General features: G+C 38.4%; 2 protein-coding genes, 1 long non-coding RNA gene and 1 pseudogene across 3 annotated transcripts; 1 reads left to right on the top strand and 3 right to left on the bottom strand.

Moving 5' to 3' along the window:
- The first annotated feature begins 5,264 nt into the window (after positions 1 to 5,264).
- On the top strand, positions 5,265 to 22,607 carry LOC129769702 (ATP-dependent DNA helicase Q1-like). Its single transcript, XM_055772120.1, has 3 exons — positions 5,265 to 6,090; positions 6,152 to 6,851; positions 21,262 to 22,607. The coding sequence occupies exons 1-3, from the start codon at positions 5,436 to 5,438 to the stop codon at positions 22,091 to 22,093; spliced, it is 2,187 nt and encodes a 728-aa protein (XP_055628095.1). The 5' UTR covers positions 5,265 to 5,435; the 3' UTR covers positions 22,094 to 22,607.
- On the bottom strand, positions 19,097 to 19,778 carry LOC129769705 (uncharacterized). Its single transcript, XR_008741945.1, has 3 exons — positions 19,635 to 19,778; positions 19,208 to 19,524; positions 19,097 to 19,144 (listed from the first exon to the last, which is right to left on the bottom strand). It is a non-coding gene; the product is annotated as an uncharacterized LOC129769705 (long non-coding RNA).
- LOC129769704 (uncharacterized) lies at positions 22,080 to 23,382 on the bottom strand. The gene is made up of 2 exons (XM_055772121.1): positions 22,438 to 23,382; positions 22,080 to 22,373 (listed from the first exon to the last, which is right to left on the bottom strand). Exons 1-2 carry the CDS (start codon positions 23,261 to 23,263, stop codon positions 22,186 to 22,188), a joined length of 1,014 nt encoding a protein of 337 aa, XP_055628096.1. The 5' UTR covers positions 23,264 to 23,382; the 3' UTR covers positions 22,080 to 22,185.
- Positions 23,383 to 60,431: 37,049 nt separating this feature from the next.
- LOC129772163 (U4 spliceosomal RNA) lies at positions 60,432 to 60,564 on the bottom strand (annotated as a pseudogene).
- Between the last annotated feature and the right edge of the window lie 11,525 nt (positions 60,565 to 72,089).

The following is a 72,089-nucleotide window of genomic DNA, read 5'->3' on the forward strand; positions in this document are numbered from 1 at the left end:
TTATGATAACTGTAGCTGACTGACGTCTGATCCTGAATAAGACATAAAAAGTAAACAGAAGCATTATTGTTGATGAGGAGGTTAATCCTCCAATGAGTGTCCAATGATGTGTCTCCGATGTCAATTGCAGCTTTTCCAAACGTTCCAAATTCTTGTGGTGCAACTTGTTCAATGTATGAATATCCATGGGATAATCGATGTGGTGCTGAGAGATTTCTAAACCTATAGAGGGTAGGTAGATCGGTTGGTTTATTGTTTCGATCACTTGGTTTGTGAACGAATAGTTTCTTATTGATACCGAACAATTCTGATAAGTGATCAAAAATGATCCTGTTAGGTTTCTGTTCGATATTCCACAAGTGTTTCGTAATGTGTCATTCACCTCATTCAATAACAGAGTTGTTTGACTCATTTCGGTTACTATTGGATGATGTAAAATTTGTTCGTAATTGCATCTGCTGTTTTTGCCAGATATTATGTTAAAAATGCAACTGTTTTCTGGGACGTCTTCAAGATCAGACAGATTACATAGGCTCCAATTGCCTAATTTACGACAAATATCAGTTTTAATGTAGAGTTTATCGTCACCGTAGAGGTATTCGTTGCCATCCAGTTTTATGCGTTTCGAGTTGGATATTACGGGTTCAATTTTAAGATGTTGGTACGTTAGGTTTCCAAAGTGGGGGATGTTGATGATGTACAAGATGATCTCTCCGTTGGTTCCAATGGTGGTGGTCGCAAAGCCGAGTGCCTCATCCAAAAGTACTGGGGAGATTCCCTGCTTGCTAAGAATCTGACCTATCAAATCGATCTCTTTAGAGTTGAGCAGTTTTCTGTTTATTATTTCTAGTCTTGCTAGTAGTATTGCATCGTGAATGTTACTGATTTCTTCATTTAGAATGTCTAAATTCATTATAATGTTCAAAAGATCTATTGCTGTATTCGTTTTTTCGTTAGAAATAATCAATTTGTTGATGCTATCCGTTATATTATCTACCCCTTGGTACAGTTCGTCATTTATATTGATTTGTTTGTTGTTGTTGTCCGAGATATCACTTAAATCTTTATTTATAATTTTGAGGTCGTCAGCGTCTGGGGAGCCGGACATCCATTTCCAGGCTCTGCCAAGTGCATCCCAGCGTTTCATTCGTCCGGGTTTGATTTGTTTCAGGTTATTCTCGAGTTCGAGGATTTTTCGTCTTAGTATGGTTGTTATCTCGTTATCATTGTCTTGTCGAATAAGTACTTGGTCTTTTATGTCCAGTAGTGTTTGTTGTATGAAAGTGGTATTTATCTCATGAACTATCTTCTTATAGCCCTCTATAATCTTGCAATTTGCTAGATGGACAACAGCTACATGGTCTTGATTTACATTCCTGATAATAATATTTCCAAGCGCAGCTTGAACCCTGAAAGATTAAGATTTCAAACTAATATTTTTTACATTCGTTTTGTGTAATTTGGAGTTTCTCTCATTTTTGAAGGTGACTTCGTTATTTTCTTGCACATGGGTTTTTTAAACAATTTTTTATGTTTCGGCTTTATAATTTTATCCTTAGTGTAAACCATTTGACCTACTTCTAACTGTGGGGCGGATTTTCTATTTTTATTGAACTTTTCTAATTGTTTTGTTTGGGCTTCTTTGATTTTTACTATATTTTCGTCGTACATTTTCTGTCTAATTTGTTCTAGTCGACCTGGGTCGATTGGTACGTCTGAGTCTTGTCTTTTTCCAAATAGAATTTCTTTAGGTTTCTTTAAAGTAACTGAGTGGATCGTGTTATTATACTTTTCCACAACTATGTGAATTATGTTACGGGGAGGTAGACGGGGGGTTAGTTGTTTTTGGATTCTGTAAAGTTCGATGATGGTAGAATGAAATCTTTCTACCGGTCCGTTTACTTCGGATTTACTATTGGGAGTTAGGTATACCCTTACATTTAAATCTATCAATTTTCCACGAATATCGGGTGATTGAAAAGCACGTTCGTTGTCAACAACGATTGCATTTGGGACTATGAAGGTTGTTACTGTTTCCCATATTGCTTGACCAATATGGACAGCGTGTCGGGATTTGATGGGGATCTATCAAGGCTTGATAAAAAGTAGTTGGATTCGATTTGGAAAACGTCTATGTGAAGAATTTCATATGGAAGATTAGGTGTTGGTGTTTCTTGAAGTGGAATCACAAGAGGCTGTCTGTCATATTTGGTTTCATTGCAGAGATCGCAAACACGCACATACTGACGAATTTTATCAGTTAATTTCGGAAAATAATATTTCCTCAAAATTTGTTGTTTATTTTCGTCGATACCACGGTGTGCTCTCTCATGTGTCTCCTGTATTATTCTCTGTTGTACGTCCGGGTCGGTTATGTCTTGAAGAATGTTTTGAGTGAATCGAATTTTCAAAAGGCCGGATCTTTTTGTAAATTTCTTGTAGTTGGCCTAAGATTGCTTCGGTTGTGTGTAAACCAATCAGTTTTGAAGGTGCAAAAAATTCTTTCATTAAAGCTGTTAAAATTGGTTCGTCGTATCTAGTCCTTTTTATCGTTATTCTTGTGAAACCGGGAAAGGGGTTAGTGGTTATTACGTCGGGTGCTGTGTCTGTTGTTTCTAAAATTATTTGTAGGCGAAAGGCATTCAAAGGGGCTTCTGTTGAGATGATATAATTATTATCATCATCATCGGCAGAGTGTTGCGTCGGTGTTAGATGTGATGTTCTAACAACTGTACTCAAATTGTTGACATTGTTTAATCTTCTTTGTGAAGGAGTTGGGGAATAAAAGTATAGAGGAATTTTCAAATTTTGTTTTTCTCCTGAAACAGATAATTTTTTTTTATTTGTCATGAGGTTAAAACTCTCATTGAAGATTATTTCGGTTCCGATTAAACCATCGAAGAAGGGATGAAAATCGAAGACTAGAAATTCAAATTCGTTGTCTACGATAGGTTGAAAAATGTCTAATTTAACTACTTCGGAAACGTAATCTTTACCTGTTACACCCTTTACTGGTTCATTTGGAATTTTATGTACGATTTTTCCAAAATTGTAAGCCCATTTTCTAGAGATTAAATTTATGTTAGCGCCACTATCGACGAGAAGTTTAATTTCACCTCTTGTCGTGGGCACTTTTATGTAAGGTAGCGGAGAAACTTGTGTTCTTAATCGCACCATTTGCTCATCCATTTCATGTCTCTTTCTAAAAAATTGACAGTGTTTTCATCTTCTGATTCGTTGGAAACTTCTTCTTGATCATAATCAGTTTTCACATCTTCAGTTTGAAGAAGATATTCTTCTTCTGTTGGTAATTCTTCTAATTGATGCGCTACTCGTTTTGGTTCCGGTAACTGATATTGCATCGAGGCCGATGAGGGCCTAGAAAATTTTTGCCGATTACCGTAATCAACCATTCTAGAGCGTATGGACTGATCAACGTCCATCGGTTCTACTTTCTGCTGTTGGGTGTTGTATTTGTTGGGAATGTTTAACTTGGGAGGAAGATTTGGCTTTTGTTGAAAGTTTCCTTGATTAGTGGGATGTTGGAAATTCCTTTGGTTCATAGGTTGTTGAAAGTTTCTTTGGTTTATTATTTGGAATGGCTTTGAAGGCCGTGGTGGTGGAAGCGGTTGCGGAATATTAGATCTGGGAGCAGGAGCCGGTGCGTAATTATGTCCTTTGAAAGGAACATTTCTTGCGTCTAAATTTTGATAGTCTATACAATAGTGATATGCTCTTGCGAGGCTTTCTGGTTTAAAATTTTTGCAGAACATCGAAAGAGGTTCCCCTAGATCTCTTATGAAAGTGTCTAGCGCGATCATATTGTATAATTTTATTAAAGTTGATTCGTGGCCTTTCCACGCTTCGTCCATAACAATTGCTGAACTGACCCTCATGAAATGATAAAGAGGTGTCAACCACGAAACGTGGAGAAAAATTTGAAGTTGAGGGAATTGGTTCGGGATCGGGGAGTGGATTTGCTATTGTGTTTGTTAGGTGGAGGCAATTGAGTGAATTTATTAAGTCCTCTATTTTTTAAGTTTGTTATTTTAGTGTTAGCAGAGCACTGTTGTGATATTCAGCGTTTCGATTACGGGTGCACCCTGGTGCTCCGGTCTAGACGCTCTCAATTAGTATGCGATTCGCGTTTATGTTGTTGGTTTAATTATTTGGTTTTATTGTTTAGAATTTATCGTTCACACTGCACTTCTTAAAACTATTTTCTTTCTGGTTGTTCCAATACTCACAGAAAAGTTAGCAGGAAACGTTTCATGAAGATAACGTCGCGGGACAACGCCTTGGTCCTTGGTCCTATTTCAGTTGCTCCGGGTAGGTTCCTTTAATCTGGTGCACTGCTTCGCGCCTTCACCCTCGAATCCTCTGGTTGACAGTGGATGGCTCTTGGTCCGGGATGAGAGGTTCCTTCCTTCGTGTCAGGATGCTCAGCGTGGCTTTGCTCGAACTTGAGCTTATACTCTTACCAAATGTAAAGGTCCCGTGTGAGGGCGCCAGTTACAATTCCAGCTGGTGGAGTTTCTTTTTAAAAAAGGGAATCACACCTGCTGTCAAGGGAGTCTAAATCAGAACTGACTTTATTTGTTGCTCGAAATGAATTTACAATAAAATGCTTATTCTACAAAAACCTACACCTGGCGACAAGTCGATCGGACGATCGATTGCGCTTGCCTAACTCAGCACTAAATGTGTACTTTGGTGCACTCGTGCGATGAGTTAATCGGGTCAGCAATATTATTTTTGGTGCCATGTGTATCTGCGTGTAACTTGCATTATACATAAACCGATAAAAATGCATTATAATATCTATCCACAGCGTTTTAGCGTCTATATGTATATTTTATTCAATTTCGGTTCGTAATTTCTATCCCATTCGCCGTGTTTATCATCATGATGCTAACATTAATAACATTATATACGAACCTCCCACCTTATATATGATGTCTCCCACCCTTTTAGAGACATCTTAACATTATGTTCAATTTTTAGAGCGTAAACTATCTGTCAATTTTTTCACTGTTTACATTTTCTTGCCACAAATCGTTGCCACTTTTTTCTCTCAAGTTCCACTTCTCTTCTCTGTCCAAACATTAAACAATACGTGAGCCCCCTAAGCGCGAGCCCTGTTTTATGCTGCCTACGCTCAATTTGCATTGGATGGGATAGGGTTGCCAGAGCCCCGATTACATGTTGCTTGCTTCAATAGGGTTCCCGTTATCAAACATAGAAAGCGCCACCGTCGTATGAAGTTTTGCCTCAAACTTCGAACAAATACAAGGGAACTGCCAAACAGAACATTGTTTTGGATCTTTTTGAATCGATACATGTGTCGCTGCATATAAAATGAGCTACGCTGATTTAAGTGCCGCCTAATTCTACAATATCAAGTGAATTAGTGCATTATCGAGAAACACTCAGGAATGGCTGCAAACGGCGAAGATGATACTTTCGAAGAAATCGATTTGGACACTCGATTACGAGCTGTCAAGCGAGAGATAGACGAAGTGGATCTGGAACTGGCCCGGCTGACCAAACGTCGCAAGACGTTGGAGCAGTTGAGGGAGAAGTATCGCCTTCAGAAGCAACAGCAAAGCTCGAACCAACTCGCCCAGAAAGATTGGGACACTGATGATTTCAGCTGGTCCCCCAAAGTCGATCGGGTGCTGAAGGAGGTTTTTCATATGAAATCATTCCGCGCTCAGCAGCTCGGTGCTATCAATGCTGTTCTTTCGAAGCACGATGTCCTTCTGTTGGCTCCCACCGGTGGTGGGAAGAGCCTCTGCTATCAGCTTCCGGCGTTGGTGGCGGAAGGTATAACGTTGATCGTGTCTCCCCTGATCGCCCTCATGGAGGACCAGATTTGGGCTTTGAAGAAAATCGGCGTTAAGGCTGAGTATTTGAGTGCGACGATGGACAAGGATGTGGTAAATTCGGTGCACAAACATCTGAGAGATGGTGACTACGAGAGTTTGAGACTCGTTTATATCACCCCTGAGAGAGTGGCCAAAAGTAATAGGTTCATGTCAGCATTGCAAAAATGCTATAACAGTAAGAAGCTGGCTCTGATTGCAATTGGTGTGTGATTTATTTTTCAATACTTGGAGTTTCGGTTTAAATTTTTCATTTTTTTTTGCAGATGAAGTACATTGTTGCTCACAGTGGGGTCACGACTATCGCCCCGACTACAAACTGTTGGGCGTTTTCAAAAAAATGTTTCCAGATGTTCCGATCATTGGGGTGACCGCCACAGCCACGGCAAAGGTCATCTCCGACGTTCAGAAGATGTTGAATCTCCGTGAATGTCTCATTCTGAACGCCCCGTTCAACAGACCCAATCTATACTATCATATACTCGAGAAACCGGCCGATAAAGAGGAACTTTACGATATGCTGGAAGATCTGCTCCATCGCAAATATCGCCACATGAGTGGGATCATATACACATTTTCGGTGAAGGAGACCGAAGAAATCTCAACGCAACTATTGCAGCGAAACATTAAAGTGCTCCCCTATCATGCCTATCTGGAATCGAAACAGCGGAGTAAAACGTATCAGAAGTGGATGGGAAATGAAATTCAAGCGGTGGTGGCGACCATTGCCTTTGGGATGGGTATCGATAAAGCGGATGTTCGATTCGTGATTCATCACACGATGAGTAAAAGCATGGAAAACTTTTACCAGGAAAGTGGCCGGGCTGGCCGAGATGGGAAGCGAGCGGACTGCATTCTGCTGTACCGGTTTATGGACATTTTCAGGCTGTCGACGATGTCGTTCCAGGAATACGAAGGGCTGAGCAATCTGTATTCGATGGTGAAATACTGTATTAACGGGAATGAGTAAGTATAAAAAATGCGAGGCTTCTTTTGACACTATTTAATTGCATTATACTGTCGTATAATATTGTGGGCATCATTTTGTATAGGCCATTCCTAGTTACAGTGACTCAAACTTCGTACCCCATCACACAGATCACTTTTCCCTTCTTTTGAAAGTCAAAAACAAGTTTTTGGAACATTTTATTTAGGTAATGTCATAGTGTCATATAAGAGTGAAAAGATGTGCTATCTGTTTTCAGTATAATGGTTTCTATTTCTCTAAGAATAGCGAATGTATGCGATTGTATGAAAAATGACTCAAACTCATATTCGTACAATGGTTAAAATTTCAACTTGATTTCGATGACGTTGGTCAATTTAAGAATTCTATCTTTAGTATGATAACCCTTGCTCGCTCTTCAGCTGCTTTTAGCCGTCTCTACCAGTTTTTTGGTGTATTAGGGAGAAATATTCTTCCATTTTTCTTATCTGTATTATAGTGATTTTCAACTCATTTGGCTGGTTCGTCACTTTTTACTTACATTTTTGGAAGAATGTCGGGAGTGAGAATTGAACTCGTGACCTTTAGCCTGAGAGGCATGGATGTTACCACTACGCCAGATCGCCTCCTCATATTTTTCCATTTTTTCATCAAGTGGTTTTAAAAATCTTTATTTTCAGTTTCATGGTTTCTAGAAAATTTCCCACACAGATAACTTCCATTGTTTTTTACTGGGATTGATGTCGGGAGATTGTGGAAGAATATCAATAACTTTTGAGTAATTGTAATGTAACAATGTGCGAACTTTATGTGCTTTGTGCTTTGTCATTGTCTTGGTTAAACTTGAATCCTCGATTCAATCTCATTTTGTGATACTTTGCTTCAATTTTTTTCAATTTCAAATTTTCATATTTCTAATATACTTTGTCTCTGTGTTCTTGGTTAACAAAAACTTAATGCCTGTTTTTTTTGATGGGGCATAAGAAGATGATATAAAAAGATTTCTAGGAACTTCTTGCGACTTGTTTTATCGTCGATATTATTCAGCTCATATATTATAGAAAAAACCCCGAAACTGTAACTGTAAAAATAACTATAAGCCACCGATTAGTTTATAGTTTACAGTTCAAAACTCTTCCGCAAGTGCAATACTTTCACAAGTGTGTATATGTGTGACGATTGTATTGAGTGAACAACTATACGACAGTCAAACAATTGTATTTTCCTTTTTGCACGACGAAAATCACTGAAATGACTAGAACTTGGTAAACGATGGAATTTACGAAAAGTCCTTTCTGGGATATATTCTTAAATGTTAAAACTTCAGGAATGTGAAGGAAAAAGATCGTGTTATTTTCAAATTTCTATACTACTACAGTTTTTCAGCGCATTGTTTTGACAAGTCACAAGTAATTCGCGCCATGTGTCAAAACAAATGTTACAAGTGTTCATTGACATTTCATTATTAAACTTACAAATGCAGGTCGGACTCGATTATCCAGAGTATTGAATTTTTTTTTCACTCCGGATAATCGAATCATAAAAAAACGATTTTTCTCGGTAAACGTAATTATGATTTGCACTTATTCATGAGGAAATTTTATCTAGCTTCACCCGTTTGTATGTTTGTGACTTTGTAACTTTGTCTGTAGCGCTGTATCACATTAATATAAATTTAACCCCCTTCCTGTTGACCGTTTGATCTGAAATTTTGAGCACATCTTTATCTCTGGTGTCATTATAAAACTGCGTATCCCATGATCTTGAAAATCCAAGATGGCGACCGGTACCAAATGGCGGATTATGTACATATTTTCTCAAAATATGTTTTTTCTCTCTTTTCTCCTTTCGCGGGCCGCTTGTGTCTAAGACACGACCGCATTGTTAACGTAGGAATTATGAATGCCGAAAAACAAACATTATAGTAATTCAAGAATGAAACTTTTTAGCACAAATATTTGGTAGCACTGAGGGCCGTTGAATGAATGCTCTCAGTGAGGGAGAGGTTCCATTGTTTGCGAATGTTTCGCAAACTTCCAGTTTCCACAGAAGAACACAGCACTCACTGCTGAAAATAGCTTTTTCACACCCGGCTTCAAATGCGTTGCACTTTGATGACATTTTAAACCCTGAAACAATGCTCGAATTCATGAAAAATTAATTGATCGATCGGAATGTCACCATTAAATCATTCACGATTTATTAGTCATCTTGCTAGTGATCATTTGGCAGCGACAGCGGCAGCATTCCAAATTTTTTTTAGTTTTCCAAATTGGCCTTTTTTAAGGCTAGAGGCGTATTAACTGAGGAAGTCTGAGAATCTGAGAGAACCTCTATAATTCAAAACATCATCATCATTACCCCAATAAATCCGAACACGCTTCCAAATTTACAGAATCTCTCTTCCACCATAAATTCAACAATTTGTACGTGTGATTCAATTATACGCAACAATCTCCACATATCTGTATGAAAACTCGCACCATGTTGGTTTTCATACCGTTATGTGAAGATTGGTTATATTTTTAATATTTTTTATGCTTAACTTGTGCAAGCTCTGCACGTTTGTTCAACATGGTAGCAATACAGAAACTGGAACCAGCCAGGGTAAGCACGATATTTATACTACTTTCACGGCCATCCGACGACATGCATCATCTACTGAGTTCTTATGATTTCATCAAACATTATAGATTTTTGTGATTTCATTTGTTGGCTTTTGAAGCTGTGAAAAATTAGGTCAATAATTAACAAACATCAGTTATACACTTTTTATCTTTTTAAAGTAATTGTAATACCACTTCTCTCAACCGGCAAAGAGATGTAAACGCTCGAATCTTTGCTCCCCATATGTTACATATCGTTTTCGAAATTTTCAATTTGCACTCCAGTACAGATGCAAGAGTGATGTGGTGCAAAAATAAAAAAAAACACTCCACCAGACGGCGTGAAAATCAACACAGTGTCTCCACCGAACATACATCACTATGTGGATACCAGTCTTTCATTTGTCCTTTCTATCGAACAAATCAGCTTTGTCTGAAATCAGTATTGAGAAAGACTGCGGTCTGCAAGTTCGAATTATAGAGGCTTTAAAACTTCAATTTATTCGGCTTTAACTTTGAAAAAAAAGCCTATTTGGAAAACTAAACTAAACTCTGAATCATGAATGTTGTGAAATCGCGAATAGCTTGTTTATACTCAATAAATTAAAAAACGCTGCATTTTCTATTTCTATTTAATAAAACCGTGTTCTGTTTTCTGATTTTGCACCATTGCTGAAAGATATAGCCCTACGTAAAAAAAGTCGGATGGGTAATGTCGGGGACATAACCGGAGTGACGTAGGACTATACAAAGGGGACAGCTTTTGTTAAATATATATTTTAAATATATTGTTTTATTTTCTTCTCCTACGTGAATACCTACCTATCTACCTGAAAAATGGATTAGTTTACTGTTTACTCTTTATGAATATGATGATGGTTCTGAAAAGAACCTTTGGTGTTGTGTTTTTGTTATCACTCGATATTCCTGTTTAGCCACTCGCCACAGCTTTCACAGTTGGAAAATTTCTTCCCATCCAGCTTGTGACATGTTGTTCAGTAAATTACATTTAATGTGACGTGCCGGAGAAACACTTTGCCACTCACTGAAACTATTTGTTGCCTTGATGAGCGCCGAACCGAAGCTGCTCTGTTCTTGATGCGGGTTTTCTGATTGTCGTGAGCAGCTTTGCAAGCCAACTCGAGCACTCCGACGGCCGAAACTCTATAATCGCTGTTAGGTATACTGGTGCTCCGGCACCAATCCGTTCGGCCTAGTTACCCTTGCGGAGCAATCAGTGAATGCGACCAACAGGGAACTGGAGACCTGCACGGTTCGAGTGAGACTTTGCCTTTCCCTTAACTTGTCCTCCTTTGTTACGTCCACGATGCCGATGCCGTACAACCACACGGGTTTACGGTTTGAAAGAAAATAAGATCTTTTTTTGGGGTCCGCGTGTTTTATACTCTAGCGGTACACACTCACAGGATAGAGACAAATCGGCAGACTCAGCCAGAGGGGCGAGTCCAACGAGACGAACGAATGAGCGTTAAAAGGGAGCGATGGCAAAAAAATACATTCATTACGATTTGTTCGCTCGTTGGATTCACATGCAGGCTAAAAAGGGTCCTTTTCAGGATCACAAAATTATCTTCAATCTAAAGAGTTTATTGTTTTGTTATCACTTGATATTCCCATTTTGTTCGGCTAAACCTTCCTGTTTAGCGATTTGTTGCCACTCGCCACAGCTTTCACAGTTGGAAAATTTCTTCCCATCCAGCTTTGTGACATGTTGTACAGTAAATTACATTCAATGCGACGTGCCGAAGCGCCACTCAGTGTCGCATTGGAGGCGATTTTAACCTGTAATTGAACATTTGCGATGACAGTGGTACAGTGTCGACTTTCAATGTGGGGTCATAATTTGGATCTCTATGTTTACAAAAATGTCCAACTAAATAAGTCGCATTACATGTCCGTCCAATTAGCTAAATGTCGAACTAATTGTAAATTACTGTACTTTCAATCTGGAAACAATTTAAGAATTGGTGAAAATTGAATAATCAGGAAAGTCCCCAACTATCAATAAGCTCAGAACAACTGCCAAATTCACATACTCATCAGATCCTGGCAAACAAATGATGAAAAAATCAATTTATGTTTTATTATTATTTTGGATAATGTTTTAGAAAGCATTGAACTGTATTTCCTAAACTCTTTTTGGAAGGTTTAATGGCCCTGAAAAGCGCCTTGTTTTATGGAATGGTTCCAATTTAGAAAACTTAGTACTCGTGGTTTTGAAAAAAAGCATTTCGAACGCCCTCGATGCCGCCTTGTTCTGGATTTGCCACCAAAGCAGTTTGTATAAAGAACAAACTTTTTTCTTCTGCTACCTGATGCCGTTTTGCGATTGCGTTTGCCACTCGCCACTCGCCACTCGCTGCAACTGCCTGTTGTCTTGATGTCCACCGAACCGAATGTGTTCTGTTCCGAATGCGGGTTTTCTTATCGTCGCGAGCAGCTTTGCCAGCTAACTTGATCACTTCGGCGGCCGAAACTATATAACGCCGGCTAGGTGGACTGGTGCACTGGTACTAACGCGCTCGGCCTAGCTACCCTTGCGGGGAACTCCAGATCAACACGGTTCGAGCGGGATTTTGCCTTTCCCTTCACTTTTCCTCCTTTACCATGTCCAGACATGGCTGCTTGGGTTGGTTTGTTGATGTGTTGTGATGCGAACCGATGTGGTGTACGGTTTGAATGAGAATGATTGTTACGGCAGCGGAGCGGGGATTTTCAAGCTGACTGGCTGGCTCGAGAATTACGCATGTGTGAGACTGCGACCAATGTTTCGTTCATTTTTTTCTTTTTCCTTTCCAATCGTGCTTCATTCTATTTCGCTGCTGCTCTGGTTGCCCGTTTTGGTCGGTACGATTTGAGGAGCACAAAATGGACCAATCAAAAATGGGCACATAGTGCATTTTGACAATGCTTGATATTTCACAATTATTCAATTATTTATCTCAAGAAAAATGAAATGTTATTCGTTATGATAGATGCGTAGATATATTTCCTATCAATTGATGCAAAAACCTTTGCGATCTATTGAGAAATGCTCGAGTTATAAGCGTTCCAAATCTTGCATTTTTTCCTACTTGTTCAGTGCCTAGATTTCCATTTCACCACCTATATCTTCCGGTTAGACGTAGTCCTACGTCAAAAAGGTGATGATTTCATAGGTTTTCGTTATTGTTACACATTAAAAATAGTTCAAAATAAAGTAACACCAGATGGGCCAACCGGAAAAGCCTGCCGGGCCACAGGTTGAGTATAGCTGATCTAGGAGGTTGTATACACCAGTAGTCACATAATGTGAAAGCCATGATCAAAACAAAAGTGCATGAGCCTATCACTCACTGACAAATTTCGGGAAGACCTATGGATTCACTATGGAACTCGCTGTCACGCAGAATCCGCACCGCGGATCATCTACTCCCGGTAGTCAGGGTTCCACTGTATTTTGATCATTCGAGAACGCGAGAGATGAGATCGTATTGAAAAACTTTGACGTTTTCTTGTTGTTTGTGCATGAGTGAAGCAACACCAAGTTCAATACGTGTGCGCGACAGTGAATATATCCAACTTTTGGAACCCGCTGTTTCACCAATGTTTGCACACCAAATTTATCTCTGGGCATTAAAGTAGCGCCATCATTGCTCTGGGCCACAATTTTGTCAGCAATAAGACCAAAGTACGCAGCTATTTCATCCACATGTTCGGCCAATGCAGCGGCGGTTTTAAAACGTAAACAGACAAACGTGTACTATATGTACCAGGTTCAAGTTGTCGAATGAACAAAATCGATAAAAGCGCTTGAATTAAATCCACACATAAAAGAACCAACACCACCACATCCACGGAAATAATGAATGAATTTGTTGGTTTTGACGTAGGACTACGTCTTTCATTTCTATACCGGGGTGTAAAATCAAAGTTTCGAAAACGAAAGCGTTACGCCGGAGATCGAGATTTTGAGCGTTAATAGCTCCTAAACAACTGAACGAAATGGTATGATAAACACTTCATTCGAAAGATAAAATGTCTACGCGTTCTATACTTGTTACTTTCTGATCCAAAAACTTGATTCAATAGTCTTAAAATTGCTTTCAAAACAGGCTATTGAAATCACCAATTGGTATATAAGCGAGCGCCGCTTGGAAATCCACTCAGTTCTAATTGAACAGCGATTGGAGCATGTTGTCGCTGTTGTGGTGAAGCTCTTCGTTTATCATGAAAGCGCGAATGAACGGTGTCACCATCGCAATTAACAGGATAGCTTCTGAAGATTATTCTTCCCCATCAGTAGAATATTTCCGTATCCAATATTGTATGCGCCCGCAATCGATTATTGCTCAGTCGCCGAAAGTTCCGAGCTCAGAGAGTTCATTCCCCTCTAGTTTGCCTTCCAAATTGCCATCGTAAACCACGCCTTCTCTCGATTCAATCACGAACAAAAATCATACTTAAGCGATATTCTGGTGGTGAGATGCATTCATTTTTCGTGAGGACATCGACAAGACAACATCGTTGCTGAGGGTGCTGGACGGCGAAGGATCGAGATCTGCCCTGAAACGTAAGCAGTTTGTTTGAACCTGTGAGGGAGCACAGAGAAGCCGATCCTTCAGGAGAAGAAAAGGTGACCATCGAAGCAGCCGCTACTCACACACATACACGCACGGAATTCTTTCCGTTTGGATGCCATTCAGCATCGAGAAAGATCCGAAAAATAATCTGCCAGTTCCTCTGGGAATTTAAAAATACATTCATGTGACAGAGTTTATTTGAATGTTTTCTATCCATGTAACACTGTGACCAAATATTTTTCAATCAAGTGCTGTTAACAGATGGTTATCGAGTTAGCATTAACCACTGGTGGGCTTCCAGTATCGGGAAAAATGTGGTAATATGTAATCGTTACTGAAAATAATCTGCCAGTTCCTCTGGGAATTTAAAATTACATTCATGTGAAAGAGTTTATTTTAATGTTTTCTATCCATGTAACACTGTGACCAAATACATTTGGTTTTGTGATTTTTCAATCAATCGCAATTAACAGGATAGCTTCTGAAGATTATTCTTCCCCATCAGTAATATATTTCCGTATCCAATATTGGATGCATAAAACCTTGTGCCTCCAACGTAACGCTCTCGTTTTCGAAGTCCCCCAAATATTCATTCATTCAGAATGAATTTAGATTCAACTTCAAACAAATGATCTCTAAATCAACGATAGTCCTACGTCACCTTTGCGGTTATACCATAGATATAACCCACTTCCTGTTTTTTTATTTGCATCACGCTCGCTCGGGGTGTTTGGTGCTGTGTACTCTCGTGGACTCGTGGTCTCTCTTAAATTTTAATGAAAAGGGGTCGACTATGTTTTTTTTTGCAATCCCCTCAATAATGAAATGATTTGACTAAAAGAATACAGTACATCATGAAAATATTCTGAAGAAAATTGGGTAAGCAATAAACGTTAGATTTCCATTATCCACAGTTAGTTGTTTCGCCATATACTTTACGATTTTATTTGGGTCTCATCATTGCCCTAGATTAATGAAGGAACGGAATGGAATGTGATAACTACTAACTGCAACTTGCCTAATCATTTCCTAGCTTTTAGTACTTTAAACCGTTTAACCTCAAAGGTTTATTACTTATTGTTTTCTAGTTTTCAGTAAACTATCTGTATCATTAGTATACTTCTCTGATAGCCTTTTTGTAATCCGAGCAATTTGAAGAATTTCAGTAATTGAAGCGGATGTAGCGCCATCTGTTATCTAACAATGTAAATAAATTCGCTCTGTTGGAGAAACGAACGACGGTTAAATTTTTGAATATTGCTTATACAAACATACTCAAATAGGGGATGGAGGTTAAAATTTGGAGTTATCTATATTGTTTGGACCCAACTTAAGAAAAATGTTGTTTTTTTTTTTATTTCTGTTTAGATGACATTTTTCAATTCTTTGATAGTGTCATAAAATATTAGGCTGTCGTTGGAAAGGTATTTTTGCGCGCTATAATATAGTCCTTGACAGTGTTTTGTTTGGTTAAGTCGTTCGTGAGTTATAGTGTCGCAAATATGGAGCAAAATAAAGAGAAAATCCGACATATTTTACAGTACTACTATGACAAAGGCAAAAATGCATCTCAAGCTGCCAATAAAATTTGTGCAGTTTATGTACCCGATACAGTTTCCATTTCCACCGCACAACGATGGTTTCAACGTTTTCGTTCTGGTGTAGAGGTCGTCGAAGATGCGCCACGCTCCGGACGGACTGTCGTCGAAAATTGCGACAAAATCGCTGAATTAGCCGAGAAAGATCGACATAGTAGCAGCCGTAGCATCGGCCAAGAGCTGGGGATAAGTCATCAAACCGTTATTAACCATTTGAAGAAGCTTGGATTCATAAAGAAGCTCGATGTATGAGTGCCACACACGTTGACGCAAAAAAACATATTTGACCGTATCGACGCATGTGAATCGCTGATTCAGCAGCGACCAATCGACCAGCGACCAAAATCGACCTGTTTCTGAAGCGGATGATGACTGGCGATGAAAAGTGGGTCACATACGACAACGTGAAGCGCACACGGTCGTGGTCGAAGCCCGCTGAAGCGGCTCAGACGGTGGCCAAGCCCTCATTAACGGCCAGGAAGGTTCTGCTGTGTGTTTGGTGGGATTGTCAAGGAATAATCTATTATGAGCTGCTTCCCTATGGCCAAACGCTCAATTCGGACCTGTACTGCCAACAACTGGACCGCTTGAAGGTAGCACTCATGAAGAAGAGGTCATCTTTGATAAACAGAGGCCGCATTGTCTTTCATCAGGACAACGCCAGGCCACACACTTCTTTGGTGACGCGCCAGAAGTTCCGGGAGCTCGGATGGGAGGTTCTTTTGCATCCGCCGTATAGTCCGGACCTTGCACCAAGTGACTACCACCTGTTTTTGTCCATGGCGAACGAGCTAGGTAGTCAGAAGTTAGCCACAAAAGAGGCCTTTGAAAACTAGCTATCCGAGTTTTTTGCCAATAAGGAAGCGAACTTCTATAACAGGGGTATTATGAAGTTGGCATCTCGTTGGGAACAAGTCATCGAACAAAACGGCGCATATTTGACTCAAAACAGATGATTGTAACTAATTTTATGAACAAATGAAAATTCAAAAAAAATACCGCAGGACTTTTTTGACAGTCTAATATATTATTTTATTCATTGTAATGAATTGTTATGGAGTGCCTCAATCGATTGAAGCAAAAATTTCGTAAATACAAGAGATTGTCAATGCGATCGTTTTCCGTTATTCAATTTGTACCCCCAATCGAAAGACGTAATCATACGTGAAAAATATTGCCCCAAGCAGGTATGTCCATCCTGCCCCGTTTATTTAAGCTCAATAAAAATGAACTAATCTTTTGCATGAAACGGCAAAAAAACATACGAAGCTTATTCTGTTGGTTACCTTTTTATATATTCTTTATATCTTTATATTTTTATCAAACAATTGAATTTAAATTCGATTTAAATACGATTTCTAATAAAATTGTTAGAAAATAAGTTTGATTGTTTCAATAACAAGCCCAAACGAATAATGGCGCAACAATTTTCAGCCTGGTCATATTGCCGCTATCTACCCAAAGTAGCAAAATTTTACGTAAAATATAGGAGGTTGTGTCCAAGACATGACCGCATTGTTGACGTAGAACCACACTGTTATTTTATTCATGTTGCTTGTTTATAACTTTGGATATTATTTTAGAATGCTGCGAAATATTCATTTTGCGCTATTCTCAAAAGAAACGCTTCTGTTAATATTACTGGCCTCGAGGAAGGTTGCATTACTTTCTCCTTTTCGAGATAAGCGCAGCTGTCATCCTTAGTGGATAAAGTTTTATGGATGAGTGGATACAGTTGGCAAGTGAAACCAAATCACATACAAAATTCCAGAACGACATTTACTTTGTTGGTGTCTAAATAAACGAAATAAATTCTTTGTGTTAATCTCCATAACCTCGAAATATATATACGGGAGGGAGTTTTAAAAAAGGAAAGAAAAGGTTTACAAAAGATTACGACTTACCAGTTTGAGCTTCTGACAAAAAGTGATTTATTTCAATTCATATTTTCCCTATCGTTGCCCTACTAGTTACCAGTTCTCAGCTATTTGCTGCGTCCGCGGGTTCTCGAGTTACTTTTGCCGCCGTCCGTTGTGATGACACCGGTCGTTTATGTCGTTCGCCGAGACTAGGCTTCCGATTTCGATGACACCGTCAGCGCCCGTTCTAGCGCGTGTAAAGATGAAGCCACCTCTCCACCTTGGTGGAGAGTTTTGCTACTGTCATGTAAAACCAAATCACAAACAAAATTTCAGAACTATTATTTTCTTGGTGAGCCGCTGATAGCGTAGTCAAGGCGCCTAGAAGTATATCCTAAGGTGAGGCCGTTTCGTCATTAAGTTGGTTAGGGGGAGCGGTATATGAAAACAGTACGGAAGAAAGCAGAAGGGGAATTTTTTGCTTGAAGCGTGAAAGAGACTGATTACGAGCGAGCTTGGGCACAAGCGTATTGTGTTTTGTTTACAAACAAAACACAGAAGACTTCCAAGATGGCTGAAGAGTGGTTTTAGCGAGTTGGCCCACCTTAGGATATACTTCTAGGCGCCTTGAGCGTAGTGATGATTTCCCACACAATTGGCGATCTAACGCAAAACGTAAACGATCGGTGAGACATCTGGATTTTGTTTTTGAACTAAAAAAATGATGCTAATGTAACCTAAAACTCAAAAACAAATCACGTATATTTTACTTCCGGGCTTTCCAAGGTAGTTCTCACATGCAGGAATCGTACATTTTTCTACTTGTGATTGATTGTGCTCTCGAATTTCCTTCTTTAACTCAACCATTGTCAACATTTTTATAGTTTCCACTACTGAAAGAGGTAAATAAATAACCTGTTATATATAAAATTGCGCAGAATTAAATTTCTTACAAACTCATCGCAATCAATTAATCTTTTATGATTATAACATTGTTATTCATGGAAAGAACTACAAACCTTCCATAAGCTCACATGGCAAAATTTAAAACCATCATCACTTTCACCGCAGCGCCGCCTAGGTGCAGATTTGTACGTTAGATCGCCAATACCAGGGACAGACATACAGCTGTACACTGAGAGGAAAATTTAGTAAATATGACGAATTTTTTGGTACATGTTACCAATTCTCTAGTCATTTTCTACCCTACTAATCATTGGTACATGTTACAAAAAAAGAATGGTAGGCACATATGTCAAACAAACTACAAATTGTTGGTCCAACATTGGTGCAATAACAGTGAAAATTTTGCTTCATATTTGTGAGAAGTAATCATCAGGGATAATGACAATATTTTTTAATGATTATTTTTAATTTAAAAAATTGTATTTGATTGCGTTTAATTCTACATACTTAGAATACATTATACTAATAACTTATTCTATAAACAACATCAATAATTCTCGTTGGAATCATTCTATAAACTGCGTACAAGAGGCAAATTTTAATCGCAGCCTCAACCACCTCAATTTGATGAGCATTTCCAAAGCAAGTTCCCATTCCTCTTCCTGCTGCATCGCTCTGATTTGCATTAGCTAATTAGCAGCTGATTAGCATAGTGACGGTAGAATTAGCACGTTTCATCCGTATTTTGTTCTCTCGTGTCCCTATGAAGAAAAGAAATACATATGTTAATGATATTAAATATGCAATAAATTATGTATGTTCACCTTAAGTTTTTTACGGTCGATGATGTGTTGAAGAAAGATTCCAATCTTAGCGACAAACTCGCCGTTACCTTCAATCCCATAACTTGGATGGTTTTTGGTAAATAAGTATTACGAGTCTGGGATCATGCCAGCTGTAAAGACAAGGAAAAAGGTCAAAAGTGTTGTAATGTATAGAATATAACTGATGTTTATCCTTGGCGGGAATATGAAAATAGTTTCCCGACCGAGGTGACTGATGTAATGATGTAAAAAAAACGAATACTTATCTCCGATTTGTTTATGATGAATGATTGTACTGCATATAATTTTAAGGTCAACTAAAAAAGAAAAAAATGGTATTAGGTCAATTTTCCCCGCCGAAAATATGAAAACAAATTCTCGGGGGAGATGAATACATAATTGAATTCAATAAAAACAAAGTGCTTACCTCCGAATCGCTTCGTCTCCAAAAGACAAAGTGCGCACATCACAGTTGTTAGGTATGACAATAAAAACAAACATACTAATGGTATGAAGTAAAATATACGAATTCCTGGTAGGAACATTCATTGCGTCTGACATCTTTTTTTCGCAATTTTAGTAATATTTACAAAAAATGTGTATATTTTACCAATGTTTTTGCTACTAAAGATTTGGTAGCTGCTTTTACTAAACTATTTCTCCAGTGTACTAGCGCTGTACGTGTACAGCGTTGTACAGGTCAAGGCGCCTAGAAGTATATACTAAGGTGGGCCAACTTGCTAAAACCACTCTTCAGCCATCTTGGAAGTCTACTGTGTTTTGTTTGTAAACAAAACACAATACGCTATTGCCGAAGCTCGCTGGTGATCAGTCTGTCTCTTTCGCGCTACAAGGAAATAATTCCCCTTCTACTTTCTTCCGTGCTGTTTTCATATACCGCTCTCCTAACCTACTTAGTGACGAAACGGCCTCACCTAGTACCATAGACCCGTCTTGGTACAGGTACCACGATAGCATGACACACATACTTTGGTTGTACATTGTACCGCATGTCAGACTGATAATCAGAAGTTTGAATTTATTGCATTGTATTTTCACCAATATTTCAATGAAAAGGGTTTTTATCTAGCGTCTAAACTATCGAACACAACAAATATGTTTCCAATCTGAGTTATTAACTCAAGAGAAAGTCAATGAAAAGAATGTATACCAAATGTTTTCATTCGTTTTGTTCATGCTACTCACCACTAACCGTCTATGGCGCTGCGCACAGTACAACTGTAGCCATGTACAGCGGAAAAATAGGTCGGTACAGGTACAGCGATTGTACCGAGTTGCTTGCATGGTTCTAGCGCTGTACATGGTGACAGACATACAATTTTCGAAGTACAACGCAAGTACAGCTGTATGTCTGTCATAAGTATAACCTAAAACTCCACTCCGAGATCGACTTTTTAAACTCTAGTCAGATATTCCCTTTCATTGCTCGTCGACAAGTTGCTCGTTATTGACGGCATGGATATGGAAGCTCACAAATGAGCAGAACAAATGTGTTGGGGTTTCACGGGGGTTACCGGTATCGAAGGGATTTCTTTTCCAAGTTAAACGGCGATCAAGTTCCAGAATGGGTGTACCTTGGAGATTTAGAGAATTATTCGGGATTGTAAAAAGTAAACCGACGCGGTCGAGGTCTCTATTTCAACTGGCTTTATTCTTTCCTCAATACTAACTACATTGGCAAAATTTGGACAAATTAGGGATGCTCAAAAAGAACCTTAAAAATTCTATAATCGCTTCGACAAAATGTATGGGAATATCCAAATTATTATAGTTTTCATCAATTTAAATCATTTACACACCAGAGGATTGTAATGTATAGCATTTCAAACAAATATTCGCGGCAAAAATAGTTATTAACGTTAACTTTATTTCATAAAAACGTGATCGGTTTTCTGAATGAAAGGGTGCCACCTTAATGAAGGACGTAGTTCTACGTAAAAAAAAAAAACTAAAAAAATGTGTCTGAAGAAGCCTAACATGATACTATATAATATTGAAATATTGGGGAACTCACCGAAACACATTCTTTTCAGTTGCCGCCGATTGCTGATCTCACGTCACTTCGCAGAAGTATGGGACGACACTCACTGTAACCGTCTGTGCGACCGCTGCTACTTCCGGGACAAAGCCCAGCTACCGGAGCAGGACATCACACCGCACTATCAAACACTGCTAGCAATTCTTCGGCGCGCCGAAACGCTCCAAACAAAACTGACCGCTCTCAAGCTGGTAGACGCCTGGTATCACAAGGGTAGCCCGAAGAATCGCCTGGAAACTCCTCCCCCGCTGATGGATCGATACATTGGGGAGCAAATAGTAGCGTTCTTAATTGTGAACGATTTTCTCAAGGAAGAATTTCAGTACAACGTGTACACAACGCTGAGTTACATCGTGAAGGGATCGAATTTCGCTCCTGACAGCGGCATCCGTTTCAGGCCGGCTCGAGTGCTGCGAGTTCCGAAAGATTCGCTGAAGTCGACGATGAGCAACAGAAGGAGGGAACCCGCGAGCGATGAGGATATTTCTTTTGTGTCCGAGAGTGGTGGTGCGTCCGATGGGAACTCTTCGAAGCGAAGGGTATCGGAATCCGGAGAGAGTACCGTAACAACCAATGAGCACACAAGTACCGATAGTGTCCCTGGAAAAGATGGGGGACGGAGCAACGGAATGAAACGGCGCAAGAAAACGACTTCCACAAATCCATTTGAAAGTTTAAAGACAGAAGAGCTTGATGTTGAAAAAAGATTAAGCGATATCATAGAGAAAGAGATGGACACAAGAGATAAGGATAACAGCCAAAATGAGGATGAAGACGTTATGTTCGTTCCGCTCAATGATGAAATTATCGAAATCGATGAGTTATGACAATGATCGATTTTATTGTTGACTTCAAACAAAAAGTAAAATATATCGCTGAAATGTGATAAATATGTCTGAAAAATACAACACTTCTTTCTTTACATCGCCAAAAAGGGAGTTTTGCAGTTGAGTGCATTGTTCCTGAAATGGCCCAGGTTTTGGGTGGCCATTTGTCGATGTCGTCTCATCGCTTCATTAATCTCCTGTGGTGTGATTGGCTTCACACCATCCACTCCCCGACCATGGGTCACTTCCGGACACAGATGTAGCATAGTATGAGAAGTACCTTCGAAGAAAAAAAAAACTCATTAATAAACGTGCGCTTCAAATGGTATCCAGAAAAAGTGAACCTGTTGAAGTCACTCGACTGTAAGGATCCACTCCTCGATTCGATGAGTCCAGTCTCGTTAGGATACAAAAATCCACCAACACAGCAATCGTTTCGTGGGCCAAATAGGACAGCGTCAACAAGCAACTTTGCGAGATATTCACATCCTCTGGAAAGTTCAGCCAAACCCGCATTCGATTCTTCATGATGTTCGTGTTTCGATGCATAAACGACGTCCGTCTGGCCAAATTAAACTCCTCGTACTGCTTCCCGGTGAGAATTTGTGATATCCGATCCGCCCGGAAAAGTCTCCTAATTTTCTCCTCGTCGAATTTCTCCGCCACATCGCGATCCGAATCCTCGTCCGACTCGTCCAAATTGGAACCCAAATCTCCCAGTTGCGAAAATCTCTCCCCATACAGATCCTTCATTTTCTTCTTTACAAACGCCATATCCCGGAAGTACTTCTGGAAGCGAGCCACCCGCATCGGATTCTTCCTCATAATATACTCAAAATCCCTCCGCGACAAAACCGGTGAATTGTTCCGTGACATCGCGTGATCAATCGCTTCCTGCATAATTCCCCTCAACTGGTGCAGCACAATTTTCTCCACCAATATGACTGATTCCCGCAGCGGATTCTCGCAGTCTCCGTAGCCACGCATGAGTTGTGATATTTCATCGAAAAATACCGGCACATATTCTCCGATGGAATTGTCCGGCCCATTGGAGGCCCCGCTGGTATTTCCGGCTGCGGAACCGATTGGAAGATTAGCGCTGCCAGGGTTGATTGCGATGTTAACCGAAGGTCTGTTGACTTTTTTCGAAGTGCTGTCACGAGATGCCATTGGTGGTTTTTACAATTTTACAAAATTGCTTGAGTATTTTCACTTTTTCTGCTAGACTGTGATGCGGTTTCCGTTTTGTTTATTTACATTTGGTACCGAACAACTCAAATGCCCACTGGGTTTCAACAATTGTGCAGAGTCGTGGTGTATGTGACGTTTATCACAACATACACGGTTAATTTAAATTAGTCGTTTTTCAAGTTTTTGCCAGATTATTTACGTGCGATTCACATACAACATCGCCGTCACGTTCACATCACGTCACGTTACATAAATTATTCTCCCATGCAATTCTTATGGAAACATTCACATACCCCGGCCACGAAACGAAAGCATCTACCGTTGAAGTTTTTGACGTAGAACAACGTCTTTCATTAAGGGTGCCAAATCAGAAAACAGGTCACGTTTTTATGAAATAAAGTTAACGCTAATAATTTTTTTGCCGTGAACGGATTTTGGCGATTTACATACTAAACGAATCGGAAATTCCCTAAGATTTGTTTAATATGTTATACATTCGAATCCCCTGGTTTTTTTTTATTTAAATCGTTTATTTTTACAGGCTCAGTTACATAGGTTTAAAGGAGCCAAACTCCTTACTGTATTGTTACTAGTATATATACATTTTTCCTTAATTCTAATGTTAATAATATAGGAAACCGATTACTCGGGGTCAACTCGTGTTTAGAAGGGTGACATATTTTCTTCAGGAAAAGGAGGGGATATGAGGATATGTTGAGAATCCCCTGGTTTGTAAATGGTTAAAATTCATGAAAACTTTAGCGTTTCCATTTTCTCATACATTTGTTCTGTCCATTTGTGTACTTTCCCGAACAGAGCTGTCAATAACGAGCAACTTATCGACGACCAACGGAGGGGAAATCGTAGGATTTAATGTCTCCGTGAACAAAGGAAAAGTAGAAGAATGAAGGGGAATACTTGCCTAGAGTATAAACAGTGGATCTCGCTGATGCCAACTTTCATTCGGCATCGGACTGTTGAGCAATCCAGTTCACTTTGCTTTCGCTGCGCTTCGATCTAAGATTGGACCCCACCAGTGGTAATCCAACTTGGATATCATTGTTTGGGTTTTCTGTTCGTTTTTGTGTGCTTTTCTTTCCGTGTCAATGAGCAAGAAGAAGAGGAAGGCAGGCTCGAGCCCTGCAAAAAACGAACGCATTGCCAGGGGCAATGAAATTTCGAGGCAAGCGTCATCTAATGATGCACGCGATATTGGTGCAGTGAAAAGCGCTCGCACTGAACCGAGCCTTCGCGATTGTGACACCGCATCGAACAACATCGAAGTAGGCGATTTCGGCGCGTAGGTCGAAAATGTAAACGCCGTTACCCAGGCAGCAACCAAAATCAAGCTTCCCCCGCTGGTGGTGAAGGCGGTCGCTCTTGACAAACTCATCAGAGAATTCGCATCGATGGGTGTTACAGCAGAGTACAAGCTGTGCGGCATAATTCAGTCTTTTTACAAGCAGTTAACATTGTTTGTTTTCCGTCATCATAAGGGCCATGCGGTGCCAAAGATATATTGATGTAGTTATGAGATGTGGGATAATGGTGCTGGGGCAACATGTATATAATCGACTGTAGCCGAGTCTATGTCAATTGCGAAAAAAGCTACCGGAATAACATTCGAGGTGAATTTTCAATGCATTGACATGAAATAAATTGCGACATAAGATCAGCTAGTGTATTGTTCTGCGAGGTAAAGGATGAATCATCAATCAATTATCGTCAACTGATTCTACAATGAAAAAACCATTTCAGAGATTATTCAACTATGCAGTTGTTTCTAAAATTTTACAGCATTATAGAATAATATCCGAAGATATTAACGAGCGACTTATATAAAATAATAGCGTAGTTCTACGTCAACAATGCGGTCGTATCTTGGACACAACCTCCTATAATTTTTTTTTCATATAATACTGTGCCGCGTTGTGTGATAAATGTTCCGCGATGAGGCGAGAAAACATTTTCAAAATTGATTATTCTCGGTTCGTGGTGAAGCCGTCCGTTGAGAAACTTTTTTGTTTTTTGTACTTTGGTCCTCGGTTTAAAGAGGAAAGACATCAAACCACTTCAGTGTCACAAAGGTGATGCATGTGCGTTTGTAAAGGTCAGTGATTTGATGCTCGTACAAAGAATCGTCGACAAACATGACGGGAAGCATGAAGTGGAGGATGGAGGGAAAAAACACAAATTTCGGATCACATTGAAATATGGTAGTGTTGAAGTGCGTGTTTACGACCTCCCCGAAGCTGTATCCGGAAAAAAGGTCGTCACTTTCCTAATGCAAGTCGGGGAAGTATTCTCAATCCGTGAAGTGTCGTGGAGACGCGCATCTTTATCGCATTGGGCTCGCAGCAAGCAATCTGTGATTATGGCGATGGCTACCACGACATCGAGCATGTTGTCTGGTCGTGTATTCGGTTCCATGCTGCCCGCTCTCAGCTCTCCAGAGCATTGAGGGCACAACGCAGACAATCGGATATCCCCGTCCGGGATATCTTAGGTAGCCGTGATCCTGATCTTCTGCTCCATCTATACCTGTTTCTCAGAAACGCCGATGTCAACGTTTAATGATGTTTCCTTTGTTGTGTCCCTGTTTCATATCCCTCTTATCCGATCTATAAACTTTTACTTAGTCGCGGCAATACAAACACACACTCTTTACAGATACACGGGCCGAAGGTTGTGCAGTCTACTGATAATTCAAGAAGAGCCAAAGGTTGTACCGCTCATAACAACTCTACACGAGCTGATGATTGCGCCGGCTAGTGATCATTCTATACTGGCTTTCTCGAGTCGAAAAAGACGCACCACGCTAGATATGGGGTACAGACTAGGGGGACGTTGCTGATTAACGGTCAGCTGCATCCCAATAGGAAGTATCCCGTGTCGGGCACACGTACAGAGCATTGAAGACTGCAACATCCCAATTATGAGAACACTTGTAATACTAACCTCGGGCCAACGGCGAATAATCGGTTACATATTACTAACATAGTTGTTTGTTTTTGACGTAGGACTACGTCTAACCGGAAGATATAGGGGGTGAAATGGAAATCTAGGCACTGAACAAGTAGGAAAAAATGCAAGATTTGGAATGCTTATAACTCGAGCTTTTCTCAATAGATCGCAAAGGTTTTTGCATCAATTGATAGGAAATATATCTACGCATCTATCATAATGAATAACATTTCATTTTTCTTGAGATAAATAAATGAATAATTGTGAAATATCAAGCATTGTCAAAATGCACTATGTGCCCATTTTTGATTGGCCCATTTTGTGCTCCTCAAATCGTACCGACCAAAACGGGCAACCAGAGCAGCAGCGAAATAGAATGAAGCACGATTGGAAAGGAAAAAGAAAAAAATGAACGAAACATTGGTCGCAGTCTCATACATGCGTAATTCTCGAGCCAGCCAGTCAGCTTAAAAATCCCCGCTCCGCTGCCGTAACGATCATTCTCATTCAAACCGTACACCACATCGGTTCGCATCACATCACATCAACAAACCAACCCAAGCAGCCATGTCTGGACATGGTAAAGGAGGAAAAGTGAAGGGAAAGGCAAAATCCCGCTCGAACCGTGTTGATCTGGAGTTCCCCGCAAGGGTAGCTAGGCCGAGCGCGTTAGTACCAGTGCACCGGTCCACCTAGCCGGCGTTATATAGTTTCGGCCGCCGAAGTGATCGAGTTAGCTGGCAAAGCTGCTCGCGACGATAAGAAAACCCGCATTCGGAACAGAACACATTCGGTTCGGTGGACATCAAGACAACAGGCAGTTGCAGCGAGTGGCAAACGCAATCGCAAAACGGCATCAGGTAGCAGAAGAAAAAAGTTTGTTCTTTATACAAACTGCTTTGGTGGCAAATCCAGAACAAGGCGGCATCGAGGACGTTCGAAATGGTTTTTTTCAAAACCACGAGTACTAAGTTTTCTAAATTGGAACCATTCCATAAAACAAGGCGCTTTTCAGGGCCATTAAACCTTCCAAAAAAGAGTTTAGGAAATACAGTTCAATGCTTTCTAAAACATTATCCAAAATAATAATAAAACACAAATAGATTTTTTCATCATTTGTTTGCCAGGATCTGATGAGTATGTGAATTTGGCAGTTGTTCTGAGCTTATTGATAGTTGGGGACTTTCCTGATTATTCAATTTTCACCAATTCTTAAATTGTTTCCAGATTGAAAGTACAGTAATTTACAATTAGTTCGACATTTAGCTAATTGGACGGACATGTAATGCGACTTATTTAGTTGGACATTTTTGTAAACATAGAGATCCAAATTATGACCCCACATTGAAAGTCGACACTGTACCACTGTCATCGCAAATGTTCAATTACAGGTTAAAATTACCTCCAATCCGATACTGAGTGGTGGTAATGCGACATGCCATTGAATGTAATTTACTGTAAAATATGTCACAAGCTGGATGGGAAGAAATTTTCCAACTGTGAAAGCTGTGGCGAGTGGCAAATGCAATCGCTAAACAGAAAGGTTTAGCCGAACAAGATGGGGATATCGAGTGATAACAAAACAATAAACTCTTTAGATTGAAGATAATTTTGTGATCCTGAAAAGGACCCTTTTTAGCCTGCATGTGAATCCAACGAGCGAACAAATCGTAATGAATGTATTTTTTTGCCATCGCTCCCTTTTAACGCTTATTCGTTCGTCTCGTTGGACTCGCCCCTCTGGCTGAGTCTGCCGATTTGTCTCTATCCTATGAGTGTGTACCGCTAGAGTATAAAACACGCGGACCCCAAAAAAATATCTTATTTTCTTTCAAACCGTAAACCCGTGTGGTTGTACGGCATCGGCATCGTGGACGTAACAAAGGAGGACAAGTTAAGGGAAAGGCAAAGTCTCACTCGAACCGTGCAGGTTTCCAGTTCCCTGTTGGTCGCATTCACTGATTACTCCGCAAGGGTAACTAGGCCGAACGGATTGGTGCCGGAGCACCAGTATACCTAACAGCGATTGTAGAGTTTCAGCTGTCGGAGTGCTCGAGTTGGCTTGCAAAGCTGCTCACGACAATCAGAAAACACGCATCAAGAACAGAGCAGCTTCGGTTCGGCGCTCATCAAGGCAACAATTAGTTTCAGTGAGTGGCAAAGTGTTTCACCGGCACGTCGCATTAAATGTAATTTACTGAACAACATGTCACAAGCTGGATGGGATGAAATTTTCCAATTGTGAAAGCTGTGGCGAGTGGCAAACGCAATAGCTAAACAGGAAGGTTTAACCGAACAAGATGGGAATATCGAGTGATAACAAAAACACAACACCAAAGGTTCTTTTCAGAACCATCAACATATTCATAAAGAGTAAACAGTAAACTAATCCATTTTTCAGGTAGATAGGTAGGTATTCACGTAGGAGAAGAAAATAAAACAATATATTTAACAAAAGCTGTCCCCTTTGTATAGTCCTACGTCACTCCGGTTATGTCCCCGACATTACCCACCCGTCTTTTTTCAGTCGGATTTTCGTTTCGGTTAGTTTGTTACTGTCATGGCTACCGGCGAAAGAGTGTCTTTCCCCAAGCTGAACGGGTCAAACTATGACAATTGGAGTTTCCGGATGAAGCTACTTCTTTTGAAGGAAGGCAATTGGAGTGTCATAAGTGAGGTCAAGCCTGAAGTGGTGACCCCGGAATGGACCAGCAAGAACGACAAAGCGATGGCAACGATAGGTTTGGCAGTGGACGATGGTCAGTTGATCCACATTCGGAAGGCGGAAGGCGGAAGCATGGGAAAACCTGGAGAAATTTTATGTCAAACGTACACTCACGACAAAAGTGTCACAGTGTCACGGAAAATCTGTCGCCTCAGGCTCTCTAGAGGCGGAGATATGGAAGCACACATCGCTTGCCTTATGGAACATTTCGAGAAGTTGAATAATCTGCAAGACGACAAAATACTCGATGATCACTGGCTCGTCGCGATATTGGCCTTGCGTGTCGGGCTGAGTGCCAATAGTGGAAAATGTTTTTTCTGAGAAAAGTCCGGGCACAAGAAAGCCGAGTGTGAAAAGCTCAAGGAATGGATGAAGAATAAAGATACGACTCAGAACGAAGAAAAGATTCACAGTGCGGTGAATGTTCCAGGAGAAGACTGTCATTGGGCGTTCCTAACTGTGGATCCTGAGCAAGCAAACCATTTGTCATGACAATTGTCATGCGAAAATGCGAAAACAGAATAGAAACTGAGAGAGGTTGGCGTCGACATCATGCCTCATACCGTATGTTTCTATTCTGTTTTCGCATTTACGCATGACAATTGTCATGACAAATGGTTTGCTTGGTCCTGAGCCATCAGAAAAACTGTGGATTTTAGACTCGGGTGCTACGTGTCACATAGTGAATCATCGTGACTTCTTTGACACCCTTGACGAAACTGTTCGAGAAGGAGTGTACGTAGCTAACGGTGCTAGGGTTGTGGCAAAAGGTCGTGGACGCGGTATGATGAAAGTGTTGGATGACAAGAACAGAAGTCGCGTAATTACAGTAGAAGAAGCTCTGTTTGTGCTGGAAATGAACACAAATCTTCTGTCCGTGAAAATGCTGGTGCGCAAGGGTTTTGTGATAGCAAAGGAGCTGGAATAGCTCGCGGCAGGGATGTTGGTGCTTACGCAGATCTGAAGCATAATCTTTTTGTCTTGAGAGTGAGTGGTGAATCTGCTTCATTAGTACAAAAAGACAGTGACTGCGTACATGGTTGGCATCGACGTTTGGGCCACAGAAACTTGGACGCTGTTATGAAGATTTGTATTCTGGTTTTGAAATCGAAGACTGTGAATGTAGTGATGACTGTGAAGTGTGCATTCTATGGAAAATGCACAGAAACTCCTTCCCGAAGGCGGAAGGCGGTCCAAGTCGTCCGCCGTTATGGATTTGGTGCATACAGACCTCTGTGGGCCGATGCGAACGGCAACGCTTGGTGGCCGAAGATATTTCCTCACTATGATCGACGACTATAGCAGATATACTTTTGTTTATATTCTGCGGAGGAAGTCCGATACGCTGGAGAAGCTGAAAGAGTTCGTTGAAATGGTGAGAACGCAAATTGGGTGTAAGCCGAAGGTGCTCAGATCGGATCGAGGTGGCGAGTAGATCGGCAAACAGGTACGAGCTTATCTCGAATCTAACGGTATCATTAGTCAGCTTACTGCACCATATTCACCGCAGCAGAACGGGATTGCCGAAAGAAAAAAATCGATATCTCGTTAAAATGGCACGATGTGTGCTAATTGATTCAGGGCTGGATAATCGCTTTTGAGGGGAAGCAGTCGTTACAGCAAATTATATGCAAAACCGCTTACCGTCTATCGTTCTATCGCAGGGACACCCTTTGAACGATGGTTTGGACAAAAACCCCATCTGAGCAATATAAAGCCATTCGGCATTGATGTTTATTGTCATGTGTCCAAAGAATCCCGAAGTAAGCTTGACAAAAAGGCAGTAAAGCTAAAGTTCATGGGGTACAGTGAAGGAACTGAAGGGGGATTACGATTGGTAGATGCTAGAACCGGGAAGGTGACGATAAGTAGAGATTTCAGATTTATGGAGCCGCGAGCAGATGCTGTTATTGTCCCATTGGGCGTTTCATCTGAGAGTGAATATGAACGAATCGATGTGCTTGATGATGACCCTGGTGACATGTTTGCTGACAATGAACGTTACTTGAATGACGATGGTGATGATGGTGAATCTAATGACGGTAATTTCTTCCAGGATCCGTTAGATGGATCCATTAGAGTTGACGGTCCGTCGATCAGAAAGAACAACTAAGAATATTCTGCCACAGAGATATGCCTGTGTCGCAGGAAATTTAGAGGTGGAGCCTCGAAATTACGCAGAATCGCAAGCAAGTCTTCACAAACACGAATGGTGGAATGCAATGTTAGAGGAGTTCAATTCATGCAAATGATATCTGGGAGATCGTGGACACGGGCACTTGGATGCAAATGGGTATATAAGATGAAGCGAGATGCAGATGGAACAGTGAAGCGTTTCAAAGCACGACTTGTTGCCCAAGGTTTTAATCAGCGATATGGGTCTGAATATGATGAAATATTTGCACCGGTTGTACGTTTGACTACATTTCGGGCACTGTTATCAGTTGCGGCAAAAAGAGAAATGAAGGTGAAGCAGTATGACATAAAGTCAGCTTTTCTGTACGGCAACCTTCAGGAGGAGATTTACATCCGGCAACCTCCCGGTTTTATTGTGGATGGAGCAGAAGGCAAGGTGTGTCGTTTGAATAAGCGCTTATATGGGTTAAAGCAGGCAGCGCGATCGTGGAACAATCGGCTCCACGAATTTATGGTCAAGGAAGGTTTTCAGAGGTGTGATTCGGATACATGCTTGTATAGGAAGCTGATTGGAGACAAATTGTGTTTTGTTCTTGTTTACGTCGATGACTTAATCATTGCAAGTGATGATCAAGCTGTTATTGATTCGTTGGAGAAAGCACTCAGGAAGAGTTTCTCTATTAGCAGTTTTAGTGATGTGCGGCAGTATCTTGGTGTCGACGTTGAGCAGGATTCAGGAGTAGATTACTATATCAGTCAACAGCGCTACATTGCCGATGTTGTCAAGACTGCTGGATTGGAGAGCGCGAAAGTGTCAACGATTCCACTGGACACAGGGTATCTTAAACAGGATCAAGATATGGCCTTCCTGCCGGACAACCATGAATATCAACGGTTGATTGGAAAGTTGCTGTTCATTTCCGTTAATTCACGACCAGACATAGCTGCATCGGTATCTATCCTTAGCCGTAGGACAAATAAGCCCTCTCAGCGAGACTGGAGTGAGCTCAAAAGGGTGGTACGTTATCTCAAAGGAACCGCAAATCTGAAGCTTCGTCCGAGTAACAAATTTGACGACTCGGGATTAGTTGGATATGCAGACGCTGACTGGACGGAGTGTCGTGACGGGCGAAATTCGAATAGCGGTTTCGTGTTTCAGTACAGCGACGGAACGATTTCTTGGGCATGTCGCAAACAGTCTTATTCGATTGTTTCATATTCCTATTGTAAAATCATGCCTAAACTTTTCTAGTTTTTTGTTACCTTTTTAACCTAAATCCAACTTATAATATACCCTCCCCAAATTATTTACATTATCCCAACTTACACTACTTATCTAACTGGAAATAAATATATCTACCCAAACCCAAAGCCGTTACCTTGAAAGGTAACGACTATGAAGTCAGGTAGCATACTCATACAGATTTTGTATTATTCCGTGTGTTGAGAGAGCGCAACTCAAATCAAATTTCATACAATTGTTATTGATAATTTCATCCAAGGTTTTAATCCCGGCCAGCTGATGTATCTCCGAATTTCGCGTTCTGGGTGGAGAGTTTAGAATCATACGAAGAATTTTGTTTTGTATGCGTTGAAGTTTTAATTTGTGAGTTGGAGCACAGCACTCCCAAATGGGCATCGCATATGCGACAACTGGAAATATTATTTGTTTGTATACTGCAAGTTTATTCGTTAGAGATAATCGAGAGTATCTATTGATCAGGGGATACAATGACCTGATTAAAATGTTGCATCTTGTGTCTGTTTTGTCAATGTGTGCTCTGAAGGTAAGCTTTCGATCGAAAGTTAGACCCAGGTACACTACTTCTGAAGACCATTCAATACTATTGCCATTAAGACTGACTGTCATATTTTGAGGAGGAACAAGCTTTGGAGTGTTCTTGTGGGGAAACAATATAACTTGTGTCTTTGCGGCATTTATGCATATTTTACAATTATTGAAATATCCAGACAAAGCGTCTAACCCTCTTTGAAGTTTAGATCTTAGTTCTGTGATACTTCTGCTCTTGTAAATGATGGCAGTGTCATCTGCAAATAGTGACAGTTTCCCATCAGATGGGAGTGCGGGAATATCTGAAGTGTAGATATTGAAAAGAATTGGTCCCAAAATGGATCCTTGAGGAACACCTGCATTTACGATGAATTTCTCTGATGAAATATTGTTTATAGAAACATTGAACGCTCTATCAGAAAGATAATTTTTGATAATTTTTATGAAGTATGTAGGAAAACTAAAGTTCTGAAGCTTGTAAATGAGACCGTTATGCCAAACATTATCAAATGCTTTTTCAACATCAAGAAGTGCCATGGCAGATGATTTTGAAACTGGCTTGTTTCGTCTGATTATGTTGTATACTCTACGAAGCTGGTGAATGGTAGAGTGGCCTTTTCGGAATCCAAACTGCTCATCCAAAAATATATTGTGCTCATCTGCAAAAGCAAGAATACGCGTTAATATAATTTTTTCGAATACTTTCGAAAATGCTGGGAGAAGGCTAATTGGTCGATAGCTCTTTGAAGAAGAAGGATCTTTTCCGGGTTTTAGTATCGGGATCACTATTGCCAACTTCCAACTCGAGGGGAAGTAGCCAAGTGATAGACATCTGTTGAAGACAAGTTAACAAGAGCTAGCACCAGTTCCAGCCGCAACATCTAATTCTAGTAAATCCACCGATGCACCCAGCGATGCCAGCCAAAACATGCAGCACCAGTTCCAGAAACACCTGCCAATATCGGAGAAATTAAACACAAAACACTACCGACGAGCGACAACGCGCGCCACTTGCGTTTCGGGGAAACCAACTGGCGCATTCCAAATTGACAATATAAAACCAGGGAGCAGCGGTTCATCAGTTAGTTATAATTCTAAGTTCAAACTGTGTAGTAGGGAAAAGTGAATAATAAAAAATACTTTTTTTTTAAATAAATGTGAAGTAATTTAATTAACTGGCGCCCGAATAGGGACCGCCGTGTGTAAGTAGTGTTGAAAATAGCAAAGTGAAATCGCCACGAAAAAGTTCGCGAGTGCTAAGTTATTTGAACACGAAACAGGGACACTTGACCGCAGTAGCAGCCGCACGATTTGTACACCAGTAACCACGACAGCCAATAACTCGCTCGTGGAGGAACGTGAAGAATACATCCGTGTCGGGAAAGTGTAACACCACCTCGGATCTCCATGTATATAAGGATAATATTGTAAGTTAATATTTATTATTATTTTTTTTATATAAAAGTGTATAAATAAAGTGAAGAAAAAAATAAATGAGTTAATTTTTTTAAAAAAAAGAAATAAACATTTATTATAAAGTGATAAAAAAGGTGAACTATTTTTTGAAATATATATATTTTGTATCGATTTAATTTATTCTTTGGAAATTAAATTATTTAAAAATTGAGGACCTAATATCTAATTTTCGAAATTTAAATATCAGTATGGCGGAACAAATTCGAGAAATATTAGAAAGGATTGAAACTTTGGAAAACAGACAGACCATGGACTTGGAAATTATCGATTATAGAGATCCTATTTTAATATATCAAAATAGTGATGGATCTCCAGCAGATCCATCTGTAATTGAAAAAATTCCGGACTTAATTAAAGAAATTCCGATTTTTTCGGGAAACAATAACGAACTCACAAATTGGATAAGAGACGTTGACGCGCTAGTTAAGGCGTATCAGCCGAATTTATCAAGTACTGTAACTCAAAAAAATAAATTTTACGCAATATGCACCACAATCAGGCGAAAAATTAGGGGAGAAGCCAATAATGCTTTGGTTAACTCTAACGTCAATTTAAATTGGAATGCGATCAAAAGAACACTTATCACATACTACGGAGAAAAAAGAGATCTAACAACGCTAGATGATATTCTATCTCATACAACTCAAAAAGGAAGAAGTTTGGAAATTTTCTACGACGAAATTAATAATTTATTGTCACTCATTGCTGGACAAATAAAAAACGATTCGCAATATAAACATCCAGAGGCATCAAAGGCAATGATCAATATGTTTAATAAGAAAGCGATAGATTCCTTTATAAAGGGACTTGACGGAGAAGTTGGTAAATTCCTAAAGAATCATAATCCTGATTCTTTAGCCTCAGCGTATGCATATTGTATAACTTTTCAGAATATCGAATTTAGAAAATCTTTAATTAAACCAAGACACTATGAATCAACTGGACCAAAGAATTCAATTCCTTTGCCTGCTAAACCTTCAAATCAGCAAAAATTTATGCCACATTCTAATTTCACACCACGACCTTATTTTAATCCTAATTTTGCACCTCGACCAAATTTTATTCATCAACCACGATATGTTCAACCGAACTATGTACCAGGCAACAATCAGCCACATTTTATACCTCGCCAAAATTTTATACCTAAACCTAATTGGAATACACCCAGACATCCAATAATGCCACCTCCAATCCCAAGAAATCCATTTATACCAAAACAAGTTAATAATTTCGATAAACCTGTACCAATGGAAGTAGATCAATCTCTTAGATCTAAACACATAAACTATGTGAATAGACCTAATAAAAATTTCAATATACAAACAAATGACCAACCCGATATTGATACTGAACAATATTTTGAACAAGTGCCATATTTGGCCAATGAAGAATTTAATGGTACAAGTTTCGATAGATATATAGACAATATAAATTACGAAGCCCCAGAATGTGCTACTGAAAATGCCGAACTTAATTTTTTAGTGTAATTGCCATATTTTTTATATTATGGCAAATGTGTTAATCCTTTGAAAATTTTAATCGATACAGGATCGAATAAAAATTATATTCATCCTAAGTATACCACAATTTCACATAATTTAGAGAAACCATTTGAAGTGTCATCTGTTGGAGGAAATATTAAAATTGAAAAATATTCTCAAGCTCGATTATTTCAACCTTATTCCGATAAAATGGTAGAATTGTTTCATATGAATAACCTAAAAACTTTTGATGCTATTATTGGTCATGATACTATGAAAGATCTAAAGGCCATAATTGACATATCCAATGAAAAATAAATAATAAATATACTATTCCTTTATTACAGCACAGGATTCAGGAAGTAAATCAGCTTATTAAAAATGAACACTTGTCGGAGATAGAAAAACGTCAAATTAATAATCTAATACTTAAATTTCAGGATCTTTTTCAACAACCGGATGGTAAGTTGTCTTTCACTACAGGAATAAAAGCAGAAATAAGAATGAATGATGATAATCCTATTTATTCAAAATCATATCCATATCCACAAGCACTTAGAGGTGAAGTGGAAAAACAAATTGAAAAATTATTAAGTGATGGAATTATAAGGCCTTCAAAATCTCCCTATAATTCACCAATATGGATTGTTCCAAAAAAATCCGATGCTTCTAATACAAAAAAATACCGTTTAGTAGTTGATTATACAAAAATTAATTCAAAAACAATTAGTGATCGGTATCCTATACCTGATACATCAACAGTTCTTGCAAATTTAGGAAGAAATAAATACTTCACCACTTTAGACCTTGCTTCAGGTTTTCATCAAATTCCCATGAGTGAAAAAGATATAGAAAAAACCGCTTTTTCAATTAATAATGGTAAATACGAGTTCGTTCGTATGCCATTTGGCTTAAAAAATGCACCTAGCATTTTTCAAAGAGTTATGGATGATGTTCTTAGGGAACATATTGGTAAAATATGTCATGTCTATATTGATGACATAATTATTTTCAGCAAAACTTTTGAGGAACATTTAAAAAATTTAGAAACCATATTTGAAACATTGAAAAAAGCAAATTTTAGCATACAACCTGATAAATAAGAATTTCTTAAAACTAAAGTAGAATTTTTAGGATTTATCGTTTCAGAAAATGGTTTAATGCCAAATCCCAAAAAAGTTGAAGCAATAAAAAAATATCCCCAACCAACAAATTTGAAAGAGTTAAGAATGTTTTTAGGATTATCTGGCTATTATAGACGTTTTGTTAAAGATTATGCAAAATTGGCAAAACCATTAACAATTCTTCTAAGAGGCGAAGATGGTCATCGAAAAATTTCGAAACATGAATCTAGAAATTTTCCTATTTCATTTAATGAAGAAGCAGTTAAAGCTTTTGAAACATTGAAAAATATCTTATCTTCAAATGATGTATTAATTTTCCCAAATTTCAAAGAACCATTTATATTAACAACTGATGCTTCAAATAAAGCAATTGGAGCAGTTTTATCCCAAAAAAACAGATAATGGAGATAGACCCATTTCATTCATTTCACGAACACTATCTAAAACCGAAGAAAATTATGCAACCAATGAAAAAGAGATGTTAGCTATAGTATGGGCTTTAAACTCACTTCGAAATTTTATATATGGCGCAAAAATTCTTATCTACACAGATCACATGCCTTTAACTTTTGCTATTTCTCCTAGAAATGTTAATGCCAAATTAAAAAGATGGAAAGCTTATATTGAAGAGCACAACCATGAAATTTTCTATAAAAAAGGTAAAGTAAATGTGGTTGCTGATGCTTTATCAAGGGTCAAAATTGATAACAAAATTACAGAAAACAATGTATTAATTCATTCTACACAAATAAACTCACTCACTCCAACACTACACTCATCCGATAACGATGATAATTGCTATATTCCATCTACAGAATCTCCAATTAATGTATTTAAAAATCAACTTGTATTCAAAATTGGATCTCAATCAAACTATAATTTCACAACATATTTTGGAAACCATAAAAGACATACTTTTACTGAACCACACTTTTCAAGGCAATATTTAGAAATAAAATTAAAAGAATTTCTTTTACCAAGTATATTAAATGGAATAATGACTACAGAACCAATAATGGGTTTAATTCAAGAAATTTATAAAGATACATATAATCCACAAAGAATGAAAATTAGATTTTCACAAAAACAGGTAGAAAATATTACTGATGAAAATTAACAAATTGTAAAAATCAAAAATATACATGAATTCGCTCATCGAAATGCTAAAGAAAATGTTGCACAATTAATTAAAATATGTTATTTCCCTAAAATGAACAAAAAAACAAAACAATTTGTCAATACATGTGAAATATGTAAGATAGAAAAATACGATAGGAAACCTCAAAGAAATTTACCAGTGAAAACACCAATTCCTTCCTATCCAGCCGAGATAGTACACATAGATATTTTTGTTTTTAATCAAAATAATATATTTTTAACATCAATAGACAAACTGTCCAAATTTGTTAAAGTTAAACCAATAAAATCACGATCAATATTAGATGTCCAAGAACCTTTAATGGATTTAATATATGACTGGGATGTTCCAGCAACTATTGTAATAGATAATGAAAAAACATTTACATCTGAAATTATAGAACAACAAATACGAAATCTAGGGATACAAATACTCAAAACTCCAGTAAATCATACAGAAACGAATGGTCAGGTCGAACGAGTTCATTTTACAATTAGAGAAATAATAAGATGTATCAGAAATACAAGTACAATTAATGAATTACCAATTAATGATTTAGTTCAAATAGCCGTTCATGAATATAATAATACAGTTCATTCATTCATTAATGATACTCCTAAAAATGTATATACAGGAGTTAATATAGAGAATTTATCAATGCAAGACTTCGCAAAACAAAAACAAAAGAATATAGATCGAATAATAAAATTATATGAGAACAAAGATAATAAAATCAATGATCCAATTTATATAGATTTTCCTATATCAAGCTATGTGTATGAAAAAACCAATTCTATATCGAAAAGAGAACCACGTTACAAGTTAATAAAAGTTTTAGAAAATCATAAAACATATATTATAGATGAACAGGGAAGAAAAGTTCATAAATCGAATTTAAGAAAAATATATAAAAATTAATAACAATGAATAACAATATATTTTTTTTTGTTTTTGTTTTTTTTTACAGATATGTTAGTTTATCCTTCGTATATGGAAATATTCAAATTCATGATTTAAATAATAATCCAATCGCAATTATTAGTTTAGGAAAAGTAAAATTGAAATTAGGATATGTAAGAGTAATACAACCCATTGAATTATTTCAATTCCAAGATATAATAGATAACTTTGATAAACTAGTAAACCAAAAAGTTTATAACAATCAATTGTATGCACTCCTTAGAAATAAAAACCTATTGTTACAACAAACATTTTCGAAGATCAATCCAGAAAAACAACGCACTAAACGATGGGACAAAATAGGAACGTTTTGGAAATGGATAGCAGGGAACCCTGATGCGAGCGACCTCCGAATGATTAACAAAACTATGAATGATTTGATTACAAATAATAATGATCAAATACTCATCAATCATGCTATTAATGGAAGAATACAACACATCAGTAAAATAACTAATGATCTTCTGCAATTGGACTACAAATCTCAACAACAACATGTAATAGAATTGAATCTTTTGACAATAATACTGAATATTGAGAGTATCAGTGAAAAATAACTATATTATTAAAAATGATTCTCATATATACGAGACTTCAAAGAAATGTTCTGCAGAATCCAATATGTTCATATGTGATACTGATGTATTACAATTACCTAACCAATGTATCAACAATTTGGTTCATATTCAACACGCAGACTGCAACTATGAAATAGTTCATACAACCGGAATAATCAAACGAATTAATGATGCTACTATTCTACTTAATAACGTCGATACAAAACTACAATCTAATTGCAGCAATCACACACAAAACCTTAATGGATCTTTCCTAATACAATTCGAGCACTGTGAAATACATCTGGACCATACTATCTACGCAAACTTCATCATCGAAATTGATAAGAATTCTTATCGACCAACGACTGGATTATCAGTTCAAGAAAAGAATATCATCGAAGTACCGTCACCAGAATATCTAACGAATTTACGTTAAAACACAGAAATATGTTACAACATGTATACTTACAAAATGAATCCTTCAAATGGATTGAATCTGTTTGGTTCCCTAAGCATTGGCATGATATGTATCATAATAATCATAGGAGCGATGTATTTAGTTACATCAACGATATTCAGATTAAAAATGCAGATCATCATACCAAATCAACAAAAACCTTCAGCACCAGAAGAAAATCCTACGAATGCAGAAAAAAAATCATATCCAGATATTCCCGACAAAAGATTGGAAGAATTAAATAACTACTTCAGTATTGTAACTTCAGAGAGAAAAATCAATCTTTGAGGACAAATAATTTAGAAGGGGGAAGAGTTAACAAGAGCTAGCACCAGTTCCAGCCGCAACATCTAATTCTAGAAAATCCACCGATGCACCCAGCGATGCCAGCCAAAACATGCAGCACCAGTTCCAGAAACACCTGCCAATACCGGAGAAATTAAACACAAAACACTACCGACGAGCGACAACGCGCGCCACTTGCGTTTCGGGGAAACCAACTGGCATTCCAAATTGACAATATAAAACCAGGGAGCAGCGGTTCATCAGTTAGTTATAATTCTAAGTTCAAACTGTGTAGTAGGGAAAAGTGAATAATAAAAAATACTTTTTTTTTAAATAAATGTGAAGTAATTTAATTAACTGACAGAAGTCATAATTTCATATAAGTTGTTACTAAGATGTTTCAACTCAATGTTAAATATACTATCGAAGCCGGGGGCCTTCATATTCTTCAACGAGCATATAACCGAGATAACCTCTGCAGTCGAGATGATTTCATTCTCTTGAGGTACAGAATGAATATTGTCAATAGCCCTTACAGTATCATTCGCCGAAGCTTCAAATGGACTTGTAATGTTCTGGCCAAGATTGTGTGAACTAGCGAAATGGTTGCCAATTGCATTAGCCTTTTCGGCAGGCGTTATCAATCGTTCTGAATTGTCAGGTTGTAGAAGAGGAGGAATAGGATTAGACTTGGTCTTGAGAATTTTAGCGAGCCTCCAAAATGGCTTGGAGTTATTCGGAAGTTTACTTATATCTTTTGCGAATTTTTTGTTACGGAGATCAATCATTCTGGTCTGGATAACCTTGGTTAACTGATTATACTGTCGTTTCCTCTCTCGAATACCAGTACGTTGATACTGTCTTCGATAGAGGTTCCGAAGTCTAATCAAATGTTTAGTAATTGGATCAATTTGAACAGAGTCACTCACCTGAATCGTTTCTGGGATGTGGTTTTGGCGAGCCTCAATAACTGCAGTTTGAATATAGCTGACTGTTGTTTCGATATCTTCGGGAGATTCAAGAGGCTGATCGAGATCAATATTGTTGTCAATAAGCTGCTGGAATTCCACCCAATTCGCACGATGATAGTCTCGTCTACATTGTGGCCTCCAGTCTACGACATTCACTCCCAATTCAACCATTACTGGGAAGTGATCCGAACTCAGCTCGTTAAGGGCAATGGGATCACCGATGTGGTGATCCATGTTGGTAATGAAGAAATCAATTATGGAATGTACTCCAGAACGAGAAATGCGAGTGGGGGTTGCTGGGCTAAGAATCCTGTAGTGCCCACACTGTAGATCATCATTTAGAGTCACTCCATTTTGATTCCTCCTTTGGTTTCCCCAGGACTGATGTCGAGCATTAATGTCCCCGCCGATGACGTATTTCGACTGCCTTCGTGTTAGCTTGATGATATCGTTTTTAAGAAGTAACGCCGAGCCGTCTCTGATTGACGTCTGTTTGGGATAATAGACCGCAATCACGATAATAGGCCCAATCGATGTTGTGATTTCCGCCCCTATAGCTTCGATGATGTTAAGTTTGAAGCACGGCAAAAGTCGATATCTGATGTTATTTCTGATGGCTAGGGCAACACCTCCTCCACCAGAACCAGTACGATCCATTCTCAACAGACGATAATTCGGAACTCGAAGGTTAATATTCGGTTTATGATGCGTCTCGGTAACGATAGCTACGTCGATGCTGTTTGTCACTAAGAAGTCAGTGAATTCGATGACCTTACTCTTGAGAGAGCAGGCATTCCAATTAATTAGCCTGAGAGATGACCGATCTATGATTATAAAAAAAATGTAGCATGACTTGCACTTGTTCCTGTTGGTTGCGACAACTTCTAGTCTGTCGATCTAGTTCAAGAAACAGGGTTGCAAGTTCTTGCATGCTATAAAGATCCTCACTAGAAGAAGAGTGAGGTGAAGATGTTGCCGTAGGTGGTAAACCAATAGCTGCAACCTTACTATAGCTCGGTTGCTCCTTTTTTGGCTTTTCGCTAGAAGAGGCCGTTTGGGGGCGACCTGTAGGAAGTGGAAGAGGAGGAAGAACAGGAATCGTACGAGAAACCATTGGAGGGAACTATTTGTCAGTAAGTTCTGGAACCTTCTTCCTATTCTGCGTTTTATCAGTAGCTTGCTTCCGGATGCGTTTGAAATCCGTACGTTTTGTACAGCTACGGCTAGTGGATTGGTGATTTTCGCCACAGTTGACACACTTGCGAGATTCTTCCTCTGGCTACAAGCGCTTGTTGGATGGTCAGCAGCACACTTGCCACAACGACTTTTCATGTGGCAATTTTTTGTTCCATGACCGAAACCAAGACAATTAGTACATTGAGTGACGTCCCGATTTTGGGGTTTGTATCGGTCCCATTGTACCGTGATGTTAAAAATGGTCTTGATTTCCCTCAGACGTGTGATGCTGGTCGATCCTTTTTTAATGTGGATCAGATACAAAACATTGGAAAAGCCATTGTCTTGTGATTTGTGTCTTGTCATCCGATGTACAGCCAGCGGTTGTAGACTATGGGATTGCTCTAGTTCCTTTTTGATGTCCTCTGTTTCAATGGCAGGAATACCTCGTAGTACAACCTTAAATGGTTTTTCAGAAGGTATATCATGAGTGTAAAACTCATGATTGTTCTTTTTCAGGTACGTTCCAACGATCTTGTATTGTTCCAAATTGGGACAGGTAATCTTAATCCCTATGCTGCACATTTTGAACACCGGCTGCAATTTCTGCGCCAGTAGCTCGGATCTCAAAGTACCGATGTCCTTTGATGTAGTGAAATAAGGCGGTACCTTCACCTTTTTATCAACATTGACTGGTTCCTCTCCAGTGTGGCCATCCAATAAAGCATAGCAGTTTCTTTCTAATATTGGCTCCTTGCCGGTATCCGATCGATGTCGTTTGTTGGTTCCATGTGGTATGCCTGGGTCGGTTGACCGTGTTTTCCCCATTATCGCAGTCCTCAAGGGCAGACAGGTGGTTGATGAATCGCAGGTAGACAATCTGAAAAGAGAAATACACCCAGGTTTTTTTTTACGCGGGGGATACGTACCTCGTAAAAAACCGCGTTAATTGGAAAATCCGCGTTAATTGGAAAATCCGCGTAAAAAAAACCGCGTTAATTCAAAAATCCGCGTAAAAAAACCGTGTTAATTGGAAAATCCGCGTTAATTGGAAACTCCCCGTAAAGAAAAAAAGGTCACATAAAAATCCTCTTGAGAATCGTTATGGGGTGCGGCATACGCTCTGAGGGAGCTTGAAAGGGAGAGATATGAACTGAGAGAGAGAAGTGATGTTGCTCAGGTTTACGCGCAAAAATCGCGCTTATTTCATTCCTAAATGCGATTGATGCTATGCATGAATTTCATTGTGTGTGGCTCTCGACGAGCGGACTTAAATACATGTACATGAATCTTTCTTCCCCCAGCCGTTATGTGGGGTTGGATGAAACTTCGTTGCACACGAAGGTCGTACGGAGGATTTCTGCTTCACAGTGGTGTGCTCATCAACCCATTCTTGCACAAGCTTTATGCTATCTCGAGATACTTCTTCTTGCACTTGCAGATTCATCAGCTAGCGACCCAGCTTGTATTTCTCCTGGAAATGCTTTCTCTGCAGCGCTAATTGCCTCTGTTCCAACTCTAACTGCTTCTGGTCTAATTCTTTCTGTTCTGTCAGGCATTTGCGTTGCAAAATCTGTCCTCCGACTTGACGTGGTCGTTCCCATTGAAACTGGCATAGGCGGTGGTGAACAACGTGGGCAAATTGAATCTGTGTTCGCTACAGATGCATCGAACCTGGCACATAGGTGCGGCACTAATATCTGTTAATAGCACTAAGTTCCGTCATATGGTCTCAGGAAGCATGAGGGACAGATTTGATATTGCTCAGTTTTTTTTACGCGGTGACCGCCTTAAAAAAACCGCGTTAATTGGAAAATCCGCGTAAAAAAAACTCGTAAAAGAAAACCTGGGTGTAAATAACTTTTAAAAAACAGGTAGTAAATAGAGCTCCAAACACGTCCGTCTCTGTCGACTGTCGGTGTGGAATGAATGCATCTCACAACCAGAATATCGCTTAAGTATGCTTTTTGTGCGTGATTGAATCGAGAGAAGGCGTGGTTTACGATGGCAATTTGGAAGGCAAACTAGAGGTGAATGAACTCCCTGAGCTCGGAACTTTCGGCGACTGAGCAATAATCGATTGCGGGCGCATACAATATTGGATACGGAAATATCGTACTGATGAGGAAGAATAATCTTCAGAAGCTATCCTGTTAATTGCGATTGATTGAAAAATCACAAAACCAAATGTATTTGGTCACAGTGTTACATGGATAGACAACATTAAAATAAACTCTTTCACATGAATGTATTTTTAAATTCCCAGAGGAACTGGCAGATTATTTTCCAGCAATGATTAGATCTTTCCGGAACTTTCTCGATGCTGAATGGCATCCAAACGGAAAGAATTCTGCGCGTGTAGTGTCGATCCTTCGCCGTCCACCTCCTCCAGCACGTTAGGCAACGATGTTGTCTTGTCGATGTCCTCACGAAAAATGAATGTGTCTCACTACCAGAATATCGCTTAAGTATGCTTTTTGTGTGTGATTGAATCGAGAGAAGGTGTGGTTTACGATGGCAATTTGGAAGGTAAACTAGAGAGGAATGAACTCTCTGAGCTCGAAACTTTCGGCGACTGAGCAATAATCGATTGCGTACGCATACAATATTGGATACGGAAATATCCTACTGATGGGGAAGAATAATCTTCATAAGCTTTCCTGCTAATTACACTTGGTTGAAAAATTACAAAATCAAATGTATTTTATCGCTGTGTTATATGGTTAGAAAACATTAATATAAACTCTTTCACATGAATCTATTTTTAAATTCCCAGAGGAACTGGCAGATTATTTTCCAGAAATGATTAGATCTTTCCGGAACTTTCTCGATGCTGAATGGCATCCAAACGGAAAGAATTCCGCGCGTGTATGTGTGTATGTGTGTAGCGGCTGCTTCGAGATCTTCCCGGGGAACCGTTTGTGGCATCACTCTCCTCCTGATGGATTCCCTTCTGGCCTAGGGTGCACAAACAGGCTCTTGGTGACACCGTTCATCCGCGCTTTCATGATAAACGAAGAGCTTCAACTCAACAGCGACAACATGCTCCAATCGCAATAGCCTGTTTTGAAAGCAATTTTAAGACTATTGGAAAAAGTTTTTGGATCAAAAAGTAACAAGTATAGAACGCGTAGACATTTTATCTTTCGAATGAAGTGTTTATCATACCATTTCGTTCAGCTCAGCTATTAACGCTCAAAATCTCGGTCTCCGGCGTAACGCTTTCGTTTTCGAAACTTTGATTTTACACCCCGGTATAGAAATGAAAGACGTAGTCCTACGTCAAAACTTCTATATCAAAAGAGCTATGCAAACGTGACGAAGCAATCTGGAAAAGTCAACAAATCAACCACTGGTCATCAATTCAGAAAACCAGCTGTAGCGTGACTACGTGATACGAAGCAACTCGATTAAAAATCCATCGCTCCACCACTAACATTCCATAACTTCCAGAACTACCGAGAGCCACGAATCAAGATGAACCCACAGGTTCGAAAACAGCCAGCCTGCCCGAAACCGTTCCAGGTTTCAGAGCGAATATAGGCAGCCAACCTGCTGCACAAACACAACGAAACCAATTATCATCGTCTTTACTCGCATCACCGCAAGCTATCGTAGCGGTGGACGATTATTTCAAGAAACCGGCGCTACGATCTCAAAGCAAAAGTAGCAATAATAACTGTTGGGGGTCGGTTCGTTGATTGAGTTTTGACTTGATTTTTCTTCCAAATCTACGTTGTGAAAAATGTCCTTCTTTTCCGAAGACAAAATTTTCCACGTCCGTTCGTCTCGAAGGTTCGATTTATTATATAGCCTATTCTGATGATTTTTATACAGTTACAATTTTTCATAGCATGGCTTACTAATTTTTCTAATTTAATTTCTCATCAGTTATAATTGTATTTCAGGGGCAAACAGTAACGAAACCGACGATTCTACTGAAGAGAGCGATAATTACCTCCTGCTGTATAAACATTACTTCCGAGCACCCCTTCCCTAGTGAGCAATCGTTGATTCAATTGACATACCCCTAGGTAAATAGCGTGTGTAGTGATCCCCGATTTTTGAAATTAATCGTTCATCAGCTAATCGAATAGTTTTCATCAGTTTGTTATTCGATACGATTAATCGACCCAAATAATCGATTAATCGATTAATCGCAACACTGAGAGAAATAATTAATTAGACTAATATTTCTCGTTTGCTAGAAAGCCATATGGAATCAAAAAAATGTTCATTCCGCCTGAAAATCAATTATTATCCTTTACGCTCCCCTAAAGTCGTAAACGAAGCTCAATTCGCGTTGACGGCATTGAGCTTCGTTCATAAACTTAAGGGGGCGTCAAAGAAAATGATTGATTTTCAGGATAAAACTGCAGCGGCCGTACGTTTTTTTCTCTCTGCGTTTAGATCGATTAATCGACGTAAATTATTCGTTCGCTTCGATTATTGGTTGTGCAGTATTCGTTCGATTAATAATCGAATTCTGTAGGAAGTATTCGATTAATCGATTAATCGAACGATTATCGGGGATCACTAAGCGTGTGCTCTTATTCGATAAACCACATGTAGCAAGTACAGTTCGTTTTCCATTTAACGTAAATTATTAAGTTTTTAACTGTATACTCGCGTGTTTTATTTCACCGTGATCAATCCGAAAGTGGTTCCATGGTCCGCTGCGTTACTCTGCCTGGCCGAATCGTCGTCATCTACTACATCCATAAGCAACAGACAAACCCGAGGACGGCCGGCTGGTAAAAAACCCCGCCGAGATGACACCAACGACGATAGAATTGAGATAGTGTAAATTTAAATGGCTCTCCCATCGTAATGGTAGATGGAAATGTACAAAGCATTTTCCTAGAGATTTCACCAATGACACGATCGCAAACGTAGGCGAATATCTAATACATCAACGAATAAATACTGATAATGTCATTCACAAATATCCACAACGTAGGTATTGAAATTGAAAACCGTTGAGTAGTACCATATTCGCCTCAGCTGAGCAAAGAACAATCAATACATTTGCAAGTTCGTGGAAGAAAGTGGCAATATGGCTGTGATTTAAACTATTGAACTTGTACAGGGTGGGCCATTTAAAGTGGAAGCATCTGGCCATAACTTTTGACAGAGATGTCAGATTAACAAATGTCATACCGCGTTGGAAGCGTCATTTCAGTACAATTTTAACCATGGTACAATACACACCTAAACAACGCGCTGTTCAGCTGTACATTCAAAATAACTTCTCAATTGTGTTAACTAAACGTGCGTGGAAAAATAAAAATAAAGTTAAAACATCGCCTGGAGACAACACTATACATCGATTATATGCCAAATTTATATCGTCTGGTAGTGTTGGTAATGCCAGTCATCTGACCAGACCTCTTTACGACCAAAAAGTTACTGTGTGGTGTGGCATTTATGCCGATAAAGTCATCGGCCCGTACTTCTTTGAAAACGAAAATGGAGCAACGGTAACCGTGAATGGGGAGCGTTATCGGACAATGATAACCGATTTTTATTGCCATTTGTTCGTGAAAATGAATTGGACAATTACTGGTTCCAACAGGACGGCGCTACATGCCATACAGCGGCTGCCACGACCAAATTATTGCGCGAAATGTTCCCCGGAAGATTAATATCGAAAAACGGCGATTATGACTGGCCACCGAGATCACCTGATTTGACGCCTCCTGACTTTTTTTTATGGTGATATTTAAAATCCAAGGTATACACTGGTATACCAAGGACCCTGGCTGCGCTGAAAGACAATATCCGACAAGAAATTGCTGCCATATCGGCCGAAACATTGGGCAAAGTGATGGAAAATGCCGAAAAAAGGGCACATTTTGCGGTCAAGGCCAGAGGCGGTCATTTACGAGATATCATAATCAAAAAGTAGTTAGAACAAATCTCCTTGGATCAAAATAAATGAATTTCAAAAAAAAAAAAAAATTTTAAATTCCACTTCTTTACTTTGCTATTGCAAAAACAAATCCTTCCACTTTAAATGGCCCACCCTGTAGTTGAACTTCCTGCCAGAAGCTTATTTTCTTTTTTTTTGTTTGTTACAAACCGTTTCACAGTTGTGAGTACATATAACAAACGACCCTATTTATATATTTATATATTTGGATATATTTGCTTTGTGAGTAAAAAGATTGAACAAATGCCATGTAAGGTCAATTAATGCATTGTGATAGATTATGTTCTTCGTTACAAGTAAATTTTAAGACAATCATTTTACGTTTGGTATGATGCCTATGACAAAATATGTGAACGGAAGAATTATCAAAACGATTATTTTATTTTACATTTCCCTCTGACGTATCGCATCTCTCAAGTATATGTACTTCTCCTACCGCGAATTTGCTTGATTTGATGAACTTCAGGCACCTCAGGTTTTGATTTTGACATGTACGTCAAACGCATATTGTTGAATCAATAGGCGTTATCGCAGCAAATGGTTATCCACTTTTTGCCTAATCATCAAATGGTATCCTTCAATTCAATCTTGAATAACCGAGCCAAAGTGTTGTGTTCGTACACGCTTTGGTAATTCGTGTTAGAAAAACACTTCGGAGTGTAAAAAAAAAACATGCTGGTGCAGAAGTACCCCTTGCTTGCATGAATCAACAACTTCAACTTCTACTTTTTATAATATAGAGGCTATAAACTTGAAAGTTCATTCGCCTCTAGTGTCTGCACGATTTTTCAAGATTCCCAAGTTTAGGAGACCGTGTTAAGGAAACATGCTCTAGTCTGCAGAAAGGGAAGCAAGTACAAAAGCACACGCAGTTTACATTGATTTGCAAAGCACCTCAGACACCTTGGTTCAGAAGTCTGTGTTGGGGAAACACATTTCAGTCGGAATGAAAATAACCCCTATTTGCATGTATTTGCAATGCCGATTTCCCCCAGGCACCTTGGTTTTGACATTTCTGTTAGAGAACATATTTCGGTGGGAACAAAAATAACCCCGACTTTCATGTATTTACAATGCCGATTTCTACAACGCTGCTCGGTTTTGAAGTCTGTGTTAGGGAGCACATTTCGGTGAGAACAAAAGACCCCTTACTTTCATGTGTTTGCAATGCTGATTTCCTCAAGGCTGCTTGGTTTTAATGGCTGTGTTGCGGAAACCGTAAACCGGGCCAATCAAAACGAGGTAGTTAGGGCGATCAGATAACGCTTAACATTTTACCGTTATTCAATTGTTTGTCTAATGAAAAATAACATTTTATTAATTGCGATAGATGCGTAGAAATGTTCTCTATCAATATGCAAACATCTTTTCGATCCAGTAAGAAATGTTCGAATTATAAGCATTCGAAATCTTTTATTTTTTCCTGCTTGTTCTGTGTTTAGGTTTTCATTTTACCCCCCGTATATTCCGGTTAGACGTAGTCCCACGTCAAAAACAACTATTCTGAACAATCACAGTCCTACGTCAAACTTCGGTCCGTGTCCCTAGGCTAAGACCTTTCTACTTTTTTTCGAAACATATCTAATTATCACGGTCGTGGGTTCAAATTCAAGATGGCTGCAGTCACATAATGATCAATTACTTTTCATCAACTCCAAATCCCGCATATGAGTATCAAATGAAATGATTCAACTAACATAATACAGTACACAATGAAAACATTTTGAAAAAATATTAATCGATTAATCGAGCGATTACCGGACATCACTACTTGCATCGGTTGGCGAAGGTATCAAAATACAATCTTTCTCAAATTGGACCAAGTTCGTTGAAATCATAATTGCAAGACATTCCTTGAGCAATTGAGGTAAGAATCCTACGGGAATAGTGTTCTGTTGTATAGCACTATTTCGTCACCGGCCAATATATCTAATATCCAATATATCAGATCTAATTTTTCTAGATTCACTCGCGATGTCAACAAATAATATTTCCTATGATCTGCCATTGATAGAGCGCTTGAAACAAGTGGTGAATACTAGAGGTGTGCAATCCAGCTCATCATGATGAAAGATGATGAACAGCTCAGATCAGCTCAGCTCATCTAGAAGAGCTGTTCTTTATGAACAGCTCTTCAGCTCAGTTGTCAGAGTCGACATCTGGTGGCGACTTTCAATTTGGTCTATACATTTCCGATATTTTTACTGAGACTTTTCATTATAATATAAAATTGTCTTCAAGAAGAATTTTTTGAGATTTTTTCACCGCCTACAAACAAAGTGTTTTAGACTAATTTAATACACAGATTTTAATTTTCATTCATGATTTGAATTTTAAAAACGTGCTCATGTTGAAAAGACAAGGAACAAATGAAACTGAACTGATATCATAACACGGAGAGCGAGAGACGGTCAGTTCATTTGAATATTACAGCTCACACACTCTCTTCAATTCTACAGCTCTTTTCTCTCCTTCATCATCATCAAAGTGAGCTGAAGAGCTGTTTGATTTTTTTTGCGAGCTGTTCCGCGTCAACTCACTTCAAAGAGTCGATTCTTCGGAACAGCTCATGAGCGGATGGCACATCTCTAGTGAATACTGAGCTTCATGCGGATGTTTTTTTCCTAGTCGGCGAGCAAAAAACACTTATGTATGGCCACAAATTGATTCTCTCACTGGCAAACGAAGTTTTCTATACCCAACTGAATGGTAACTTTGAGGAGGCTCGGACAATCACTAAAGATAATCCAATCGTAGTGGAGGATATTGAACCAGATATTTTCCTGGAAATTTTACGCTTCATGTATTGTGGAGTCGTACACTTGACTGGAGAAAATGTTGTGGACGTGTACTACGCGTCACAGAAGTACATGCTCACGAAATTGATCAAACAATGCGAGGAATTCTTTCGTGTTAAGATCGACGAAGAGAATGCGCTGATGATGTTTGAGAAAAATCGACGATATGCATTTGAAGTACTCAATAAAAAATGCCTAGAAGTGATATGTAATAATCCACTGAAATGCTTCCATAATGAGGATTTTTTGTGTTTATGCTATCATTCACTGGAAACCATTGCTCGCAGTAAAGAAATTAATTGCACTGAAGAACAGCTCTTGCAAGCTATCCAAGAATGGATTGTGACAGGAGGGCCGGAGAGGAATGAGCAGTTCGGTGACAAAACTAAAGATTTGTGTACTACCATCAGCCATCAGAAGGACCGACGGCTCAAATCATATAGATTGCACAGTTCAGACAGACATAAGTATGAATCTGATTTAACTACAGTTTTGTATGTAAGCAGTTCGAAAGTCATGTTTCTGTACGGATTAGGACTATTTGTCAAAATACGAGATGAAACTCCAGGATTAACATACACTGGTATTGTAGAAATAAACATTGTTGTTCAAGATATCGAAAATATCTCAGTTAGAAAAACAATTTCTCTCTCGCAAGATCTAGAATCTGAACTTGTTATGTTCGAGAAAGTTATTATCAATGTTGGTTCTATATGCACAATTACCGTTATGGTAACTGGGGATCAACCTGGAACAGAGTTTTTCTGCCATAATATGTTCGTTCCTGTCCATTCAAAACAGACATTGAATATCATCAACATACAAAATAGTCGGTATGATCAGTATGATGATTTTGGTCTGGGTTTTCAGGATGATCAGTGTTGTGGCAATTGCATTGCATACCTAGTATATGACATTTCTGGATAATAATAAGGCATCTTCAACACGGTTCCCGGTAAAAATCTCTCCAGAAAAAAAAGCGCAACAGAACCAACCGCTCACAAAAGTTGTAAGATCACAAATAGGCTAGAAATATTCTGAATTGGAAAAACATAATAATGGGTATAAGACGGTCTGTAATACCGTGCGCGAGTATACGAGATATGATTTTGCGCGCTAAATATCCAAACCAAAATACCTTTGATTGTGGAAATTGTTTCAAATCGTGGTGCGATAGTTTTGAATTGCAATAAATTATATACATATATGAAAACACAAATTAATCAGGCAAACGTAATGCACCAGGTAAATGTCTTACTTAAGAATCGTATCCAATATTTTACAAACTAACCGGGCAATCAGTGGAACACAGGTTTGCGTGCGAGAGACATCCGCTTCTGGTGGCGGGTCGGCGGTCGACTCGGATGGGCCGCCTCGATGCCTTATTCTCATTAAATGGATACTTCGCTCCCATTACATTGATCTCAGAATAAATTTCGAAAAAACGAAAACGAAAAAAAAAATTTATAATAGAAATCAGGTTTTGTGACATTACCCTTTTTCTGAGGGGTTGTTTTCAGTGCAGTTGTTTTCTGGGGCGTTTTTTTCCGGTCACACTTCAGCTCATTTAATCTATGTGCAGCGTTCGAAAAATTTCAATCGATTTTCAGTTAATGCGCAAGAAGATAGAAATATTTATATCAATATATTTTTGTAATAAACGGAAATAAAATTTGAAATTTGAATTTTTTTTTTCTCCTGATCCAAAAAGTCCTCTAAGCTAAAGCCAATACAGCTAGTCTAATAAGGAGTGAATCGAAAAGCAGGCTTAAACATTTAACACGCTATTACACACAAACGGGTTAACTTTTTTTTGTCGTCTAATCAGAGTAAACTTTTTTTACATGCCAAAAATCGAAATACAAGTCTAATGCGTTCATTTGTATGCTGGCCTGCATTCGACTGTAGATGCGTTTGTGTTCTCGCGCGAGTGCTGCTTGGGAATAAGTTGTGAATGAGCGACTTCGCTTCTTTTTCGTCGGCCTATTTTCCGCCACTTTAGTGCCAATCACCGACATCAGGGAGGCGACTCCACCTGTTCCTACCTATCAGACTCAACAACTCATGAGCCGGGCCAACTTCTTTTACTTCCCCTCCGAAGGAAGACGTAACCAGAGATTTTTCGCCTCAGAAAATCCCAACGACGCCAGCTGGGATTGAACCCAGGCCGATCGGATTGTGAGGCTGTTACGCTAACCATACAACCACTGGCGCCGTCATGAATGAGCGACTGAAAGAGATAGGATTTTCGTGGTGGTTGGGTTAACAAATCCCGTGGTAGATACTCCAGCGGCATGTATCGATCGATTGCGTTTGATCGCGTTTATTGTGCACTCGTTTATAATTTCATCAGTGACACTATCACCAGCGAACGACACACGCACAGAAGGAAGACGGAACCGGATTTACAGTGGCATGCGATTCAATTCATTTTTATTTCTCTAATTTTCTTCTATTTATAACTTGACATTGGCGTGCTGCATTAATGTATTGTATTTCTATTTTTTCTTCGATTTCGTTAGACTTGCAAAAGAGATAAGTGTTTTCAACATTAAAATTCGAATTACGTTTTCGCATTCATCTTTTAGAATTCGGATTCTTGTTCTTGATTTCAGATCTGGTTTTTTTAGAGATACTTATTGGTGTTTCATGCGTCAGATTCATATCCCGTATTTTCATTCTAATGATGATTTGTAGTTTGAAGCCGCATAGGAATATCGAAATGAAAAATAATATGTTTTTCGTTTTTCGTTTTTACACTACTTAAGTATAGATATCAGTTTAATAGAAACTTGCATCTGTTTATGAGCCTCCCAATTCCAAAGATAAGTCAGGCTCTAAGAGATGGTGGTTCCTATTTTTCTGAGATTGTTTTATCATTTGTAAATATTTCATAAATAATTAATAACATTTTTGAGGATTGTTTTTTCAAAATTTATGCAAATATTACTTGTTACATGTATATTAAAAGTGTGTTAATTTACATATTGCACATATATCCATGTGTTCATGGATGCATAAGTGTTTTTGTAGAGATAACTTGTATATGTATATGTGTTGCGATTTGTTTGACTATTTTAGAGACTACGTTTGATAAACACATTACGAAAATAGAGGAAACGTTTCGCAAGACTTTTGAGGTTACCCAAAATAGCCTTCGTAGTCGGGTAACGAAATACATGCGTTTTTCGGGGACATTTTCGAAAAGTCTCAGAAATTTATCATCATATTCATTTTCATTTTTTCGAAAATTTATTTTGGATTTAATTTCACATATATGCAATCATGTAGTAATAGTATTATTTTGCTTGGACCTGAATAGGAGTGATAATTTTGTTTTTTGTCGATTTTTGCATACTTCAGCAACATTATACTATCAACTTTATAGTTTTAATATGAATTCACATTTCAGAGGCAGATAGTGGCGAATGGATTATATGGTTCCAATTTTGTATTCCATATCGCAGATAGTATGTTTAAATGTAATGTTTATATTCATGTTCAACATTATTTTCATGTTAGAAGCTAAAGCATTCTCACTCCAGCAGGTTTTTCTATTATTCGATAAAAATAAAATGTGATTTGGACATTTTTACATCTGATTGGACATTTTTGTAAACATTGAGTTTGGGGCCCAAATTATGCTCCCACATTGAAAGTCGCCACCAGACATCGATACTGTATCATTGTCATCGCCATTGTCCAATTACAAGTCAAAATCGCCTCCAATGCGACACTGAGTGGTGCCTCGGCCTGTCGACTTAAATGTAGCTTACTGTAGATCAATATTCATTCATTTTCAATTCATTTCATACATATTAAATTTATTTATTATTTATTTGAATAATATTTTATTTTACTATAGCATATTTCGTCGTGTGAAGCATGTTTCGTGTTGAATGTTTCCAATTCCGTTCGAGATTCATGAACATGGCTGGACGCGTATTTCTGTTTCTGAGTGTCTTTTGGTTCTCAATTCATGTTCCAATTTCTAGATGTGGTTAACGCAACAATTAACGTGGCAACGATCGGAAGACCGAAGAGGACTTTTGACACTTCATATTTAGTCTCGCATTGATAATTGAAACACATACACTCCCGCAGATTGAACATGACAACGATCGGAAGGCCGGAATGCATCTATATCATTCTACAATGTAATATCATAGAATTTCATTGACCAATTCTTTCAGCAGATATCACTTGCATTAAGTAATAGTATTAGTAATAGTAATAGTAATAGTAATAGTAATGATAATAGTAATAGTAATAGTAATAGTAATAGTAATAGTAATAGTAATAGTAATAGTAATAGTAATAGTAATAGTAATAGTAATAGTAATAGTAATAGTAATAGTAATAGTAATAGTAATAGTAATAGTAATAGTAATAGTAATAGTAATAGTAATAGTAATAGTAATAGTAATAGTAATAGTAATAGTAATAGTAATAGTAATAGTAATAGTAATAGTAATAGTAATAGTAATAGTAATAGTAATAGTAATAGTAATAGTAATAGTAATAGTAATAGTAATAGTAATAGTAATAGTAATAGTAATAGTAATAGTAATAGTAATAGTAATAGTAATAGTAATAGTAATAGTAATAGTAATAGTAATAGTAATAGTAATAGTAATAGTAATAGTAATAGTAATAGTAATAGTAATAGTAATAGTAATAGTAATAGTAATAGTAATAGTAATAGTAATAGTAATAGTAATAGTAATAGTAATAGTAATAGTAATAGTAATAGTAATAGTAATAGTAATAGTAATAGTAATAGTAATAGTAATAGTAATAGTAATAGTAATAGTAATAGTAATAACAAGCTTTGCCAGTAACACTGACTGAGTGTATCCTATGGCTTACCTTCCCTACTAACATATTCCTAACTTCCCGAGACATTTATGAGAGGTCGTAGAGTTCTCTGCATCTCTCTTAAGTAAATGTCGAACTAACATTCCTTCCCTTTCCTTAGCAGTTGCAAGGACGTGGCCAGGACAATTCTTAACTGTTGGAGAAAACATACTTTCACCTAAGAGATATTACTAATCATCAGCAACGGGTGGAGGCTTGTTTTTTAACATAACAGTTTTGAATTCGTACCACCCACGATATTGTGAACCTTGCTCAATGCTAATGCTAGTGCTAATGCTAATGCCAAAAATCGAAATACAAGTCATTTAGTCGCCGTCATAAAGTTGTTTTCGAAATGTCGTGGATTGATTTGAAAACTAAAAAGAAAATTGTGTACAATTGGTGCACCAAAAAAAATGTTACATACCACAAAAAAAGCAAAAAAAAAATTCTAAGATTGTCCAGAGAGTGTCAAACGGATCGTCGCAAAGTTCGGTAATGAGTGTTCTTTTAGGGTCTCAGCAGAAGTGAACGAAAACCCGTAACAAGTCATTCCGGATTGGACCAAAAAATTGTAAACTATATTCTGAAGAACAGGTCTGCATCTATTCGTGTTTTGGCCATGAAGTTCAAAACCAGCGTAGGGATCAGTCCGCTGATTAAACAGAAGCATGGTCTGAAGATTTATAAAAAGTAAAAAGTGGCCAAAAAACATCGGAGCAGCAATATTGCGCTAACACACGAGTTTGAAAGCTATATGAGCGTATTTTGAACAATCCCAACCAGTGAATTCTCATGGATGAAGAAACATACGTCAAAGAAGATTCCAGAACGCTGCCGGGACTTCAACTTCATACCAAATCGATTGAAGACAGTGTACCACTAGCGGATACGACTGTTGCGATGGAAAAATCGGCCAAAAATGACTCTTTTGGCAAGCCATTTGCACGTATGGCATGCTATCGGCAACCTTTTTCACAAAAGGGATTATAAATGCTCATATTTATGTGGAAGAATGCTTGAAGAGAGATTGCTCCCACTTTATAGAAAGCACGAGGTTCCTCCTCTACTCTGGCCGGATTTGGCATCGGCACATTATGTCAAATCCACTCTACAATGGTTTTCGGAAAACAACATCATGTTCGTCGAGAAAGACCTCAACCCACCTAACTGTCCCCAGCTGTGGCCAATTAAACGTTACTGGGCAATTGTCAAGGGCAAGTTCAAGAAGGAAGGTACAGTGTCTAAAAATATGTCGGAGTTCATGAAGAATTGGTCTGAAGCGTCCAAAACTGCACAAAGACTACTGTGCAGAATTTGCTGAGTGGAGTTAAATCTAAATACGCGTCCACATTTATAATTATCTGTTTGCATTTCTCGAAGAAATTTATAACATCTGTAGTTAAAAAAATTGTCATTCATTAAAAGATGTGTTTTAAGTGAAATTGGACAGTCACAACCATAATCTCATCCAATGCATGAAGAAAAGTGAAGGGAAGAGTATTCAAATATTTTTTTATATTGCTTTCTCTTTTTGTTCTATTTCAGTTATTATTGAATGGCGTTAACGTTCCCTGTGTAACTTTTGCCGTCTCAACGTATGCATTAACTAGCGTCCTTTATTAATATTTAGTTGAAATTTCTTAAGCCAAATAACACGCCTCGAATGTATTCCGAGGGGCAAGCTCTAGAATACGCGTGATCACAGTGCAAGTCGAAGGAAATTTCTTTGACGAAAAATCCCCCGACCAGAACGAGAATCGAACCCGAACACCCGACATGATAATGTGAGATGCTAACCACTCGGCCACGGGTGCACCGTTCTATTTCAGTTACTGGACGCAAAAACACTGAGAGAGAGTGAAATTATTCCTCTCGCGAGCGATAAACCTTTACGCTTCGTATATTATGAAACTGTCCATATTCCCCTCACTACATGTCCATTATACCCGCACCGATAAAAATGTTCTACTTTTCGGCTTGTTTTAATTTCAGTAAAAAAAACATGTAAAAAACACATTTTTATAAAACATTTGGCTAGTTATTTCGAAAACTAGTATATTGAACTGTAAGAAACTGCTTTTAAATTTTTGAAAACATAAGTTTCCAAAGATACAATTGAAGTTTTCCTTAACATGTCCGTCTTACCCCCCTCTCCCTCTACCTCTAAACTGAGGAGCCTGGGAAAATCGTCATTTCAGATAGTAGAGGTGAACGAACTTCAAGTTTAAAGCCTATATAGTATAAAAAGCAGAAATTGATATTGTTGATTCTTGCAAGCCGGAGGTATTTCTATACCCGCCGGGGGCACCCGCATGAAACTTAGTGCCTGAAGTTCATCAAATCAACCAAATACGCAGTTCGAGAACTACGTGCATATGAGATATGCAATAATTTCAGAGGGAAATGTAAAATACAATGATCGTTTGACAATTCTTTCGTTCACATATTTTGGTAGTCTTAGGAATCATATCAAACGTAAACGGTCACCAAATTTTCTTGTAACAAAGAACATAATCCACTACAATGCATGAAATGATCTTACATGGCAATTGTTCTAACTCTTTACTTACAAAGCAAATATGCTGAATTCAATTTAATTTGAAAATTGTTTCATTCAATCAATAATTTGAACAATACAAACAAGTGTTCAATAAGCCAATTGAAGTCCCACATCAACCTTGCGGTTATATCATAGAAATAACCTACCCATTTTTTTCTAGAGAGTTTCAAAAATATCCGACTTAAAATAAATTTTGGAGATTGTTTTTGTCTGTTGCATTTTTTTCGAGTACGGTCTTTATACAATCCAATGCCTTCGAAACTTAGGAGGTTGGTTCAGGATCGAGTGAATTCAAGATATGTCGACCACCGAAACACTTTAAATAAAATTTATTTGAAATAAAATGTATTTAATTTAAATAAGAGTAGATTATCATGAAGATCCCACATCGAATCAATAAAATCAACGGAATTTGGCTATGTATTATGAGCTTATTCATTGCATTTCAGATCTATACTCTCTCGGGAAAAGCAATGGAGGCCTAAGCGAGACGTTGGATAGAACACACTAAAGACCTCCAACGCAGCGAGACTTGTTTCGCCGTTGACCGTTTTGCGCTGCTTATACTCACCCCAGCTGTTATTATTTTGTGTTATCGGCTATTGTGGAGGGTAACACAAAACTCTCCAGCATGACTCCCGTTCCGTATCATTGCATTCCGTATGTACTGTCCGGTCACGACCACTTGCAAACGCCTAGATATTTCACTATAGTGACAGGATGCAGGCCCAGTGCAGTTTGGGTGTCGTAATTGAATACCGATCCAAATTCTACACCATCTGTTGTCAGAAGTGTCTCAAGTTGATTTACGCCAACACATTTACCAAAGACTAGGAAAACAAGTACTGTGGGAACGCACTGCTTCACTTCAGTCACCAATGCCATTCGAGGCTGGTGCTGCTGGCCACCAAAAACGCTGGACCAAAAGGTGCCGAACGAAGCCGGTGCCAGTTCTGCATAATCTCCCATTCGTTGTCTTTTCTACATTCACGTCGCACAGAAAGCCCACTGGAATTTTCAAATAAAGCTAAAGTCTACTTCATTACATACATTTGCAATGCAGCCAGCGCGCGGGCAAGAGGAACCGTTTGGCCGAAACTCGCCGCACCGTATGTTGGCGTTATGTTTATAGAACGGATGCGATGGTTTAGTACACCCGAACGCGTCCTGGGATTTCCCAGGCAATGATGGTTAGTGACATTGAATGCTTAGGCGTTCTGGATACCACTTCGGTCCAAAGTGTGACGATGCGCCGGTCAGACGGGTGGATTTAGCGGATTCAATGAATTAATTAGTTCACTCGGTTGATCCCGCTTTGGATTAGAACCGTAGCGTAGGAAACATACACGACGGGAAAGCCACCAAAATCGTTTTATACTCAGTAGAGTATGGTAAAATAATTTCAGGATTGATGCAATCGTAATCCATTTATAAGATGGATCAAAATTGCATCGCTTCGTATAAGATTCTCAAACTGACTAGAATAGTACGAAAACAAAGTTGCATGAAAAAGTCGTTGTAGAATATTCAGGGCGAATGAAATAATATTTGTGAAACTAACACGTCAATTTTTATTAGCCCAACTTCCAATTGTGCAATTGCCTTTCGACCAACGGAACTTTCCTTCCCGGAGAATATTTAACTTTTTAAATGCTAACTGCACTGTCATTCTGATGTACTTGCAGAAACATTACATTATTGATACAAACAAGGACTCGCCTCTAATTCGACATCTAGCCAATTGGACAGACCTGTAATACGACACGAATAATTGGACATTAGTAATCAACAGAAACTTTTGTCTCGGAGTTTTTTAGTGTTCAACTAGCAATAATCACACCTCGGATAAACCTCGATGGTTATGATATCGCTACTGCGAAAAGCTAGTCTCGGGGTCATTCACTCATTTTTTTCAAACTTTTCCAAGCAGAAAATCCACAAGTATATAGAATGAATTCAATAACGAGGGACCTCTATTGTCTCTAGAAGACATTAGTTCATTTGCACTAGAAAATTTGAATGATAGTGACATTGACATTAATTGGACCTATATTAGACAATAGATTAACCTAGATCTTTCAAACGACTTCACAAAACGAAGGTTTTCCGGTTACACACCGTTCCAATAATCAGTTTTATGAATATGAGCTACAACCAAAACTTCAAAGCTGAAATAAACAAATTGAGTTATCACAGTTCCGCTTTTGTGGATAACTGTTGCTATATTCACTAAATTAACGGTATATCAGGCTAATTATCATTTATAAACTCATGAAATTTAGTTCGCAGTTGTGAAATATATTTTTTGTCCACATTTATTGATTTAAACTTCAAAACGTCAAGGCAAGTTTAGTGAAATGCGCTATATAACAATGCCAATTTTTATAAACATTGGATAAGCTATCAAACTTTGTCCAAATGTAAGCTATGAATTTTAGTTTTTTCGATATGACTGCGAAGACATTTGAAGACATTTTTTCGTACCATGTGAAGACATTTGAAGACATTTTTACGTACCATGTGAAGACATTTGAAAAAATCACCTGGCATCCCTGTGTAATATGACTACTAGACCACCCGCGCGATAATAAACAAAATTCTAAATTGTTCAATGCCCCTAAGGCAATAAATCCCCCACGAAGACGCCGAGCAACGCAAGCATAAGTATTATTCGACTACAAGCCTCTTTACTGGGCCAAGGGTCTGTTTATTATTTATGGTTGCGTAACTCGATGCGAACCAAGCGTGATTGTACATTTGCTTTCTTTCCGCTTTGCCGCTAGCCTCGGCAAGGCCACGAATAGTAAACACATGTGCAAGAACCCCGCTGGGTGCCGGTCTTCCTTGTTATTAATTCTGGCATACGGAAGAGATGTTCCGCACATGGTTTTCTTTAGAGTGCGTCTGACCACGCCTAGAAATTATTATATGTAAAATAGCTAGGTACATAGAAAATAAGACAATTGAATAAAACCAAACGTGCGGCACTTGGGCCGCACAGTCGAGAAAGCTACACCAAACGTAGCAGTTAATTATCTCGATCCGAAAGACTAAAAAGTGACTTGCTTACACCTGCTTCTAATCATACTGCCATTATTTGTTATGGACAAGGTCGTACTAGATTGGTGGGACAAAATCATATCGCTAGAAATGTGAATGCAAGTATAAAATTCTAGATAATTAATAATTGAAAAACTAACGAATTCAATCAAATATTAACAAAAATGTGTAAAACTAATTATGATTATGCAGCAATATGCTTGCAATAGGTGATCGATTCAGCTCTCGCTTTATGAAGCGTTTCATAAGTATAGAGCTGATCATTTATTCCCATATATCGTTCCACCCATCAAGCATATTTCGTTCCACCTGTCTGATGTATGTAGTGTCTCCTATTAAGGTGAAGGTGGAAGCTAGTCACAATGGCGCTCATTTCTTTCATCTCCCTCCCTCACCTCTCGCCCGAAAATAATTAATTTTCTGAAAGTTAAATTTTCATTTTTCAATTTTCGGCAATGGTTTTGTTTGTATTGGTGAAAGCATCGTTATTTTTTCCGCACTGATGCTAGACAACATCATCGAAACAGCTATAAAAACCACTCAATAAAGTGTTATTCCTGAGCCATAGCGTTTCATGTCATTAAAATAAATAGAATAAAATTGTGTTGATATCAATACAATTATTATTTTTACGTTTAATGGGTCTATAATGTAAGTTTTAGCAACCTTAACATTGGGTAAGAAAATTGTATTGCAAAGCTCGGAACACTGTCACGGCTGCCTATGCATTCAAAAATAGTAAACGGAAAAGTGTTACATTCAATCAAAATGCCTCGACCAACGAAGAGAAGGGTTAAGGCTCACCAACGTGAATATGTGAAAACAATACGATCAACGAAGGAAAATATTAAGGAATTATCAACATCGAGTTACTGTGCGGAAGAACTTGTTAATACCAAAAGAGACCCAATTCGCATGCGTTATAAATTTGCCCATGTTACGCTCGCGTATAATACGAATTTTATTTCATATGCAAATACACCTTCTATATATATTTATATTTGCAATTGTTCATCGGAACACATCGTTCATACATCTTACTTCAGTATTGAATTGTTATATTTTCATATGTATTCTAAGACTCGTGTCAGTAAAGCGCCACACAGTCTGCTAGGTGAATTGATCTATTTACGTACAAAGATCAAAACAAACGAAACAAATTGCTCTTCTCTCACAAACACTATTACCCCATTTTTACACGTGGGTTTACCTATACTACTACAATGGCTAGCTTCCACCTTCACCTTGAGGTGAAGGTCTAAAGAAGCCATTATAGTAGTACAGGTCGGACTCGATTATCCGGAGACTCGATTATCCGGGATTCGATTATCCGGAATTTTAGACTCGATTATCCGGAGTATTTAATTTTTGATTTTCGGAAATTTTGAATAATTTATATAATAATTCTATGATGAATAGCTAATATGGGTATCAAAAGAAAGGGCTTGATTAGTAGAACACAGTTATTTATGGGAAATGCAAATCCAAAATGGCCGCACAACCCCATCAATATGGGTATCAGTGAAAAGGCTTGCCTAGTAGAACACAGTTATTTATGCAAAATGCCCAAAAATGTATCAAAAGAAAGTTCTCGACTAGTAGAACATAGCAGATAATGAAAAATCCAATTTCAAGATGGCCGCAGTCCCCAAACAACTAATTACTTTTTGAATGGTTTCATTTACCTTGACTTGTTTCTATGTATGTTTGAATGTTTGTTGGGTTGTCCCACATTAATAGAAAATTGACCCCGTTCCTGTTGAATGATTGATCTGAAATTAGGAACAAACATTTAATTCTACTGTCATTATAAAACTGCGTATTCCATGATCTTGAAAAATTAAATTTGGCCGCCGCAAAAAATGGCTGAATGGCTTGATTTGGAGAATACACTACACTATGAACAACATAAATTCGAAAAGGTCGCCGCCACAAAATGGTTGACTATGTATTTTTTGCAATCCCCTCAATATTGGTTTCAAATGAAATGATAATACTAATAGAATACAGTACAGGTCGGACTCAATTATTTGCAAATGAAGTAAAATTCTGATTATACGCGAGCGTAACATGAGCAAATTTATAACACATGCGAATTGGGGCCCTTTTGGCATTAACAAGATCTTCCGCATAGTAACTCGATGTTGATAATTCCTTAATGTTTTCCTTCCTTGGTCCGTATTGTTTTCACATATTCCCGTCGGAGAGCCTTAACGCTCTTCGTTGGCCGAGGCATTTTGATTGAATGTAATACTTTCCCGTTTACTGTTTTTGTAAGCATAGGCAGCCGTGACAGTGTTCCGAGCTTTGCAATACAGTTTTCTTACCCAATGTTAAAGTTGCTAAAACTTACATTATAGACCCATTAAACGTAGAAATAATAATTGTATTGATATCAACACAATTTTATTCTATTGATTTTAATGACATGAAACGCTATGGCTCAGGAATAACACTTTATTGAGTGGTTTTTGTGGCTGTTTCGATGATGTTGTCTAGTATCAGTGTCGAAAAAATAACGATACTTTCACCAATATAAACAAAACCATTACCGAAAATTGAAAAATGGAAATTTAACTTTCAGAGCACTAGCTCGAGTTTTCCGACGTGTTTCACTATACAGTGCGACAGCAGATGAAAATTTAATATCTTGTGAGTAATCGATTAGAGTTTGGTTGATATTACTTGATGAGAAGTGTGCAGAAATCGGTCATTTTCTTCTCACTGTTTCGCAAAATTATTGATTTTCGGGCGAGGGGTGAGGGAGGGAGTTGAAAGAAATGAGCGCCATTGCGGCAGCCATTTGTGGCTAGCTCCCACCTTCACCTTAAGGACAATCAAAAGAGCAACTTGATATCGGTAATCAAGAAATGGGGCATTTATCAAATTACTGTGAAGCCGCTAGCAAAGAGCATTTCACATGTTCTAAGTTCACCAGAAAAAAATAAGGACATTTTTGAGGAATTCCTCAATTAGAAACGAGAGATAGTTAATGAGAGCGGCACACGGAAATGACTAATTATTTATTTTGGCTTAACATTTTTACAATATGGCCTGATTTACAATGTCTTGTGTATCTGTGTATCTTGTTGGTGTTTTTGTGGTCGTCTTGCAAGGTCCGCACTATCTCGCAGGAGGACCATCGTGATACCGCTGTTTTACGTCTCGAGTACCACCTGGACTGGGAAAAGACGCTTATAGCGGCGATATTTCGCTGTTTCTGAGTTTTTGTAGCTTTTCTCGGAGACTGGCAATGCCCATTTGTTCGGAATACGAGCAAAAACGCAATATTGATAGATTGAGACCTGCTTGATTACATCGATTCACGAAATCGAGCACTGTTTTTCGGATTAGCAACTGCGCCAAGATACCGGAGCTCACTACTCGTTCCATCTCGTTTCACAATGCAATGCACAATGTTATAACTCCACTATTCCCCTTGCAATTTACAGCCGTCCGCTTTAAACTTCTGGTAACTAGCGAGATAGTTTCCCTTAACTCGTGCCAATCACGCTCCGTATCAAACAGAGGAAAAAAAACTTTTCAAAAAATATAAATTTTCAATGAAAATGATGATGATTTATTAGTTGGAGCACGAGTTCAGTCAGAGAAATATCGCAAATATGATGAATCGGAGGGGTCGATCGGTGCCTCGTACTGACTTGTATCGAGAGAAGCTCCAAAGCGCCGGGGACTGGCTTCGTCCTACATCGGGCTCTCCCAAGGAAATCTACAAGCGGTACAACATTTCCTTTCGCCTCCCTAACTTTGGGTTTGTTTTTCTTCCGATTTCACGCGGGATGATAACGAGCCAACAACCGCTGCCTGTCTCCGTTGGATCTCCCCCTCCGGGGAAGCTGTTCGCTAAATCCGTCCTCCTCGATTCCCAGTGCAGAGAACAACATTTTATTTTTTTTTGTGTTCTGGCTATTGCGCAAGAGAGCGAAAAATATATCTCTAGTTATTGATAAAATTGATCAAATTTGCCACGCTCTCGTTTCGGCATCCTTCCAGCCAGAGTTCCCTCCAGCTTTGAAGAACTGCACATATATTTTGCATTTTGAAACATGTGTATAGTGAGTGGCAATTTCGATCCTGGAGCCGCTTGATGCAGCTTTATGGCGGATTCAAAATTGGGAAAAGTATGAACCGTACCGGAGGTGGAATACATGCATCAATCCATTTTCTAATAGTGTGGTCATTTATCCTCTGAAGAAGGCAGTGTTTTCGATTCAAAGATCGGTGTGGAGTTCAGTCTTGATGCATTACGTGAATATAGCTTTACGAATACGTAATATAGCTTTACGTTTGAACGCATTGTTCCAGGATTCATACTTCGAGTGGGCTTATATATTGAATGAAATTTCTGAAGAAAAAAGCCATGTGCTGTTTTTTTTTGCTATAGAAAAGGTAAATGTCCCATTCCATGAGGTTATGCACCGAAGAACCAAATTTCAAATCATTTTTCAAGAGAACATTCAAAATATAATTTGTATAAGAACTAGTTATAACATAATTCTTCGAAACGAATTCAATTTTCATCCATCAACCTTTGAAAGGGTCGAGTTCTAATAAATTATAATAATTATATGTCAAATATTTTAGGCTTCCACTATTTTTATGTTTTTATGTTTTATGTTTTTATGATATCTCTGCACTTACTTAACCAAACTTCAATCTATATATACATTGACTGGATAATTTAACACTTGTTTTAAGAGCCGTGACTAGACCTAGGTTTTATTTTGTAATTTATTAGAAACAAGCATTTGAAAAACATGTATTTCAAACACATTTTTTAGTTTATCGGATGATCTTAGGTTCAAACATTTTATACATGAGTTTCTCTTAGCAAACAAAGAGGGTCAAAAACCCACAAAACTTGGTTAAGATCGATCCACAAACAGAGGTGTATAGAGGTGTAACTGTGTCAAGCAGTTGTTGTCACGTCACGAAAAGTATACCATCCGTTCCAGCGTGACGTGACAACATTTTGACTCAACACAAAATTTTGTTTTGCCTTTTCATGTACAAATCACACAAAATGAAACGATTATAGTTAAATTTAAAAAAAAAATCTTGATGAGTCTTCAGCTGGGGTATATTTTATAGTTTGGCTTGGCGTTAGTCAAACACTTCTGTGACATGACAACACCTGACTTTTTGCTGTTTCGGATTATTACAAATGATCTTTGTTCAACACCCAAACTAGCGGTGGCAGAAAAGATTTCATTTTTGACAGAAAAAATGCTTTTCAGTTTGCTGAAGGATGAAATGAACAAATAAAGCACTTTATTCAAAAGCTTTAAAATGTTTGCCTGTATGGGAGCAGACCTCTCTTTTAACACGACCACGCTATCCACATAGCCACTGGTGCTGTTGCATGCATGCGTAATTATGCTACACCTGATTATAAAATGAAGCTGGAAAGTGTTTTCTAAGAGTAAAAAGGAGAGCATAAACGTGAATCTATATCCTTCTCGGTCGATGCCGTGTGTGTGGCAAAGTATGCGAAAAGCTTTAATGCGTGCTTATTTGCAATGTGTCTCTTATTTCGCTCGCTTATATTGCTCTTATATTGCTATTATATGCTATAGCAATATTTGCAATGTGTCTCTTGTTTCGCTCGCTTATATTGCTCTTATATTGCTATTATATGCTTTAGCAATATAAGAGCAATATAAGCGAGCGAAACAAGAGACACATTGCAAATAAGCACGCATTTGCAAATTATACAAAAAACGTTAGAAACGGCTCTCAAATACCGGAAATGGCATGATATTCCACAATACGATCTAATAGTGTTAGCATATATCCACGGATGGGCGAAGAAGTATAAAAAAACAAATTAATTTTAATTGTGAGCAGATAGGATTTGAACGAGAGAGAGAGAGAGAGAGAGAGAGAGAGAGATAATGTTATATTGGGAAGAACTCAGCTTTAGACAAGGAGGCGATCTGGCGTAGTGGTAACATCCATGCCTCTCACGCTAAAGGTCGCGAGTTCAATTCTCACTCCCGACATTCTTCCAAAAATGGAGGTAAAAAGTGACGAACCAGCCAAATGAGCTGAAAGTCACTATAATACAGATATAAAAAAAAAAAAAAAAAAAAAAGCTTTAGACAACGTAAATGGAATTACATCGTATCGTACAATTACAGGTATATCACATCGCCTGTGTTCAGTTTTAAAAACAATGTACAACAACTTTCTTTGATTTTTTTCTTTGCCTACCGCTACATGGAAAAACGGGGAGTAATATACCTGGTATTCCATTTCATTTAATTTTACAGTAGAACCCCCATTATCCGCGAGCGGATAATGGGCGTGCGGTTTATCCACGAAACGGTTTCCATAGTAATTCTATGAACCTACCCTAAATTTGCCAATGAGTGGTAAGTTTTTGTTCTTTTGTTTTGGTCATGACTTTCACATTACTTGACAACTGGTATACACGATCTTTCAGGTGGATAGTTCAATGATTACTGTATTGATAAAACATTGTTTTCATGCTGAAAAATCTATTTTTGTTGTGTTTGCACCTCATTTTGAGTCATTTGTTGTGTTATCCGCGATTTTCGTGATCCGCGGTGATCTAGCCCAACTGTTTCGCGGTTAATCGGGGTTCTACTGTATTCGCAATGGAAAATATGATTTACCAACTTTATCTACTGCAGTCCGATACGGCTGACTTAGAACCCAGCATCATATGCCTTGTTGGCAGCGTCCATAAACAATAGTTTCGTCAATGAAACATTGATGGATGCATGATATCGTTGCGTTGAACGTTCGATCATATTCGTATACTTCACAACTACTTAGTGTTGCAATTTGCTCGCCTTTTCACATCTGACAACATGCAATCCGGCATGTTTTTGTTTGAATTCGAGGAAACCTTTTCGTAAGTTTCATCAATAAAATGATGCTGTTGCTGTGTATCCTCAATTCGCACGGCACGGCAAAAGTTATGATTTTGACGTAGGACTACGTCTTTCATTTCTATACTGGGGTGTGAGTTTAAAGTTTCGAAAACGAAAGCGTTACGCCGGAGAACGAGATTTTGAGCGTTAATAACTCCTAAACAACTGAACGAAATGATATGATAAACACTTCATTCGAAAGATAAAATGTCTACGCGTCATATGCTTGTTACTTTTTGGTCCAAAAACTTGTTTCAATAGCCCTAAAATTGCTTTCAAAACAGGTTATTGAAATCACACCAATCGGTATATAAGCGAGTGCCGCTCGGAAATCCATTCAGTTACGATTGTGCAACGATTGAGGTACGATCGCTGGAATGGGTGGCTGTTTCCCTAACACAGACTTCAGAACCATGAAGCCTGTGGAAATCGGCATAGCAAATTAGATGCAAGCTACGGGTGCTTTTGCACTCGCTTGCGTTTCTGGAAATTGGAATGTTCCCTAACACAGATTTCAAAACCATGGAGCCTGAGGAAATCGACATTGCAAAATTGATGCAAGCTGCGTGTACTTTTGTACTCGCTTGCGTTTCGGGAAATCGGAATGTTTCTCTAACACAGACTTCAAGACCATGGAGCCTGTGGAAGTCGGCATAGAAATTTAGATGCAAGCAGTGGGAACTTTCGTACTTGTTTGCGTTTTTGTTAATTGGAATGTTTTCCTAACACAGACTTCAAAACCATGAAGCCTGTGAAAAGATGCAAACTTTTGTACTCGCTTGCATTTTTGCTAACCGGAATGTGTTTTCCCAATACAGATTCCGAAACCAAGAAGATGGGAGAATCGGCATTGCAGATACATTCAAGTCGGCAATACTTATATACCCCCAAATATTTTAACACTCCAGAATTCGTTTTGTTATCACGGTCTACAAATGCGGGTACAAATGCAACGCTTTGGTTCGGTTTGTCGAGACTGTATATCCCTTCATGCCGCCAGCTCACTGAACTTCTATTCATACTGTTTGATGATTAGGCAAAACGTTGATAACTGTTTACTGCGATACTGTTGATAACTGTTTACTACCATAATGCATAAATTGACTTGAATTGAGATTTGTTTGCAATTGAATTCGTAAATAGCTTCATTCATTAACTATTTTAATCAATAATTTAATCAATGCACAAAAGATAGCACTGCGCAGCGACAATATCGCACCCAATGAGGATCATCCGAGGTGGGATTATTGATAATTGAAGAAATACAATTGATTACTAAGCCCACGGTAGTCCTACGTCAACCTTACGGTTATATCGTAGGTATAACCCATCCATAGTTTTTTTAGCTAGTTTTTTCCTCGAGTTCAATTTTGTGAGCAAAAAGAAACGGAAAAACGGGTTTGAATCTAAAAAAAGTGTAAATTTGTTAGATTTTATGAACAAAATCCGTGATTCTGCACGTTTTATTATTTTTATGACTAATTTTCATGTACGATACAGAAAGTCTGTATTGAAATCTGTAATAAATTTATAAGTCAAATTTTGAAGCCTGATCTTAACTTTTGGAATAGTTATTGTGGATTCGACGATATGGATGGTATCCACGTAGAGCCAGAACTGTAGTAAAAATAAAATGCATCATTGAGATATAATGGGAGTTCACATAGTTACCAGGACCTGTTCGTTTACATTGTGCAACGTAATAACTTTATTATAACCATCACAATAACATAATAAGGTAACAATTCAAAAATTGGAGCACTATCAACACTTGAAAAATGGTGATAAAGTTACTTTGAAGCCATATGCTTAGGATACGGACAGGTTCTGATTTATTATTTTAATTTTATTAGATTTATATTTTTTCTGCTTTCGCCCGGTTCAGTAGCCTCTGTTCCTATAGCTTCAACAACGGCGTAGGTTCGTGTGGCTTCTTCAGATACTGTTAAAAATCTCCAAAATCTTTCGGTCGTAGTTGAACCTCTCTAGCCTGCGTTTAACGAAGGATTCCTGTAAGAGTAATCTTGAGTATCATTTTCATGACGCTACCGATATCTAGTTATTTTTGAAATTTGTTTTCTCTATATGTTCCCGAACACGTTATCCTACGTCAAAACGTATCATTGATTCTTCTAGATATTTTCAATCATCAAAACAAGAACTTTTAAAGAAAAATGGGTTTTCACGACAGTATGAGCACTGTTTTGAAATTCACATTCACTGTTTTTTAGTAAGAAAAGATAAAGCTAGCCGATGGCACAGACTTTTGCATTTTTTTCGCCTCAGATCGAACATGAGAAAGCAGGACCTCATGCTACATAAGGATACCTAAATGACATTGATTCAGACGAATTTAAAAGTTATACACTCTGTCCAACTTCTATAAGACCAGGTGATGATCTTGCTGCTTTGTGTCATTGTGAATAAACAATGCTTCAATTTACATTGTAGGTATTGGTGACTACCATATACTGCATGATTTTCGTATGTGTGTGTGCAAGCGCTGAGAGTAAACGAATGTTATCGTATTTTCAACTGTCATGTTTCTATAAGACCAGTTACATTTTCCGTTGTGTTAGTTGTTTTAATCAATTAAATCTGGAAAAAGCTGAAAGGAAAAGTCCTCACGGAGAGAGAAGAAAGACAAATCGATGCATTCCACCAAGAAAATGTTGGTATCAGAGAAATTTTTCGTCGGATTGGATGATCACATCAACTAGTGCTCAATTATTTGGCGAATCCTCAAGAATACAGTAAGAAGGAGAGAGCTCCACGCTCTCTGACCGGGATAAGTGGGAAATGGGTAGAACAGGTTCGAATACCTCAAAATCGCATGTGCAAATAAAGCAATATTTTAACTACTCATCTACCCGGGTAACAATTCGTCAAAATTTGGTAAAAAATCCTTTTTTAAAGAGGTTAAAACTCCTCATCTTACACCATCTCACATCGGAAGACGTCTGAGTTTTGCCAAAGCTCACATGAAACGACAGTAGGACAAGGTATGTTATGACAAAGAATGTTTCCAGAAGAATACATTTTGCTATATACCATAACGAAAAGTTCTTCAACGTATAGGTCTTGATGGTTTCAACGGGTACTGGCGTGATTTACGGAAGAAGGAACAGTATTTTTCAACCAGGAATTTTGGTGAAGGCTCGTGCATGGTTTGGGTGGGATTCTGTGCAACCGGAAAGCTCAAGATAGCTTTTACATCATTCAAGGATTACACACATGTTCTAGAATCCTCTCTCCTACTGTTTTTGCGTGGATATCGTCAAACAAAATTCACATTTCAGCAAAACAATGCTACCGTTCATACCAGCAAGAAAACTATGCATGGATTAAGGACCAAAAACTTAATTTTTTGGACTGGCCGGCTCGCTCTCCCGACTTAAATCCTGTTGAAAATCTTAAGGGGGTCCTTGTA

The sequence above is a fragment of the Toxorhynchites rutilus genome, chromosome 2 (assembly GCF_029784135.1).
Source record: "Toxorhynchites rutilus septentrionalis strain SRP chromosome 2, ASM2978413v1, whole genome shotgun sequence".
NCBI classification, from domain to species: domain Eukaryota; kingdom Metazoa; phylum Arthropoda; class Insecta; order Diptera; family Culicidae; genus Toxorhynchites; species Toxorhynchites rutilus.

Bases quoted from the DNA above. Each gene is read 5' to 3' on its own strand.
- LOC129769702 (XM_055772120.1), top strand. From the start codon at position 5,436: ATGGCTGCAAACGGCGAAGATGATACTTTCGAAGAAATCGATTTGGAC. The intron at 6,091-6,151 runs GTGTGTGATTTA...TTTTTTTTGCAG, and splicing joins GCTGGCTCTGATTGCAATTG to ATGAAGTACATTGTTGCTCA. The intron at 6,852-21,261 runs GTAAGTATAAAA...CATTCTTTTCAG, and splicing joins TACTGTATTAACGGGAATGA to TTGCCGCCGATTGCTGATCT.
- LOC129769704 (XM_055772121.1), bottom strand. From the start codon at position 23,263: ATGGCATCTCGTGACAGCACTTCGAAAAAAGTCAACAGACCTTCGGTT. The intron at 22,374-22,437 runs GTTCACTTTTTC...TTTTCTTCGAAG, and splicing joins CAGTCGAGTGACTTCAACAG to GTACTTCTCATACTATGCTA.